General features: G+C 34.6%; 1 protein-coding gene across 1 annotated transcript; it reads left to right on the top strand.

Moving 5' to 3' along the window:
- The first annotated feature begins 20,765 nt into the window (after nucleotides 1-20,765).
- LOC128993013 (tyrosine--tRNA ligase, cytoplasmic-like) lies at nucleotides 20,766-60,013 on the top strand. The gene is made up of 4 exons (XM_054416764.1): nucleotides 20,766-20,872; nucleotides 58,215-58,374; nucleotides 59,390-59,605; nucleotides 59,804-60,013. Exons 1-4 carry the CDS (start codon nucleotides 20,766-20,768, stop codon nucleotides 59,972-59,974), a joined length of 654 nt encoding a protein of 217 aa, XP_054272739.1. The 3' UTR covers nucleotides 59,975-60,013.
- Nucleotides 60,014-61,518: the final 1,505 nt, after the last annotated feature.

Consider the following 61,518-nt stretch of genomic DNA (forward strand, 5'->3'; position numbering starts at 1 on the left):
AGTAGTCGAGGCGAGCATTCTGGAGTGTAGAAACCCTTTGTTACAGTTAGATTAGTGTAACTGCAATTCTAAAATGCTATGGGAAGGGAGGGAAACAGGTCCACGACGTAGGAAGTGGTAAGGGAAGTAGTCGAGGCGAGCATTCTGGAGTGTAGAAACCCTTTGTGACAGTTAGCTTAATGTAACTGCAATATTAAAATGGTGTAGGAAGGGAGGGAAACAGGTCCACGACGTAGGAAGTGGTAATGGAAGTAGTCGAGGCGAGCATTCTGGAGTGTAGAAACCCTTTGTGAGAGTTAGATTAATGTAACTACAATTCTAAAATGCTATGGGAAGGGAGGGAAACAGGTCCACGACGTAGGAAGTGGTAATGGAAGTAGTCGAGGCGAGCAGTCCGGGGTGTAGAAACCCTTTGTGACAGTTAGATTAATATACCTGCAATACTAAAATGCTATAGGAAGGGAGGGAAACAGGTCCACGACGTAGGAAGTGGTAATGGAAGTAGTCGAGGCGAGCAGTCCGGGGTGTAGAAACCCTTTGTGACAGTTAGATTAATATACCTGCAATACTAAAATGCTATAGGAAGGGAGGGAAACAGGTCCACGACGTAGGAAGTGGTAATGGAAGTAGTCGAAGCGAGCATTCTGGAGTGTAGAAACCCCTTGTGACAGTTAGATTAGTGTTACTGCAATTCTAAAATGCTATGGGAAGGGAGGGAAACAGGTCCACGACGCAGGAAGCGGTGATGGAAGTAGTCTAGGCGAGCAGTCCGGAGTGTAGAAACCCTTTGTGACAGTTAGATTAATATACATTCAATACTAAAATGCTGTAGGAAGGGAGGGAAACAGATCCACGACATAGGAAGCGGTGAAGGATGTAGTCAAGGTGAGCAGTCCGGAGTGTAGGAACCCTTTGTGAAAGTTAAATTAATCTATTTGAAATTCTAAAATGCTATAGGAAGGGAGGGAAACAGGTCCACGACGTAGGAAGCGGTGAAGGATGTAGTCAAGGTGAACAGTCCGGAGTGTGGGAACCCTTTGTGAAAGTTAAATTAATCTATTTGAAATTCTAAAATGCTATAGGAAGGGAGGGAAACAGGTCTACGACGTAGGAAGTGGTGAAGGAAGTAGTCGAGGCGAGCATTCCGGAGTGTAGAAACCCTTTGTGATAATTAGAATAATGTACAGTATCGAGCATGAGGCGAGCAGTGCGGAGTGTGGGAACCGTTGGTGGCAGTTAGATAATGCATCTGCAATTCTAAAAATGCTATGGGAAGGGAGGGAAAGAGGAAATACATTACGTATATTACCAATGACTTTGGTTAATTAATGGACGAGAAGTTAGGATTGTTGTTGACTGAGATTTGGTTTTTTTAAGAGGTTGACAGCCTCTTTTAACCTTGCATTAGCCCGTCCACATAGACTAAGTGCCCGTGCGTGGATCGTTTACAGCAAAGCAAGGGGTGAGCCGGTACGGTACAAAGGTGAACTGTACTGATAAAATTTAGTAGCAGTCACCAGGATCCGAACCCACGACATTGCTGCCTTGGGCCCGAAGTCCGCGTGACGCTACCGACTGAGCCACCGACTCACCATTATTTGCCCCGACTCATGGGTTGATTTGCCCATACAAATAACATTATTGTGTTCACCAGTGACACCGGTAAGTATGCTAGGTGTGGGTGGACTCTTTCATTATTGCGCTCATGTTCACTCATCCCGTTACGCGCAGAATAAGCGTACTACTAGTAATTTATACTGTGTGACAATAAACTGTTACACGTAATGGAATATAGAAAAACTAATGGAATTAATAAGGAAATATGTCAAACTAAATAAAGAATCATCAAAACACACACACCCCAATTCGGAACCCATTTTTGGGGGGTTCAGGGGGCCAAAACCTTATGTTTCCACCCTAAACCCAAACTCGAAAATTTCGATATACACAAGGAGAGAACGTAAAAACGTAAAAATTGCAATGGCGTATAAAAACACAACACAAATGAAAGAGTAAATTACATATTGTAAAATATACGCTAAAATAAAAGAAAATAGTATTTTGTCTACAAAATCGCACATAAGTATTTACGAACAATAAACACACCAAAACAGATGCACAGGCTATCTAAGTGGTATATGGGAATGGTGATGGCAATGAATTTATCAATGAAACCTATCCACTAGTGTGACGTCATGGATCCTGCAGCATGGCCTGTTTTTCTAGCGGGGCCTTGCACAGGCACTCTAAAGTAGGGTGTAGATTCCACGTGCACTTTTTGATGATTACAAATTCCCTTCAAATTTCACAAGATAATGAAAAGTGTTCGTTTAGTATCTAAAATCGATATTTTACAAAATAGTAGGAAGCAGGAATGGGACGGTGGTGTCGTCATGTAATCCAGCTACTAGGAGGTCACGAATTGTGGATATTTATAGGAATGCACTGCGGATGAGATACTCCCTGGTGTGGATTAACGTCCGCACTAGTGACGACTATCCGCAGTACTATCATGACAATTAGACCAATTCGACAAGGAAAAGGTTTGGTTCGGATTCCACTATAAACTGTAGGTCCTTCAGTTGCCATAGGTTGTATGGTCTATTAATTAACAGATGTGTCTAAGGAAAAATGTCGGCAGTCACTTAAGGCCCAATTCACACCGAACGGACGTCGGGCGGAGACGTGGCACGGACGTGGCGAGGACATATGTCCGTTCCTCGCCTCCCCATGTAAACAAATTGGTCAATGCACACACAAGTGACGTGGCGCGGGCGGCCGCCCTCCCGCCACCGCCACGTCGCTTCGGCGTCCCTCGTGGCGTATCGGAAGTGGCATGTCCGTAGCGCGCCCGTTGTTCGAACTGCAAATATTGTACTATACTTACCAAACTTCTTGTGTATAGTGTGCTTGTACTTACCAACCTTGTTGTGTAGAGTTGTTTTTGTGTGTAGATTGTGAGTTGTTTCTTCAATATGTGAGACGACATTGAATTTAATATCAAATTTTGTGAGGAAGTAGAACAATTCCCTTGTTTGTACTAATTAAGTTGACAGAAATTAACTAACACCATTGACATTAATAGAAATAAGCAAAAACCAAAGCGTCTAGTCTACATACAGGTTGTCTCGCCACTGTACCGTCCCTTCACCGTCCCTTCGGTGTGCATTGAACACGCCACGTCACTACCACGTCTGTGCCTCGTCCATGCCACGTCTCCGCCCGACGTCCGTTCGGTGTGAATTGGGCCATAGAATTAAGCAAAAACCAAAGAGTCTAGTCTATATACAGGTTGTCTCGCCACTGTACCGTCCCTTCACCGTCCTTTCGGTGTGCATTGAACACGCCACGTCACTGCCACGTCTGTGCCTCGTCCGTGCCACGTCTCCGCCCGACGTCCGTTCGGTGTGAATTGGGCCTAAGACTACAAGATCGCGCCACTCATCCTACACTAATCTCCATTCGAACTTGGCTTAAAATACCTATATCCTTATGGCCACCATTTCAGATTAAAAGTATTTAAGTATTAAAAAAGTATTGTATCTCAAAGTAAAATAGTACAATCAATATTTTCCTCGACGCGAGTTGGTCTAGTGGGAGAGAAAGGGGACCTCAGTCCCCGGGGTCCCAGGTTCAAATCACGCCAATCACCAATAGATTGTATTTAAGTGATGATATCGTAACCTAGCGTGTGAAAAACAACGATCCCGGGCTAGAGCCTGGTAAATCGAATGTGCAAAACTTTCCACGTACCGATAAATATACTATACACATGTATTTGTTAACATTACAAATTACAAACAAACAACTATCACCTCATCAGTAACTCTAAACGCCCCCCCCCCTCCCCCTGACGAAAGTAATGGTAATCCTGTAAGTCTCGTTGTTTACTCTGCATCCAGTCAATCAGTAAGGGTCTTTTGTTATTCTTTTTTTAGCGGCACGCGTTTTTACTCCCCCTCGTGACCCCGCTATTAGCTCTCGGCTTACTTAATTGTAGCTCTTTAGCTCGACAAATGTTCGCACACATGTTGCTGGAGATATGCGTTATATTGACTATAGATATTGCTGTAGATTCGTACATGTTGCAAAATCTTACGATACTTGTCAGAGTCAGCAGTTCCAATGGCGACATTAAGCGCTTCAGGGCCGAAAATCATCTAATTCGTTTGAGTACCTTCATTGGTAGCATAAAAACACAATACATACATTTAACATAGGACACAAACGGCAGAGAAAAAAGTACTTTATATTTGATACATTTGATTGTTTCTATTTCATCTACTGGCGTGTATAGTGGAAAACATAGTAAACTTAGTATTTCTGGGGTTGTTCCAATGAATCCAGAATCCATCCATATTTAAAGCCCAAAGTACCCATGAACTTTTGAGAAAACTACAAAACACATCCCCCATAAACCACCACCATACTTAAAATGTTCCTCATGACGAGAAACCTTGCGCAAAACTATCCATTATTACCTTGTTAAATTCAGGTGTGATTATTTGTTTGTATTGTATTACTCTATTCTGTTTTGTTTGTTTCAGCTTAACCCAATCAATAGTTTATTAATACTATGAAGTCAAACGGGGTGTAGCCAAGTAGCCCGTGGGTAACAGCTAGTTTATAAAAATGGCTAAACCTGTTTTGATGTGTTAAATGTTCTGTTACATTTTATTGAGATGGGATTGGCTTTGCTCTTCACAATTTATTTTGGGTAAATGTTCCGATGTACGCTTTATTTACTCTTAATCTATACAGGATAATTATGCAATATCACATGAGAAACAATTAAAAATTTGTTTTTTTATCATTATACAATTGGTGAAATAACAAGTAACAAATCACAAAATTACATATTACAAAATAATTACTATTATCGACCATAAAACAACTTGAAGATTTCTTTAAATTGTAAAATCTAGAAACATGTTCGGTTGTGTGTTTCGTGTTACAATATGTTAGGGTGTTGATATCGACTTAAACTGTTATTTTGGGTAAATCTTACAACGTGCGTTTACTCTTTAATTATGAAGAAAGCCAATGCTAATATCCAATAGTAGTTTCAAAGTCTTTAAACATCAAGAATTAGATATTAAAAATTAATTCGTACTCTACATTCATCGGATGTAAATATAACGTTAAAAAATTCGTAATAAATAATTCTAAGGAATTATTCACACTTCCAGTATAGATGGTCAAATAAACGATGTTTTAATATGAACACTGGATTCGTGTAAAAAAATAATTCAAATAGGCTAGATTTATTTAAATATGTGTCATTTTATTTTCTTCCAGGTGTGACCTCTTTCTACTTGTATTTTCCATAATTGAAATTGAAAATAAAATTAATTTGACGAATTTCACGATTATGTGTATTGATGGGGGAATATTGAAACCTGTTTAGCCAAATTCTATAAAAGTTGATTCAACAAAATACAGTAGGCCTACTGGTCTATGGAGTTGATACATTAGTGAGAATCCATTGTTAATCGTAAAAGCACTATTTTACGTTAAAAAATCAAAGCCATTGCATTTTTAAAGATATTACTATGATTTGATGAAGGAAAGGCACCGACAAATTTGGGAGAACGGTCAATCGGCTACTATTAGAACGAGCTTCCTACTCCATCAAATATTTTTCAAGTTGCCTAACAAATTTAAGGTTAGTTTAAGTTTAGTTTTTTGTATTCTCCTATTTTATAAACTTTGTTACGCTTTATACATATTTACCGTGCTCAATAAAGATAATTTGATTTGATTTGATTAAATATAAAGTACAGTATACTGTAAATTTTTCGTACTATTTTTTTTATTTTCTTATAATAGTAAAATGCCATATTTTTTAAAAACGTGGTTACTATATTAAATACTAAAACTGTACACAGAAATTACTTATTGTATCGTTAGCTTTACAGGATATCTATTTGTATACTGCATTCGATTGCTTGATACGATTCTGTCATTTGATAATTATTCTCTTTTGAACATAATATTTCCCACCGTAGCTAATAAAAAGTAGAGATGGAAATATTGATTGCCATACTTCCCAAATAAAACCTAATTTATACTACCCCACGTAATATACATCCCCTGGCATCGTTCTTCTCTGGCAAAACAGACCTAATAGTGGCACCTAGCGGACAGCACCCGAACTACCAGCGCTGTCAGCTGATTGCTTCCCGCGCAAATTTAAACTCGGCCCAAGGCGTATAAAGATAAAGTAGTGCAGTTTACTATCATTTACTACTAGCTGTACCCGCGGGCTTTGCCCCGCTTAACTTCATAAGTATTCGCATGGCTCAATCACGTCCTGGTTGAAGTTCGTTCGCTACGCTCACTCACCTTCAGGTTGGAAATCGTTCGCTGCGCTCACTTGTTTTCAGGTTAGCTCGTTGGCTACGCTTACTCGCCTCCAGGTTGATGTTCGTTCGCTACGCTCACTCACCTTTTGGTTGCAAATTAGCTGTTGTCATACATTTAAAAAGTCATCCCTTTTATTGTTTATAATACAGTACTTTTATAAAGGTTTTTATGTTTCAATATTTAACATTGGAGAATTTAAACGTTGTTAAGTGCACAGGTGTGCTGCGATTGGGGTTTAATACATTTGGACTTATTCAAAAGTAAAATAGTTTTCTGTGCTGCAATCTGTAGAAACACTGTGGCACTATTTCAAATCATGACTAATGCTAATACAGAATGTTGTAGTTATTCAAACGTACAAAACAGTTGGTGAAAGTAAACATCTGCTTTTAAATTATATTTATTTGTAAACATTCTAGATCAAAAAGTCTGACATTGGCCCACTTAAAACCCTCTGGGGCAGAGCCCTTTTGACGGATCTGCACCAAACTTCACTCGAACCATCCTTGAAAGATGCTTAATAATGCCTGAGAGTTTCATTACAATCTGTCGAGCAGGTTTTGGAGTCCATAACGTATATACACATATATATACATACATAGTTCCTCTTTTATAGATATAGACTACAGTTAAAACATAAGAGATTAAGCTAAAATAAGCTTACGGTTTGGTAAATCCAGTACAATTAAAGTGTGATATATTGTTTAGTAACTTATTCTTGTTATTTAACTAATTTTAAAATCTTTTAAGACCAACCGAACGCTCTATTTACAAACTTAATCTTATCTTCTGGCATTGCTAGCAAGGCACGTCACCTATGATGTCCTGTGAATAGTGTTAAAGTGGGTATTTTGGGTTTTTAAAGCTATAAATTGGGATTTTGGGAAATTTGAAGCTTCCGTTAATTTAAACGTTTATTTTTAAACTGGGCAATCAACTACTAACATTCCATATAAATTAGCAATTCATCATTATCATTCGTTATAGATTTTCCCTAAAAGGGTTTATCTAACAATATCAATAAATTACATGAATAAAATTTGAGTGGTAAATGTTAGGTATTTCATATATTTCGTAACTACTGTCCGTAACTTAGTACACGTAAATGCAATGCGTTTTGGGGAAGTTTCCTTCTTTTAAAAAATCGCTCTTACAGAATCGTGCACCTGTGCATACTGACTTAGTGTTTATTCTTAGTGTGTATTTAAGAACTGTTTATTCAAATCATTTCCATATTTCATTATAACTTTTAATTTTATTTTGCTTTTGTAAAGCTATTACAAAAATTAGAAACTGACTGCAATTTGCTTTGTATACAATACTTGTTTTTTCGTAGATCATTTAAACTTAGTAATTTTTTTTTTACAATTAAAAGGATTTTAGTAACTTTATTAATTTTTACCCCCTGTCACACAAAAACAATCAACTCATTTCCTTGTTATTAGATATTAGGTTTATGAAACTAAAATGGTTTATACATTTTTTATATTAACGGCTATGTGTGTATATATGTTTCTTTTGGATGTGCGAAACACATATTTAACTAACGAGCTAATTTTTTAATTACGAGTCACATTTCTTTCAATTTCCCATGTCAACAAAACTTAAGCCCACTGCTGTTATTTTTTGTATGCTAACTAATAATTCAACTACAACATGGATTTCCGCTGACGTTTTAATTTACCCCTTTCAAAGCATATCCATCTAGTTTCGTATTAAAACAAAATCATAACAGTTTTTTTTTTATTGTAAACATTATTGTAAATATCAAGAGGCAATAATAAATATAATAAATAAATTATAATAAATTATAAATCAATTGTAAATATCTTATCAGTTTTATCTTTAATCAGTACAATAAAATCAACTCAGTGTGCGAGCATCTTTTAAAACCAAACTCTCCCGTTTTAGCGAATTTCCCATATAGGGAATAAGCTATTACCGTAGTACTCACGGTAAGACCTGGACCCGGGACCGATTTTTTTTCGTTATGAGGTCCCTAGAGGCCAAAAACACCATCCGTTCAAATTCATATATATATATATATATTTATATATATATTTATATATATATTTATATATATGTGTGTCCGTTAGCGCGATAACTCGAGCAAAAATGATCCGATTTTGATGAAATTTGGTACAAACGTGTAAACCTACGTTTATTCGAACGAGTTCGCGAACCAGCATGATCGGACCATGGGAACGGGGGTTTATGGGGGCTTTTATGGGGTAAAAATGGGGTTTTCCCATTTTTGACCCAAAAACATAAAATTTTGCAATTTCTTTCTAAACTATTTTGTAGAGCTTAAAAAAACAATTTATTTAGTATATTGAAGCGTTATAATGTGCCTAATGGTTACGGAGAAAATTCCAAAAAATTGTAAATTTAAAATTCCCATGTTATTCTTATGGAGAATAAGTAAACTGTTGTAGTTTGCTTGTTTATAAACATATTTTGCCCAAATTTGGAAAATGTTTTTATTTCTTACTAACTATTAACATTTTACATAAAAAACACGTTTACCCTCCCTGTTGCAGCAAAGCTAAGTATGTGTAAAACTGATTCTATTTAAATAGGGAATAAATGTGATATTTTTAAGGAGACATTTTAGTATAAATCCATTCAGGGAAATGGAAATTCGCTTAGTCTGCAGGTTTGCTGCGGTGGGGGTATTATGTTTATGGGAATAAAGAGGCTAAAAGATAAAATAACCATTTTATTATTGAAGAATTATTGTATTCTATACTCTTATATGATTAATGTTTGCCTGTATGTATGTTGTTGGCTTGTATGCTTATGAACAATCTCGTAAATCGGCTTCAACGGTTCCTTTAAATGTTGTAAATAATTTATTTCTGGCCTAAAAACGTGTTTACTGCAGTCAAAACTGCCAACAAAAATCTAATTACGTAAAAAATTAAATTTAAGTTTAAAACATTGTTATATTTGCCTTATTGGTTGCCTTTTGATTATGTGAACCATGCTTATTGGACAAAGCAAACACAAGGAAAAAGTAAACAAAAGACTTGTAGCATGTGTTGTTAACAAGTCATCCGTAGCCTACTGTACAGTACTACCAAGTTACAAAATACAGTAGCCTACAAAGGGAAAATATTAGTTGTAACTCAGAGAAATAAAACAAAATTTTGTTTTATTACTCTGAGGTTGTAACTATTGAGTAAAGATTACACTGCAGATTACTCGATAAACGTGAAAATAGTTCCGATCAAATACTGATTATTAATTGGCTCTCTCCTAAAACTTAATCGCCGAAGTACTGAGGCAATTTTCAGCAATCTTTGGTATAAACGAGAATAAATTCAATAGCATTATATTTATTTTATGTAAATTAGAGTTTAAATTAAAGATTTTCAACCAGCTGATTTAATTTAATCAAACTGTCAAAACAATGTGTATGTAATGTAAGTCTAGCCTATTAAAGCTATAAGCGAGTAATTTTTACCATAGACCGTAAAGTAGATTATTTGAATTATATAAAATTACTAGCTGTACCCGCGGGCTTTGCCCCGTTTTACTTCATAAGTGAGCTCGTTCGCATGGCTCAATCACGTCCTGGTTGAAGTTCGTTCGCTACGCTCACTCACCTTTAGAATGGAGCTCGTTCGCTGCACTCACTTGCCTTCAGGTTAGCTCGTTCGCTACGCTAACTCGCCTCCAGGTTGAAGTTCGTTCGCTACGCTCACTCAGCTGTACCTGCGGGCTTTGCCCCGTTTTACTTCATAAGTGAGCTCGTTCGCTGCGCTCAATTGCCTTCAGGTTAGCTCGTTCGCTACGCTAACTCGCCTCCAGGATGAAGTTCGTTCGCTACGCTCACTCACCTTTTGGTTGCAAATTAGCTGTTGTCATAGATAAAAAAAAAAAATAACAGTGCTGCACCCTGTTGGTAATCCTTGTAAGTTTTTAATGCTTTTGCATATCATAGAATCAACTTTTTAGTTGAAACAGCTGACTAAATTATTTAATTCCCTTTTAATACGAATATTCATAAGGTTAACATGGGGAACTATAGAGCCACTGGGGTGGAGCCCGAAAGGATTTTTGAGATAAGAATATGCCTATATGTTAATCGGGAATGTGAGCTATCATCATGCCAAATTTCAGCAAAATCCGTCCAGTGGTTAATGCGTTCACTTGTCACAAACATACATACATACATCCATACATACATCCATACATCCATACATCCAAACTTTCTCATTTATAATATTAGTAGGATTCATGATATGTAAATTATAATTTAAACCGCAATTTTCAATCGGCTGTTTTAATTTAAATAAATGTCAAAACAATGTTATTCATGTATGTATGGGCTATTATAAACGAGTGTTTTTTACCATTTATTTATTTCATTCCAACGACAAATAATACCAATACTTAATAGGAATCATGATGCAACATTATACAAAGGATATGCGCCAATATACAGAGATACTAACAGAATATACAGTATACAAATGCAGAAATATACAGAAATACAAATACAGAAATGCAAATACAGATACAGAATATACAGAAACACAATCAGAATATACAGAATACAATTGCAGAAAAATACAGAAATACAAATACAGTACAGAAATACAGGCTATAAGTGCAAAATGTTTGAGACTTGAAAAGATTTGGGTTACAACACAAGCAAAAATAGACAAGCAATCATAGACTGCAAAAATTGTGTTGTGGATTGCCAGACGCCAAGTTAAAATTTCTATCATAATAAATTGAAATTCCACTTAAACTGATGCAATAAAAGCCAAAATTAGTAATAAATAAAACGTGGGGTTCCGTTATATCGATTTTACAATCGAAACAAACGATACCGAGTCATGGCTCGGCCCCCCGTTACTATTAAAAATGAAACTAGCAGTGAAACTCTGTGTTGCCTTAGTCAATATATAATGCAAAATTATGTAAATGAGATTCGTGTTTCTATTTTTTATGTGTCATTGTATAAGAAAAAAATCATTAATGTAAAGAAACCGTCAACAAACAACATATCAAGCGGGTTAGTTCTATGGTACCTCAAATATTATCACTTTATTTGCCCATAATGTAATAGGCCCATAGGCATTCACCCATAGATATTTACAAATTTTGAAGATTGAAACTAAAAACAAAGAAACCCAGTTTAAAATTCACTTAACATTGTCTAAAGAAGCAAACAAATACACGTCAGGGAACTCAAACATAAGCACATCTGAAACTCACATCAAAAGACATTTCAAATTCAAATTCAATTTCAATCAAAAGACATAAAGTAAAGGTACATGTATATAGCTTCCTAAGTCTACTTGCTGTATCTAAAGTCAATGATGGAATAAATTAAAAATCCATATATAAAGCCCAAAGTACCCATGAACTTTTGAGAAAACAAACTACAAGTCACACCCCCATAAATCATATACTTAAGATGATCGTCATGACGAGAAACCTTGCGCAAAACTATCCATTTATTTCATAAACTGCCCTTTAAGGTCGTAATTGCTTTATATACCTAATGTTAAAAATACCTCAGCTGTACTTATTTGTTTGCTATTCTTTCAATTTATTGCCTTAATAAAGTTTAATTATTTGTTTGTATTACTGTATTCTGTTTTAACCAATCAATAGTGTTATTAATACTTATGAAATCAAACAGGGGGGAAACCTGTGGGTAACAGCTAGTTATTATTAGAAAGCTTTAAAAACTAAAATTTTTTTTAACATTAGTTGTGTAAAATGAACATATTTCCATGTTTAGAAAAACAGTTATATCAACATTAATAGTAAAAACTTTATCAAAATAAATGTAATTTTTCCACTGTTTCCATGAAACCCTCTATAAAGATTCCATTTTGAATGTTGTTTATGCTTGATAAGGCCAGCTGTGATTTTATCTTTCATCTACGTACCTGCACTTCCTGCGGTTATTATTACTGATTTATTTTTGGTAAATTTAACCAATTACCGGAAATACCATAAACCAGGGACCGATTTGTATTTACGTTATGATGCTTAGTTAGAGGCCAAAAACACTATACCTACTGTACATTTACATACTTTAATACTTGACTTAATTTTGAAATGGCGACATTTTATACAGTATATGTCCTTGAACACGACAACTCGAGTAATTTTTGTCCGATTTTAGTTCAATTTGACATGAATGTGTAGAGCTAGATAAACTTGAATGAGTTCACGTACCAGCAAGATCATAGGAACGGGGTTAAAGGAGTTTTGACGTTTTTCAAATAAATTGGGGGTTTTCAACATTTTACCCTTAAAACAAGAAAAAACAACAATATTTTTATTACAGCCTTATAAAGCAAAGAGATTGTGTACCGTAGCATTGTTTTACGACTACAGGTTGCAGAGAAAATAACAAATAAAAACTTTAGGTTTAAAATTATCATGCTATTCTGGAGAAAATAAAAACAGTAAAAAACAGTAGTTGTTTGTTCGTGGATATAATGTTGGTCAAAATTTGGCAAATCTATATATTTAATACGCTAGGCATATTTTTGTCATAATTGTTTTGGAGTGGTGGTGCTGCCGATCACCATGTCCAAGGTGTCGTTAGAAAGGTCATAGCATGTAGTTTTGCCATCAAACAAAATCACTTTGGAATAATTCCATCAGGGCTCTGCCCCAGTGGCCTTCAAAGTTCCCATGTTATTCTTAAGGAGAAAATGTTTGTTTACATTTGAACAGATGAATACTTTGAAATTTACACTAATATTTGAAACAGCTGGTTATACTAAAATGTTGCACAAAATCAAAACATAACCAAAAAAACGTTCGACATAATGGAGCCGTTTTTTAGAAAATCCGATTTTTCCGTTTTTTTAAGGGTTTTTATGAAAAAATCACGGTACTTTCCTGTTAAAGGGAACATTCATTATTATCGATGATTTTTTTTTCGATATATCGATATTAACAAATTGAAACATATCAGCTGACAACTACGATAAATTTTGTCCAGTATCAACAAACAATAATACAATGAAACTGTTCTAAAAAAATAACCTAACATAACTAACCAAACTTGCTGTAACATTTAAAAATTCCGTTTTTACTTGCCTTTACTGTTATCAAACGGAATTTTTAAATGGTACAGCAAGTTTGGTTGGTTATGTTAGGTTAGCTTAACTTACAACAGTTTCATTACTTAATCCATATAATAGACTTTTAGCCTAAACAAGATCAGTTGTCAATTTGTAATGTAAATCGATAGGCCTACATCGAAAAAAAAACACATCGATAATAATGAATGTTCCCTTTAACATGAAAGTACCAAAATCACCATTAAAAATAAAAATTGTTTAAAAAGTGAAAAAAAAACACACCTGGAGATACCATGGATCAGTTTATTAATTTGTATAGGCCAGTTACTACTTTGCATTTTACATAATCTGCATCTGCAGACCTTGGATTTAGAATGTAATGTTTCGCGTTGTATTTTTTTTATTGTAGGTATTGCAAGTTGCATGACAAGACAAGATCTATTCATTTTACATTGAATGTCTATCAATTTTAATCTGAATTTTTAGGGTAGAATAAAGTTATTCCACTTTTCATAAAGTAAGACTATTTTTGAAGCAAGACCATGTATATAAAAGTGTTTCTTGCAGATAAATATTTTCTCACATATGAAATTTACCCTCTGAAAACGTTCACCATGAATATCCTCGAAAGACCAATGTTCACAAAAGTATAACCGTATCAGAAGGGTAGAGTAATCCTCTTGTAAAATACGAGAAAGAGGGAAGCGTAATAAAAACGTCATTAGGGCGAAGTAGGGGGCAGACACAATGGTACGAGGTATTACCATAATCAAATCATACAGCGAACACACTCTATTGGCGAGCGACCGTACTAACGATCGATCCGCAGACTACTTTACCGACAACGAGCTCTCCCCCCTCCACGCCACCACGCAAGCGTCCCCCCTCCACTCCACTGACCACGCCCACCGCGTCGTAATGGCTGCCTACCCGCTAACAAGGAGATGAATTGAAAGGTGACATGCCGCGAGGGAGAACCAATCACACGTCGACCGGACATTGTTGTACTGATCTCAAACTGTGATAAGGCTTATCTTATCTTCACACCCGCTTTGTCTTAGCACGCGTCACAACAAATGATGTCCTGGGGGCGATTTTACGGGCTGTTAACCGCAGGGGAATGGATCACCCTAGGGCCCGCATGTTGGTTGTTGACATTGAGTTTAAGAGATTTCTTGAAGTAGTTGTGTGTATAAAGCTCTTACCTTCATAGGACTATTGTTAAAGTCATTGGGCCTGAGTAAAGTCAGAACTCAGAAGCTTAAGTATATTAATGACATGGAAACGAACTAGTTTTAATAAATCCTGGTAATAATACATTTTTTTTATTTTTATACAATGTTTTTTATGTTCCTTATTTAAAGTTGCCCGAAACAATGATTTTTCGGATGGTTTAGGCCTAGAGAGCTAAAAACGGCCGTTTCCGGATGATGTTAAAGAACATTTCAATACAATTATTGCCTTTTTCATTCGAAATATTTATTTTTTTGAAATGTATTGAAATTAGAAAACATTGCTGTTTAGACTACTGTAGTTAAACGAGGCCGTGACTGTACCATACATTTCTCTGTGTGGGGTTCTGTTGTAGCGTTCCAGCTTTGACTGAGTTTGTCATGTTACATTTTGTTACATAAGTACTTTTCACCTCAAGATGTTGTCAGATTCGAGATCCGAAAAATCGTAGACACTTTTAGTGAATTTCCCTATAGGGAAGTAACTATTACCGTAGGTGGCACTTTAAGACCTAGGCCCGGGACCGATTTACTTTTTTTTTTTCATTTTGATGTCCCCAGAGGCCAAAAACACCATAGGTCCATGAGTCCAAATGTTTATATATGTTTATATCAACGTCTGTGAACGCAAAGATTTGCAAAAAAGATTTATCATTGTTGGTCTACATTTGCTCAGGTTTTAGTTTGTTGTTTTTGTTGTAAAGATTTTTCTGTTAAGTAGTAATCATAGGTCCCATTGCATGTTTGGCTTGACCCTTAGATATAGTAACATTGAATATGTATGGTAAACAAAATTGTAAATTGGTTTGTTTGGACCGTTGGAAGCAAAATAATAATAATAATAACGCGATAATTTAATTTTTGTCCAATTTTTATGAAATTTGGTTTAAAGGTGTAAGACGGGATAAACTTGAATGAGTTAGCGAACCAGCATGATCGACCATGGAAACGGGGTTTTACTGGGGGTTTTATGGGGTAAAATTTATAGAAAAATTTCATGTTATTCTTATGAAAAATCTTGTCAAATGTTGTAGTTTGCTTGTTTATGGATATATTTTGATCAAACTTGGCAAATGTATTTATTTTATACTAAGCTATTATTATTTTACAAAAACACACTTTACTAGTTTCCTTGTAGCAGCAAACCTAGCTTCTTGTTAAACCTAATGTTATTTAAATAGATTTAATTAAAATCAATTCAGACTACATAATAGAATTCGCTTAGTCAGCAGTTAGTCGGCAGGTTTGCTGCGGCGGGGGTATTTTTACTAACTAACCGTTATTGAAAGTCTCTCAAAATGCATTCCTCAAATAACTCAAAACTTTTAGTTAAGTCCATACATCCCCTCAAGGAAAACGTATTTTAAGGGGGATATGCCTCAAAATAAACAAATGCAATTTATTTAGTTTGTTAGAATCCTGAAGTCTATTGAGTACATAGATGATTGTGTTAAAACATGATTTTAGGGGCACATTTAAGCTGCAAGGAAACTGCCCAAACCCAAACCCTGGTCTTATTACTACCAAAGCTTCGACGGTATGAAGGGCTGTGTATTGAAGAGGCAGTCTAGACAGTCACACTCACACAAAGATGTTTTGACTGGTCAGACAATGAGTGGTTGTTGCCGCGTCAGCTGTTGATCTTCGGCGCCTCACACCAATCATATGCGGCCTAATCAACCGTCTGCAGCAACCACAACCATCCAACCGTCCGACCATCACAACCAGCCATCTCAAATCTTACATCTACAGTCAGTTGACAATGTAGGCCTTGGCGTCTAGACACCTTTTGGTATTTTTATTTGATTATTTACAAGTTAGGTTATGTTTAATAGCCAAACACACTCTCACCAATATAGTAAATAAGGAACTAGTATATTTAGTCCCCAAGACGTAAAGTGTCTCTTTTCGACCCGAGCTCAAGTTTAAGAAAAACGAAGCGATGGCTGAAAAGCCACTTTTGCCCCCATGAATGATATTTTTCGTCATATTGCAACATTTGAGCAAACTAAGCTACGAAACGGAAATACTTTACATGTAAAGATAAGCTCTCAAAACAACTTACATCTTGTTTTCGGTTTTGCAATTGTACAAGCAGTTGTTTAGTAAATCGAAAAATTTTGTTCATTACGATTGTGTTTGTGTCTACACTTTCAAATTATATGGCTATGAGAAGTAAAATAACACATACTTTTGCACAATGTACATAATGAACTCTGTAATTCTCTAATATGAGTTTACATATTTAGTAGAACAAAATGTTTTTTTTTGTTCTAGGTACCACAATTCAATTTTTTTTAATACAATAAGAAAAAAACTAATGTTGGTGTCAAGCCCTCTGTGTGTTTGCCACAAACCACCATGTCCACAGAATAAGCTTTTGTATTTTTTATAAAAATTTAATATTTTATTATTTGTTTGTTATTACGATAACTCCAGTAATAATCATCCGATTCTAATAAAATTTGGCACAAACGTGTAAACCTATGCTGATTCTATAGAGTCCGCGAACCAGCATCATCAGACATGTAAGAGGGTGTTATGTGATAAAATATTGATTTCCCCTAGACAATCAAAACATAACATTTTGCAATGTTAGGTAGAGCTAAAAACGAATAATTAAGTATAATTGAATAGTTAATAGCTTTGGTTGTTTGGGAAAAAAATCTAAATATTGTAAATCTGAAAATCCTATCTTATTATAATGGGTACACGTTTTTAGTTTTTTGTAGTGCTTATTTACGATATATTTTGAACAGATTTGGCAAATTTATTTATTTCATACATTTATTTAATGTCATTAATTATGCACTGAAAACATACTCCATTGCCTACCCTGTGCCCAACATACCTAAGTAATCACTCAGCCTGTTAATTAAGTAGGGAATAAACCTAACATTTTTAAGAACATTTAATTGAAAATTCAATCAGGCAAATAGAAATTAGATTATTTTGCAAGATTTGCTACGGCGGGGTTGTTTTTGTTTAGGGACTATGGTAAAACTAAACAGAGCGCGGATTTAAATTTATTTTCATATTCATAGTATTCAGCTAACGGCAGTAGACCAATACATAATCAAGGTTCAAGGTATCAAGGTATTATTGTCTTAGGGACGTAACAAATGGCATATGTCAATAAATTACCTAGTTAAATTAGTGTACTGTACTTTCAAACCTAAATAATACAAAGTGACCTATTGCAAAACAGTACGGAATAAAAATAATTTATATAAAAAAGCAAAGTAGATAAATTAATATAAAATTAATTATCCGTTCTTCTTTTATGGCTGGAGATTATGGCTCCGGAGCCGTGCAGAATTGCAACGCATGTATTTGAGGCACCTTTTGATTATTTGAATACTGCCTTTATAACCAATGTTTTAGTACCAAAATATTTTTAACGGCTTTTTATTGCAAATTGTAATTACATTTCACTTTTACAAAAGTGTTCGTAGGGCGTAGCATTATATGTTTGTATAGTTAGTTTATAAATACGTTTATTTTTCCATCTGTATTGTTGATATATTTAAAAGACATGGTGTTACATTAGATCATCAGAAAGAAATTTAATGACAATTTAATTGGACAAAAATCGACGCAACGAATATAATTCAAGCTTTAAAACTAAATTAGGTTTGTAAAAATTACTAAGTAAGGCGTTCGAACACGGATACCCAAAAACATTCGATAAAATCATTGACTATATATATATATATATTTGCAGGTATAGTATAGTAGGTATATATAGTCAATGATAAAATGTAACTGATTAGGCCTAATTCCATTGTTATCGGACAATGTAATTAATTCAACTTGAGATGTTTATAAAATTGAACTCCACTACCAAGCAATGATAAAATGTAAATGGTAAACCAAGAATTTCATGAATTTAGTTTCAAATTTATGTATATGTTGTTAAAGGTAAAAATCAACCTTATAATTTATGTATGGTAATTAATCTTGCTGTGGTAACGGATTAAATTAAAAACCATTGTCCACTCAAACCCTCCTTTGTGTATGATGACCTTAGGCTTACTTGGCTACAAATGTTTTGATCTTTACAGTGCGCATTTTACTCTTTGGTCACTAGAGGACAAACCACAGTTTACTGCTTTAATTTAGTTACATACATTAAAAAGTTGGACTAATATCAAGAAATAAATAGTAAACTGTAAAGTAGTATATAAATATGAGCTCTATATTTATATAGAGCTTACAAAACAATACTTTAGGTAGATTGGCGTATATTTTATTTATAAGAGCTTTTAGGGGGAGGAGAAAACGGTTTTTACGCACACATGTGGCAAGCCTTTCGCTCTTAAATTATGGCAACATTGTAAACAATAGTTATTTGTGTAACTAGTGTGAGAAGTGGCACTTTGCTGCACATAAAAGAAATGTTTAATATTTTGCACGAGCCGAAGACGAGGATGGAAAGTTTCTCAAATGCAGCAAATGTACTTTTCACTCGCGTTACACATTATATTTTCCCTAAATAATTAGTCTTTCAAACACTATACAACACGATTTTAAGTTAGGTTAAATAAGCGTTGAACGAAATTGGAAATTCTGCACCAAGCTAGTCGTGTTGCCAACTTATTTTCAAGCATACACGTATTACATTCCTAATAAGAGCACACTGTTTTGTGTTGTTTGGTTGGAATACTGGAGTGCGGCAAAAAAACGAGTGCGGCAAAAGTCAAATGAGTGCGGAAAAGTAAGTAAATGCAGCAGTTAGCTACTTGGCATACTATAATCAGTGCAAGGAAGCCCACTTTGTCAGGTAATTGTATGAAAATAATGTTTACGGCTAGTCTCTTCTGTTTCCAGGAGGATCAACATCAGACGATTTCCATTGGGCTTCAACTCCAGCTCATTTCCCCAGATACACCCCCACCCCCGGGATCGATACACCGGATGTAGCTGACACTAGGCGGAGGCGGAAGGCCGTCGGATCAGCTGATTTTGAGAGTTCCGTCTGCAGCTGATAGTTTTGACACCGTAAACAAATTTTGTCTCTGACACCTCCCTACCCCGCCTACCACCGTCCATTCACGAGATACGTTTTGTATCGAATCCCATTTACTGGAAGATATCGAGCGGAGATGACAACAAAAGGACGTCCTAGTGGGTAAAATTGGTTTCAGTGTGAGAATATTTTTAAATGTAAGGTTGCAAATAGATTGAATGAGTTGTAAGAGAAGCAAAACCTCTATATACATATTTTTTATGTAAACAACACTGTGCGACTCGAATACTATTGTATTTTACATCATGAATATTGTTTTACAATGAACAATTTATTTGATTTCAATTTTACTGTGAATACTTGAGTTTCCCAAGTTATAATTCAAATTAAATTATCTAAAACCTCGACATGGGACCAAAAAATAAACACCTTATGAGTCCTAATAATAATTTTCAAATGAGTTTTACAGTATTCAATACTTTATTGTAGGAGTAAATGTCGTGTAGGCCTGTAAAATATACAATGAATATATATATATTTGATCAATTTTTATGTATACGTTCAATCAATTAGTTATTAGAAGAACCTCTCTTATGGGTTTGGGTATAAGGTAAAATCAATATTCCACTATTTACAAGCATTGAGAAGAAGCAAATATACTTCGGTGAAAACAACACTTGGTTATACAAACCGTAGCATATATTTTCTAGTTGGATTTTCCTGAAACATCTTTGGAAAGATGACCACCTATGAGGCTATCCCTTAAAGCAACAATAGAAACAGCTGATTTAACAATACCAGACAAAAAGCAACAATAGAAACAGCTGATTTAAACAATACCAGACAATACTGGGACCCTACCACCCCAGCTAACATCCAATTTGAAATAAATTATTTCTGAACTATTTGCTTAAAAGTTAAACAAACCACTTCAACAAATCAAAATCAACAATCACAAGTTATTCGTATACTGTCTTTTCTATCCTCAACCCTAATAGACTCGAGTTGATTTCTTCGTGTTTACACGGGAAGATAACTTTCACAGAAGTAAAACTCCAAACCGGAGCAAAAAGTAGGAAACTGATAGATCTCGGATCTCTAATGTAGGGAGGAGTCTAGTGGTTGTTAGTGAGGATGACTCAGCAAGTAGATGGCGCCAGACCAGGATCAGGACCAGGACCAAGGGTGTCTTCAGTGACCCCGCCAGCGCCAGGAAGTGTCTGGACTCTGAAGGATTCTGGGTAGTAGCACGAATACATCGTGGATTAAAACATCATTGATTGACGATCAACGTTTTTCGTCTTTTTGTGAAATTTGCTCATGTAGATTGTCTTTCGTGTTGGTTGCAGATTAGAATTTCATGACGCCGACAACAAATCATCCCTATATCCAGGAGTTGGGTGTTGTAGTATCATGAGTGCGCTATGGCAACTGAATTTCCTTTTTTGGGCCAATTTTACCATGTCCATATCATATTTGTTTTGGTCCTCCAATAGCAAGGGAGAAGCATTAGTTTGTATACAGGGAAATCTATGAGGTAGTAATATTTTGTAAGGTAGTATCTATTGTGTCTACCAACGCCAGTGACATTTATTCTCGATTTTGTTAGGAAACTGTCCAAATCCTGGTCTTGTTAACCATCTAACGTCGACATATTATTAATAGCCCAATGCTATCTAGGTCTAGAAACTGTCTCACTTGGAATCGAACCAGCGACCTTCAGATTTGAAGACGAGCACTAAACCAGACATGACAATTTAAACATAGTACATTTAAACCGTGAATTAAAAAGTTTAGTCAACAAACACAACATTAAACAATGTCTTCTCTTTTTGAGCAGATTTTTCTACTTATGATTAAATATTAGGTTGTAATATCCAAAGAATAGTTTCAAATATATAGTTTCTCGGTTGGCACAAAATACTTTAAACAGTAAGATATATTCTTTCCAGTGTACGTGGGGTGCATTTTGATGTGTTGTATACATTTCTTATTGTTTTCCCAAATGTTAAACATTTTACTCATTTGAGACCAGAAACCTAATAATTCAATTTTAAACTGATACTAACTTGTCTACTCGAATTATTAGCCAAGAGTTTACGCTACAGATTATTTGCTAAAGATAGAAACATGTCGTCCAATGTCAATGTCAGTGGTTAGACATGAAACCCTGATCTTCACATTGAACTAAAAAATGAGACACTTACGTAAATATGTGTAAATATAAAAAAAATCTGTTCAGATTAACTATGAACGTGTAATTCAACTATAAACGGCTACATAACTTACTCAAGATTTACTGAAATTTTAATTGCAATGAACCAAAAAACGTGTCAGTCAGAAGTAATACGTTTTCTCAGATAAATATCTATAAATATGGTAAATATCTGATGGATGGTCATTTATTATAACGCACTTGCACTTACAAGAATGCACAGAAGTAATAAAGGTACATGCAATATGACCTTGTTCCTTATCGAGGCAAAAAACAAAATTACTTCCAATAAATCGATACAGCTATCACAGATAGTAGTTATAGATTTAGTTCTAGTCCGTTTGTAGTTTAACAAATATGTATTAGTATTTTCATACACCATATAAGTAGCCAAGTGAAAGAGTGTGTTATTCTGAGGGCAACAAGTCGAATTAATCTTTGACTACGGATCTGCAGATCTAATGGTCAATCTGCTTCAAGGGCATTCATAAGCTATTTACAACTTGAGTGTTTTTCTGCAAACGGCCAAAGGAAAATTATGCAATTATATTTAACTATAAAACCAATTATTGTATATCATAATTATAATTGCCTTCATATTGAGGCGATGCATGACCATCTGATCAAGGGGAAAAATGATTTCTGCAATGTCACTTGTAAGTTACCTGGAAGCACAAAATATATTGGGCGAATATTAAGGGAATATAGGCGAATAGGTGTTTCGCATATTGGGTCTGGTGATAATTGGAATGTCCAATCGAAATCGATCACCACCCACAATCTTGTATATGTATTACCGTCTTGTGAGTGAACGGTATAAGTGTAAATATATTATTACAAGTGTTATTACGTATTTTTTGTGCTTTCGGGTAATTTAATAACATGCACGATGCTAGTTAAGAAGTTATTTACTTGTAAGTTAAAATTAAAATAAAATATACACATTTAACACTCTTTGTGCATGTAACGAAGCTCATAGAAATATTCGTAAATTTTTTTAACACCTAAACATACCTATAACACTATGTACATAAACTATTCAATTAGTAACCAAGAACGTAAGGTGATTTTTACAACATCTGCCTAAAAATTCAACTCATTTTCTGGGAATATTGTAAACATGTACACTCTATTGATGCATTTATGTAAATAAATATATGATTAGAATAATAATTATTATAGATAAGTAAAATTGCAAATAGAAAAACAATATAATAAGGACACAAACATAAATCCAAATTAATTGCTTTATTCCCAGAATTACACGAACAAGATTGTTTATGTAGTCTACATGACATGGGTATGTTTTATTTTTAGATTCTATTAATTCTATTAAAATCTGTATTGTTAAAAAAAAAAAAAAAAAAACTAGTCTACTAAACATATTTTTGAAACACCCAAACGAAAATATGATTATGATAGTTTTAATACTACAGTACTCAATAAATATCACTCATTCGGCGTCAATTAAAAAATGACCTTCTATTTCAGTCCTTAGTCTTATAGGTCTAGTACAACTCTATTTTTAAAACAGATAGAGCTGAAACACCTTAAACCACATCTATACAATAAGTCATAAACGTAGCAATCCTACAATTTATTTTTCAATTAATCATTCACCCCGAATCATCTAACCGTGTAGAGGTGAAACTTGAAAAGTTCAACAAAACGAAAAACGACGATTCCACTTTCAGCAGTGGAAACTTGGTGGTAACTTTTGTCTTTTCCGTTTTCATAAAGATAATCCCCGTTGATATGACAGTTCTGTGGGGTAGAGTGGCGCGAAGGGTCGGTAAATTCATTAGAAGAGATGGCGATAGCGCGCGTCCCTGTGGCGCAATTTTGTCTGATAATGCGACGGTCGTGACTATCCGGGGGTTGCTACCCTCAACTGTTCAAGCAGCCCTTGTATGGTCTTTACAGAGATGGTTGATATGGAACAAAACACGTTTGTATTTTCACGTGATGAACGTTCGTTATATGGCTGAGTTATTTCGATTCTGGAATTTCATCGGGTCTTTTTAAAAGAGGTCCGCCACCTCTTATTGGAAAAACAATAAGATTAGGGGATTTTTTTTGTTTTTATAATTATTTCTGACAAGACTTTTATGAAACAGGCCCCTGGTCACATGTAGCAGGAATATAAAAAAATAAACACGCTAGTAAAGCTAATGACGTAATTGTCAATGTTTATTATCCATACCGTTATCAGTTCTATCCTTGATAATTACCCACCCTCATTGAAAAAATGTACATTGTAATTTCCCATATTAGTTAATTTAAACTACAATACATTCATAGTTGAAATAAAAGTGATATTTTCACGTTTGGGGGCGCTGATATAGGCACCCCCAAACGTAACCACAACTGAACACGATTTCATAAAAGGATGGTTTGTCTAATTGCAGTATCCTAGGTCAATGTTGACGTTGTGTTCAATCTATGTCATCCATCTGTTTATCTTTGTATAAATCCCGGCTGAGGTTGTGGTGGTAATTTATAATCGTGATTCCTGATTATTCTTGATCTTCTTTTTATGACATCAATATTTCCAGGCCTAATCCAAACAAAGTTAAAGCAGACAAACATAAATTGTAAACAAAAAGCTACCATAGCGAATTAAAACATGTAAACATTGTTATTTTTCTATTCTTTCCTTGAAAAGTGGAGTAGTAAAATAATTTGCATTTATCCTTTTTTATTAAGACTCGTGTACAGAGCCTCGATTTGTACTGTGGTTTAATTAATTTTGGTCTATACTATTTTAAACTGTGGTCTAATTATCTCTACTAATCTTACTTATTTCCTATAATCAATGACAAAATAAGAGTAAATAAAATAACCTCATAGTTCCATAGTTTATATTTGACCAACTGTTAGTTAAAACAAATTATATTGCTCTAAAACAAATCGAAGATTACAAAGATTGCTTTAAAAAAATAATTTGAACATCCTAGTTGCCCATCCTAGTATTTTACTATGTATAATTTAATTAATCTGTCATCCTCTTACAGAAGAATTGAACGTATCAATGATTAGCATTACACATAGTATAAATACGTCAACCCTAAGTATGTCTTTACATTTTTATCCAAATGCTGAATTTGTGACACAAAAGCTGAATGTTTACAGCTGTTATGTTAAGCAAATTATTTTATGCCAAAAGCTAGTTTAGAATCTTAGCGTCGGCTGCTAGACTTTTTAAAAATTAAAACTTAATTTCTAAAAAACTGGGACCCTAAACTAAATTTATGGCTTCGACATTCCCTAGTTCTCAAAATTATCTTTCTTTCAACACAAAAATCATGAAAATCCGTCGAGTGGTTGATTCAGAATCGTGAAATAAAAAAACACTGTTTCGTTTTAATATTATATAGATTAGTAAATTAAACAAAAAATGTTTGAGTAAAGCTGTAACCTAACCTACATAACCTTACCTTAACTGAACTATGGTTATTCCATTTCCCTACACATTAAGACCCTTGAAAAACGTTCCCAGTTTGTGGCGGCACTGAAAAAGCTCTATTTTGAGAAGATGGTCTCGGCTGGCGTGTCCTAGGGCTACTGTTACCTTGCGCGTTTGCTGATGCGTGTATGCGAGAGTGTGTGAATGTGTTTTTCTATTTGTTAAATTTTTATGTTTTTTTAGATATGTAGGTACTTGAATTGTTAAATATTTTATGTTTAATTGGATTAAGTTATCCCTATGTTACATTATTTATGTTATATTTTTAATGTCAGGTTAAGTGTAAGAAAGGGCCATGTGGCCCTAACTTTGCCTGAAAAAATAAAGGATTTTTCATTTCATTCATTTCATTTCATTCCACAGTTTAAATAGCGACAGCCCTCTTCTTAAAAATACTCATTTCATCGATTCGATAAAATTGACTTAGTATCGCAGTTTTTACACCATTGGAATGTTATGAAGTTTTTTTGTTTTTTTTCGACTGGCTGGTTAGCCAAGTGCTTATAATGCTTGCCTAATAATCAAAAGGTATTTTTGATGGTTCGAAACTGGACCCAGCTGTCCCTGATCATTGTGCTTCAAATAACTGATCATGGCTAATGAAACAGCTGCTTTTAGTCAGTAGCAATGTTACACAGATCATCTCACACCATTCTACACTCATCCTTCACTCATATTTGGGTTTAAATACGCACCTATGTGGCATCCCCATCTCGATGATTGATAATTGATAATAATAAGAGAACCAATCCAAGAGATCTAAGAGTTCAATCCCTTCTGATAGTTTTACTACCTAACACATCTGTTGTTGTATATTATCCTGGTATTTTTACCATCTAAAACCCTGGTTTTAGATGGTTGTTAATATTCTTATGACAAACACCAACAGTGTGATGTGTATTAGTTTTTACTAACAGATAGTGTGCTGCATTTCCAAGCGTTTTTGATTTAATCATAACATATAACATGTATTTAAACAAGACATTAAAAATACCGTACGAAATCAAATTTTTAATCTAAAATTTATCATAATTTTATCCCGTGATATTTAAATTCAATCATTCATTCTATGTTCATAGTTTTTCCATCAATTAATGTATAATCACATAAAGTTTAAGCTTTATAACTTATTGATTCTTTACTATGAAACACAACACAGCTGACCAGAAGATGATTCTAATAATATTGACTTTTGTATCCTGAAGTAGACTTTCTAGCTATATAAATTGTAGCATCAAATACATAGAAAACTATTATTATAAATGACAAATTTTTAAATAAAAACCGCATATTGTTACATGAGTTTACAGACTAAAATTATATTTATTCTCCTGATTTTGTCACAATTTATAAAACTGACTTTCTTTATTTCATAATAAATAGTCCATATCAGTTTGGCTTGGTTTTAAAATGGGGTATCCGACAAAAATCAATAACAAACAATAGTGCACTTTGACGGTTACTCAGTTCAATTATGATTTGCTTTATTCTTAAATGCAATGAAATGTCTGTTCCTAATCATAGTCAAATGTTTTTGTAAACAGGTTGTATTTGACGTATTTAAATCTGGGATTTCCTTCACATACAAATTACACAAGCCATTTTCAGCTCATGCACTTGAAACCAAGTGATTTTGAAAATCCATCAATATAAACACACGATTTTAAATGTGTACAATTATAACGAGAGAACCATTTCTGTATGGTGTGCATCTACGATTAGGATCTAACTCCTGAACAGATTTAAAAATACTCCGTTTTCCATGCCCTGGGGGCTAGGTAACCCCCGGCTAGGTAAGTATTGCTGCAGTTTTGATTGACAAGTCCTCGAAATGTCAACTGTCCCGTATTGGCCTTGTCTCGCTAACAAGGCAACTTCGTCGGTGTTGAACAAACATAATGATTGACACAGGCCCTTATACTAATGGTGTCAACGACTCAAGCCTCCGGATGCAAATTGTGCGACAATTGGCTCACTAACAAGTCGACTCGCCAACTTTTCCCGCCTGTTCTAACAGTCATTGTAGTTTGGCAATCTTGTTCTGTGTTTCGTTATACAATTTTTTTTTTCTTTTTGGCGAATTTCCCTATAGGGAAGTAGCTATTACCGTAGGTTGCACGGTAAGATCTAGGCCCGGGACCGATTTACTTTTTCATTTTGATTTCCCCCGAAGGCAAAAACACCATCGTTCAAATTTGTATATATGTATCCGGGTTTATATACAGTATACGTCCGTGAACGTGATAACTTGAGTATTTTTTCAGATTTTGATTAAATTTGGTTTAAATGTGTAAGGTGGGTTAAACTTGAATGAGTTCGCGAACCAGCATGATCGGACCATGGAAACGGGGTTTTAAGGGGAAAAAAATGGTTTTTCTAATTTTTGACCCTCAAAACGCAAAATTTTCCAATTTCTCTCTTTTAAACTTTTTGAAGAGCTTAAAAAAAAATAGTATATAAAAGTGTTGTTGTACAGTTATTGGTAACGGAGAACATTAAAAAAAAATTGTAAATTTAAAATTCTCATGTTATTCATATGGTGAATATTGTAAAATGTTGTAGTTTGCTTGTTTATGGATATATTATGACCAAACTTGGCAAATTTATTTATTTTATACTAAGCTATTAATATTTTACCAAAAAACAAACTTTATTAGTTTCCTTTGTAGCAGCAATCCTAGGAACTCGCTAAACATAATGTGATTTAAATAGATTTGATTAAAAATCAATTCACACAAATGGAAATCCGCTTAGTCGGCAGGTTTGCTGCGGCGGGGGTATTTCTTAGTTTATTGGGAAAAATTTGCAGTAGTACGATTATCAGGGGGAGGGATTCGATCACTGGCATATACAATTTGAAAAGTTAAGATGGGTTTCCCTAAAGCGTTTATAATTCGTTCATTAAAAGCCTGATGGACAAATTGTACAATAAACACCAAAAGAGGTCATGTAATCTGGCTTAAATAATAAACTCATATACAATAACATTCTTATTGGCCAACAACAAAGTTAAAGATACAGATACAGACTTCATAGAGTCTATGATGAATCCGAAAAATTGTATTTGAAATATACCACCAAAAGTGTTTCCTTACGTTTTAGGTTAACAATTTTTCTATTATTAAGGTAGAATAAAAATAAAAGTACTGCACTGTTATTTTGCATCCGGAATTATAAAACCTGATTTCCAAAATATAAAAATCAGGTACTGTAATTTGGAGTCCACGTGGAAAAGAATTTTCAAATACGAGAGGGCAAATAGAAGGATCTTTACGATAATCGTAGATGGACACCTTACTGAATAAATCTACTAATTTAAAACAAAATTTATTTGTTAGTTTCAGATCGTCACCATAAACATTCAGGTTACAATCACAAATTATCGGTATCAGCAAACTGACACATACTTTCTCCCATAAGCTTGTAAACAACCTTTATCATGCGTGGGTAAGCGGTGGGATTGTAGTAAGTTGTAGTAACTTTTGAACCGTAATTGTTACAGCAATGGGGGGTTACAATATTTTTGTATACAATTATAAGTATACTTTTTTTATAAAATCCGATAATATTTTGTTATTTTATGGGGGTTTTATGAGAAATAACATAAGTTACAATAACTTTTGAACCATACTTTTTATGGAAATGGGATCTGTACCATTTTGTTCAAAGTTTTAAGAACTATAACTTACTAAATGTTTATCAAAACCGCTCGGGCCGTTTTTGAGAAAATACAATTTTTCCGTTATTTTATGGGTTTTATGAGAAAATTACCATTAAAAATTAAAATTTTGACGAAACAATACTTTCTCCATATGTTTAGGGGGAGAAAGTAAAAATGAACCTATTTCAAAAACATTTTCATGTTTAGCCCTAGTTTTTGCACACAAATTTTATTGTAGTTAAACATTTAACTGGTGGATCATCTGTTAAATTTAATTTCACATTTGATGTGTTATAAAGAAATTTGGTCACCATCACTGGATCTTTGAAAACGAAATCTAAAAAAATCAGCCGCTGAAGAGCGAAGGTCCAAATGGTAACATTTGTAGTTACCATTCGTCCCTCCTAGCTCATAAGCTTTAAAACAACACCTCAAGCATAAAAATCTGTTGATAAGGACGGCTAAAAAAGGGGTATTACTGATAAGAGAACCCCATAATTGTATCAAGTATACAGATATGTTTTAATATATTCAAATATTTTCTATACTTTGGTCTCGTAGATCAATCTGATAGACTGCCAGAACAGTTCCTAACATGTTAATCCATAAACAACTTTCCGCTCAATATTCAACGCTTCCAAGCAGTTTGAAAGGAATAAATTAACCGGTTCCAAAACCTGAACTAAAACTCTGCAACTCTACGTGATCGAAAACTCCGTTTAGAAATAATTCGCCCTATTATCCGTCGCGCAACATAATACAGCCGGGGAACACGTATTGCCCGCGGCGGAATACTAGTTGGCAACTCGGTGCGTTTGTATTCAGCCGGGCTTGCTCAATTATAGCCCTCAGTCGATCAACTCGTCAACTGGAATGAATTAAATTTCATCCGGCGGACTGGGAGGCCGAGTGAATGCAAATTTCGGCGGGAAGGCGCCATTGCAATCTGGGGGAGCACAATGGCGGAGGCTGTTATATCGTCATCACAATCATGATACAATCAATGAGTGCGATTGTGATTGCGCTGTGGCCCCCGAGCAATGCAATTATAGGCCCATTTCCTTCGCGCTAGTTATACGGAAATAGTCGGGTCGCGATGGTTTCGTGACTCATGGTGATTTTGAAAATGTGATACCTGTAAACTGGGTTAGCGAGACGTTGGGAGTGTTTATGGTCAAAAATTAAAACAGGAGATGGGCAGAACAAGATTTATCGAATGCATTAATTTAATCACGATCAAAAGTTCTGACTAGTTATTGTCTCTGTTACGTCAAGTAACACATAGCCTATACAGTTTTTTTAACTTACATAAAAGCTTATTCAACGACGTAGTCTTCAAAGTCAACGTAGACTTTTGGATCATGCCATAGCACAGAAAACATAACATACTACTATAACCTACCATAGCAGTATATTTTCTGTGGCCATAGTAATTAAAAATTAGTTAGGTGGTTTTAATACATCACAATGGTAATGTGTGTTTTTTAAGATTATTACAATACTATCTGATGGGAATATGCTTACTTACTTACCATAATTATTGGAATGAACCATATAAAATGCAAATTTTGCTTCCTCCGAAACTCTTAGACCGGGGTATATTTTTCCGACACAGGCTCTCTTAAATTGTTTTGGGGTACTCCTTCTGGTTATCTTCTTTCTACAACAAGTTATAGTGTTGTAAAAACCTAAACTTTTATTTGTAAATATCTTGATATGTATTATAAAATGCAGAACGCCCATCCCAACAAGAGGTTCAAACAATTTTAGTTTAAACACACAAAACGATAAATTGTGTGAAGAAGAAATTCATTTCTTCTTGATCCGTTTAGTATTTTTATCTGTGTCAAAATCAGTTAATTAATGTTTCCTATACTAAGAAATATTAAAAGTTTAATTTTAAATCTTAAAAATAATAAACTTATCTTGTAAAAATATAAATGCAATTTTTCGTCTTGTACATATTTTGTATTGAATAAAATGTAAAATAATTCACTTTAGTACTGAACCTTTTATTTTTTAATTTAGTGCTGGGCTTGAACAATATTCTTATACATTTAATGGATTCTAAAGATTGCCATGTTCATAGGCGAGTCCTTGGAGGCTAGTGGCTATCTTGGATAATTTCAAACAGCCGCTGAAGGGCTATTTATTATCCAAAAATATGTTTTCAAACACCAAAGTGATTACAATTTAAATATCCAATATACTGTGAAATTAGAAATGTTATTTGTAGTTTTGAATTGTCCTCCAAAAGAGTATATGGAAGCTAGTGGCCATCTTGGATTTGCCCGCCGTAAGAGCAATGTTAATTTAGTTCATTTAAAACAGCTACTAAAGAGTTATTTACCATCTCAAAATATTTTTTCAAGTGATGGTAATTTGAATGTCTAGTATACTATGGGATTGGAAATTTTCTTGGTAGTTTTTTAATTGTTACACGAGTTAGAACGTCTAGGCTCCAAGGACTCTTACGCAAATGTAAGTAGGCCTAAACACATTCAAATAATGTAAGTCTCCTGTACGAACAGGTTTTGCATACGGTGACTATAGTAGTAACGGGAAGCTGTGTTAAGCTCGATCAACAAATCATAAAATTTCACTGTCATCTAGCCAACAATGCATAGTTATAAAAATTAATCCGAAAAATTGAATTTTTAGCAACAAATTCAGAGTTAATTTACGGTGAAATGTAAAATACAAACTTTAAAAAATCCTGGTGTATAAAAAGCGTTCTTATTTCAAACAACATTTGATTACACGTTTACTTCACTTTATGAAGCCAAAAGTAAAAAAACTTGAGTAAAAGAAGTCACAGTTCTATTTTTTTTAAAGCACATCCAGTCTAAAATGAAATTTGAGATAATTCTTTTTATTAGGCTATTTACTAATTGCTCATTTATATATAAATCCCAAAGTACCCATGAACTTTTGAGAAAACTAAAACTCATTCCCCCATAAATCATACTGTACTTAAAATGTTCGTTATGACGAGAAACCTTGCGCATTATTTCATAAATTGCCCTTTAAAGGTCGTAATTCCTTTCTAAAGGGAACTTTCCATATACCTAATGTTGAAAATACCTCAGTTGTAATTATTTGTTTGTTATTCTTTCAATGTATTACCATTGACCATAGTTGTATTAATAGTCAAAGTTATTACCTTATTTAAATCAGGTATGATTATTTGTTTGTATTACTGTATTTTATTTTTGTTTATTTCAGCTTAACTTAACCAATCAATAGTTTTATTAATACTTATGAAGTTAAACGGGATAAAGCCCGTGGGTTAACAGCTAGTTTTACTAAGGCCTGATATGATGACAAACTCACAAAAATAAATATTGTTTTGGTTGTAACAATTGTATTTCCAATCCATCTTCATTACTCATAGTGGGCAATTAACATTTATAACGTACAAATTAAGGCTGTAATATATGTTATTACCTGTTATTGCATTACATCGAATCCGTTTGTATGAAAGTATAAGTAATTTACACACCAAGCATTAAATAATCGACACCATAATGCACATAGCACAAACTATTAACTATTCGTTACTGTCGGGTCAAAAAGTATAGATACTCGAGTTTGAGCTTTTATTGCAACGTAACCAGTAGGCTTAGAAAAATACAAGTTACATCATAATTTCACAAATGTATTTCTACGTTTATGTGTGTAGGTTAAAAATTTTTAATGCAGTTTCAACTGATCCTTTCAGCGGGTTGAATGAAAAAGTACACGTTTTTCGGCACTTTTCTAACAACGGGCGACTTTAACATTTTGTAACAAAAAAACTACTGATCTAATCGTCATGAAACTTTGACAGCCTTTAGAACATATACTTATAATGGATATTTGTAAGTTTCAGAATTTTTCATCCATTAAAAAAAAATCTGTTGTGGTTTTTGTAAAGGCATTTTATTTCAGGTACGGAACAAGTAAGAAACTACGATTAAAGCTTGAATTAAAGCTCATAAAAAGATATAAATGAAAAGTTAAGTCACAGATTTGCTAATTGGCATTGAATAATAGTAGGTAATACTAATAGTAGGTACCTGCATATTATCACTACTGATTGAATTTAATATAATTTAAAAATTAAAATTTAATTTTCTTTGGAAACATAAATTCATAAAGCTATCAGTTTTGTGATGAATGTAAGTTTTCGGGCAGGAAAATCCTTCAGAATGAACGGTTGGGTATTTCGACACTTATAAATTAAAACAATGCATTGACTAATATATTTTTAGGTTCCTACGTTTTCATGCGTGCTTTCTGCAATGTAAAGTTAAGTTTTGAAGTGTTATGTTAGACTTACAGTAACCTATTTAATTACATAGAAATGTAGCTGAGCGGCTAGGACGATTATCAATTATGTTTTAACAACTATTAACAACTAACAACTATAGTTATATAAGGACTTGCTGGATGGACTATGAGCAAGGGATATTAGTGTAAACCAATCCTGAACTGCTCATGTTTGACAGACTGAAACAATAGAGACAGCATTATTGATCAATTTATAGATCATCAATTAATTATAATTATCAGTTAAGCTGATCAATTATTATGGATTGTTAATTTGGGTCTAGCTCCTTGCTAGCCTACAAGCTCAGAAATTTCAAAAATATGGTTGGAAATACTTCCAATAAATATGAAAATCTTTCAATACAGTTATGAATTGTCATTGGACAAGCAATACAAAATGGAATTTCGAAATACATTGCGGACAATTTAATACGTATCAATGACTTAGGCCGATACGATTTTACATATCAATACAAACTATTGACTTCAACGTGTGTAAAATGTACATTAAACTGATATACTGTTTTGATTCATTTTAAAGTGACCAGGGCACTATCAAAAGAGTAAAACCCCCTATTTCCCTTGTATATTTTTCACTGTTTGTATAACATTATCAATCTAGTCTCTATTTATTACTATGTCTCAATCTTGACCTCTTTTGGACTCTTGTTTTATTCTAGTCTAGTCCCACATACGCAATACTCTTATTCAAATTTAATTTATTTTGTTGATTGTTCAATTTTGTGTAGTCATTGTATCCTATTGTATTCACTGTATATTTCTTGTATTGCTCCCTATCTATTTATTTCACTATCTTTCAATATATTCAACTGAAAACTCTGTTTTATTGAACGAAAATCAATTATATGGCTATTTCCGGAATGAAAATCATGATGTACCTACGGGAGAAAGGTTGGTAAAAATGTACCTACATATTGTACATTTGAAACGTTTAAAATGTCAAATTAGGTTTAGAGTAGGCCTACATTTCTTTCGTAAAACTCGCTCTTTTACTCAAATTTCAAACTTACTATGCATAAATTATTGAAAAAGTATAGGTGTCTTGTAAAATCATTGCCATCACAGTCCATCATGCATCGTCCATCGTGAAATTTCCTGTTGTACTTAAATATTGTGCATATTGTCTTTGGGCGTTGGAAATAGAAAATACTGTTCAAAAGTACCTTCTGATACCTTTCTAATCCAAACCTTTTACAAATTAACAGTACAAGACACGCATACAAAACTCAATTCAATTCCGTACAATGCGAAAACGCTGCCTCGTTTCCGCATAATTCGCCCGATTTACATTTTAATGGCGCATTTCCTAAATCCATTTTGTTTCCGTTGACCAAACCCGGCCGCTGTCTGCGCGTAATGCAATTGTCGCGGGGAGGGGTACAAAATGGCGGCAGTTTTTAATCAGCGCAAAGTAGACAGGCAGAAGGGAGCATTAGCATAACAATGGGTGAGTCTCATCATGGTAATGACTGTTTGGGGGTTGGGGGGGGGGGGGGGGGGCAGACAAAACTTCCCTTACAACTCGTGGACAACGACAAACAGGCCGTTGTATCCTCAGGACTCAATTTAAAAAACCGAAGCTGCGATAATGAAATGGAATGCTTAATGACAATGCGAAGATAGCTGCGGAAATCATTCCGCGAGGCAATATTTTCCCCGTCGAGAACGCGATTGTCAAGAAAAAAACTGATGGATTGATAATGAAGGGACAATATGAGCGGGGTTGTAATCGGGGAAATAACCCTCCGGTTCTATAGGGTGGGATTGGTACAGAACTTTTTTCATCCGTTCAAATGGTGAGGAAGATTTATCTAAATTATTTTTGAACTTGAATGTCAATAATTGTTGAAGGTTTGAAGTAAAAGATTGTTTTCAGCATAAATGAGTACCTGTGAGGTGATATCTAGATTCAAAGATATAAAACGCAGTCGTTTTTATAACTAGACCAAAATACAACACTAAAACACCCCGCCGCAGCAAACCTGTAGACTAAGCGAATTTCTATTTGCCTGATCGCATTTCCTCTCAAATATTTCCTTAAACATGTCAGATTTATTTAATATTGAAGTAGAATTAGGTTTAATGAGTACTTAGGTTTTCCGCTTCAGAGAATGTCAAAAAATGTTTTTTTTTAGCAAAATATTTATATTTTTCAATAACTTGGTATAAATTTAATATATTAACCAAATTTGGTAAAACATATCCATAACAAGCAAACTGACAGTTCACTTATTCTCAATAAAAATCACTTATAATTAATTAATAGTTTTAAATTAACAGTTTTTATATTTTCACTGTAGCCAGTTGGCGTGCAAAAACAACTACATTATTCTTTTGCAAGGTCTATAAAATGTCTTTATAATAATTTACAAAATTTTTATTTTGAGGATCAAAAATAGTAAAAACTAATTTTTACCCTATGGGCCTAAACGTCCCCCAAAAACCCCGTTTCTATATTCCGACCATGTTTGCAATTAATTAGGTTTACATAATCAATTATATTAAATTAAATGACTGATTCACCTTTGAACACTGAAGTTGACATTCTCATAAACATTGCCAAATTTGAAGCATGTATATGTGCCTCGTGTTACGTTCGAGTTGCTCTTATCTTCTATACCTACACGTTGTATAGTGCAGTATACTATATCACTATCTGTGATCTCATGTGGAGTCAGTCTTGGACCTAGAGGCAATTCGGCATCAAACTATCAATTAATGATGCAATTTAACAGCATCAAGACCAGGGTTTGGACCGATAAACAAATAGAAAACGTCAATGGCGTTAAAATACACATCTAGAAAATCAAAAACAGTAGAAGCACTGAATGTTCCAAAATGTAATGGAATACTCGTACTTTCACTAACATATTATTGCGGAAACATGCACTTCTAGCAAAGAATATAATACTGTCGTAAACAATTTGCATTAGAAAATGAGACGGAAAGAGAACCTAAACACGAAATTCAAATGTGACCAGAAACATCGATTAACAATATTTTCAAGTTTCTTCAGAACTGGAAAAGACGTAAACTCTGAGTAAGTGAAAGATAGCTTTTAGCGGTCGAGAAGTAATCTTAAAAAAGTAATCATGTAAACTTTGAAGATCCAAGATGACAAAAATCAAACTAGATAAAACAAAAATCTAAAACGTATATTGCAACAAACAGAACCAAAATGTTAACACAAAATTCCAACATCGCAACAGCACAAAACCCGGTAACTGGAAAAACGTCGAAACCCGAGTGTACAAAGGCTTTTGTAGCTGAGGTCGAGAGGGCGGTGTTTAATCACATTAAAGTGTAGGGACCGCGCATTGTGGCCTGCTACATCTGTGACAATTGTAGACATAATGGAGCAACCCGAGACTTCCTCCAGGACTGACTATTGTCGCGGTTACCACGAGGTTCACACGTGGACAATGGCAACAGGAATCTGATTATTTGGATCTGAGGGTCCGAGATGTGCTGGGAGATGGTCGGGGAAGATAGTCCTGTGATCTAGGGCGAGGGGCACAAACAACAGAAGTAGAGTTGGAGGTCATAGTTGGTGACCTGATATTTTAGATAAAATTTTCTTGATAATATTAGATCTGAGTACAGTACCGTGCATCAGTGTGTAAAATGCTGTAAAGGACCCGGGTGGATTGTTTCATGAATTCAACAGTCAGGAAACTTTTAAGAATTGGAGGTTATGTGAGGTTAAGTGCTACTCAAGCTCTTCTCAGCTTACATTTTAGGATAACTGTCAAATTCTATTACATACAACTAAAAGAATATTATTGAATAATAGTGAAAAGTTATTCAAGAAAATCTTTGGATTTGATTTCACGTTTCGAACACATGCAAATATATCTCAAGATGATGCTTTGCAGCACCGGACCATTCTACCGACGTTCATGTCATGTCATGAATGTGGACGTTCATTCTACCGAAGGGGAGAGTTTGTCAAAGAAGTATTAAAGCTTTGCAAAAACGATAGAGTTGGCCGTTGACTATGACATCATCTCAATATTCTATATTTTGGAAGATAATGTAAAGCGACTTTGAAAGATGACAATGTTTACGACGGTTTGTGTAGAAAGCAATTTGAATCGTGCTAGTAGTACCATTGCGATTTGCTAGTGCCAACATGGTCATATTTTTTCTGTACATGTGGTTGAGAGAAGCTAGGCGTTCAGAGGATTCAGATTTTAATATTGTTTTTTATGGCTGGAAGTAGCAATTTAGGAGACCCAGTTACCAAACATCAACTTAGGGTCCCGAGCGAAAAATATGTTATAAATGCAACACTTTTGATATACAACCACAACAAGCAACCTTCAATAAGCACTAGGGCTCCACCACGGGTGCACTTGCAAATTTATTGTCATTGGCTAGAAGCGATAGTTTTATAGCTATTTACATTACAAGTGTAGTAAGAGCGTTTTTACATCACGCAGGTGAATGTTGTGCAACGAGCGGAAGCGAGTTGCATAATAACCTATAAGTGATGTATACACGCTCTTGCGTAACGTGTAACGTACAAGATTTTACCTGACCCGACAATATACAGGAGGTTACTAACAATATTTTTCATTATCCATTTCACTTATCTTTTAACAGTAACGCTCATTTACAAACAAAAGCTAGGTTAGAAAAAATCTTCAAAACATAACAATAAAATTCAAGCGCACAGCTGATTTCTAGCGTTGAACGTCGTTGGCTCCATAGAGATATATTTTTTAAGTTAAGCACTCAATGCTATTTAAATGGGTTTCATTAAATCACCGAGTAAGTTTTTTTCAACTTTACATCACTCGAGAAGTAAAGAAGTTGTACACACCACGCTTGGGATAGGGAAGTTTAATATGGCGGGTTAGGTCAAATAAATTGCGTTACAACCCTTTCAGATTAGATTGAGTGTTTAACATGCCGACTCATCAGTGGTGAATGAATAAGATGGAAACTGAGTGAGATATCAACCTTTGACTAAAACCTTTGACTAGTCAATGCTAAAACACACTAGTACAGCTTCAGTAACCAATAGTCAATAGATCAACCATGTCTTTAGTCAGGATTTATTACAGCCCGATGATTTTGGCCAGCTGAGTCAAGTGAATTGTTAAAATAGCTATTTGTGCATTTAGTACAGGTAAAATTATACTAAAAAACCAGTAGAAAACATAAAAATTAGTCCATTCATGAAACTTTCAGGAAACGTAGTAATTACCATTAGTTGTTGGAATCTGAAGAGTCCCTAGTGAGTGTGGGGGTGGAAGTACCATTTTATGGGGTTTTAAGTTTATGGGGGTAGTGATTTTGAGAAAATTTTTATTTATGGGATCCAAGCAAGTGGGGTGTCGTTTTAATGTTTCTTAGGATGCAGAATCGAAAAAGAACATAATAAAAGCAATAAAACCGACAGTTTGTCAGAAAAAGACTAATTTATTAATGAAAAACTAAATATGGTAAAATAATCCAGTTAATTAATATCAATCACCTATTACAAAATTAATCATGAGTCTGTGTCACATGTTAAAGTTGTGAGGAAAATTAACCAAGAAATTGGTAGTTACGACTCTTTAACCACCACGTGTCATATTGTTCATCAGCTACTGATGCGTCATCCGACGAAATGGACGATTTTACATACTTGGTCTTATATATTATATCTTCACCCTAAGCTGCAGGATCATCGCCAGAACTGAAATATGTTTCTGCTACCCATCCCCACTACCAAGCTGTCAGTGTCAAGTCAAAACGATGATGGAGAAGAACGATGGAGAGACCCTGACGATTCCATAGAAGGTGATGACGCATCAGTAGCTGATGAACAATATGACACGTGGTGGTTAAAGAGTCGTACCTACCAGTTTCTTGGTAATTTTCCTCACAAATTTAACATGTGACACAGACTCATGATTAATTTTGTAATAGGTGATTGATATTAATTAACTGGATTATTTTACCTTAATTAATTTGTTATATTTAGGTTTTCATTAATAAATTAGTCTTTTTCTGATAAACTGTCGGTTTTATTGCTTTTATTATGTTCTTTTTCGATTCAGCATCCTAAGAAACATAGAAAACGACACCCCACTTGCTTGGATCCCATAAATAAAAATTTTCTCAAAATCACTACCCCCATAAACTTAAAACCCCATAAAATGGTACTTCCACCCCCACAATCACTAGGGACTCTTCAGATTCCAATACCTAATGGTAATTACTTTTCTTCGGTGAGTTTTACCTGTACTAATTAGAGCGCAATGACTGTTTGTGCATAACACACCATGGTGGAAGGACACAGATTAACTTTAGGGTGTCCATAAAAAAACGTTTCAGGACATTGGGCAATTAATCGTCATACCAAAAGGAAGTTTATGTGAAGGTATGTCCGAAAATGCATATTTACCCAGTTATCCGCCATTTTGTTTTTTACACAAAAATATTTTTATCTGTGAAGTTTTCCATTCGATGATTATGAAATTTGGTAACCATGTTAACATACACAAGACCTATTATAGAAAAAATAATAAAGTTGTTCCGATTGTAAATTTCAAAATGGCGGCCGTCTGAATTTCTATAATTTAAATAACTCTAAAACGGCTAACTCTATGAATAAATTTTTTTGTGTAAAAATAAGACAAAGTTAGTGGGGGAACCCTTAATTTTGGCTGGTCTACAGCTAAAAAACGTTCTACAGTGTTTCAGTTATTTGTCGTTCAATATTTTTGATCATGATACCGTTTGATAGGGAATCAAAAATGCTAAAAAAAGTATCCTTGACATTTTTTTATAGATTTAGCCGTTTTAGCGAATTTCCCATATAGGGAATAAGCTATTACCGTAGTACTCATGGTAAGACCTGGACGCGGGACCGATTTTTTTTTCGTTTTGAGGTCCCTAGAGGCCAAAAACACCATCCGTTCAAATTCATATATATATATATATATATATATATATATATATATATTTATATATATTTATATGTGTCCGTCAGCACGATAACTCGAGCAAAAATGATCCGATTTTGACGAAATTTGGTACAAACGTGTAAACGTACGTTTATTCGAACGAGTTCGCGATCCAGCATGATCGGACCATGGGAACGGGGGTTTACGGGGGGTTTTATGGGGTAAAAAAAGGTTTTTCCCATTTTTGACCCAAAAAACATCAAATTTAGCAATTTCTTTCCAAACCATTTTGTAGAGCTTAAAAAAACAAATAATTTAGTATATTGAAGCGTTATTATGCACCTAATGGTTACAGAGAAAATTCCAAAAAATTGTAAATTTAAAATTCCCATGTTATTCTTATGGAGAATAAGTAAACTGTTGTAGTTTTTGCTTGTTTGTGAACATATTTTGATCAAATTTGGAAAATGTTTTTATTTCTTACTAACTATTCACATTTGACAAAAAACCGTTTTACCCTCCCTGATGCAGCAAACCTAAGTACTTGTTAAACTAGTTCTATTTAAATCTGGAATAAATGTTATATTTTTAAGTAGACATTTCAGTGTAAATCCAATCAGTCAAATGGAAATTCGCTTAGTCTGCAGGTTTGCTGCGGCGGGGGTATTTGAGTTATTTAAATTATAAAAATTCAAACGGCCGCCATTTTGAAATTTACAATCAAACCAACTTTATTATCTTTTCTACAATATGTCTTGTGTATGTTAACATGCTTACCAAATTTCATAATCATCCGAATGAAAAACTACACAGATAAAAATAATTTTGTATAAAAAAAATCTGGGGATATTTGGGTAAATATTCATTTTCGGACATACCTTCACGTTAACCTTTTTTCTTCTTTATAGTATGAGGATTCATTTCCCAATGTTCTGAAACGTTTTTTATGGGCACCCTGTATATAAAATCGTAAATAAAATAAAAATTTAATTTAGGATATGTTTGTTGGTGTAGAAACACCATCAGTGAAATCAGCTGATTTAGCGAGCGGAATGATCCATTACCGCTCTAGAGCGTAAATGAGCTAATTTGCGCACTGTTTACAGTTATGGCCATGTGATCATTTCCATGCAGGGTATGCATTTTCCAAGGACCAGTTAATTTAAAACCTAAAGAATGTGCGGCGGTATCAAACCGTATTATTATAGCATACAATAAGTTAGGTAACCGAATATTTAAAACTGAATTTTTGTCTTTGTGATTATTGTAGTTTTGTATAGTCTATTATTTGAAACCTTTTGTTTGTTTTCTATTAGCCTATCTGTAAGATTTACATACTTCCAAATTTTTATGTCGGGCTTTTTTAAAATCCTGGCGATTTTAAAATTGTCTCTTTCATACTCATGCAAATACAGCACTTTATAATACTATGTTTACCATGCATTTGACTTCCATGCACAATTCCAATCTATTTAAATTATTCTAAATTATTATTTCAGTATGATTTGATTTGGGTCTCAAATCACCACAGAAACTAAAAACACAGAACTTGTTATTTGATTTTATTGGGAGGTGTAACACACGCCCTTGGTCCTTTCAAATTGTAGATATAAAGTAAATATCCAATATCTGTATGAATCAACTCCAGCCAATACAAAAAAATTAATCCATCACTTATAGAATGTGCCACTGTCTCAATTCCTTATTTTTACCCTCAGATTTTGTTTCTGAAATAGTCTATGTGACATAAAATATTCTAGAGTTTATTGCATAAAAAATTGACGTATTACACAAAAATCTGTAACTAATATTTTTGCTATGTTTTATTTGACGGGATCATTACAATTGATTAATAATATCTTCTGCTCTAACCCTCATATATCAATATTACAATCATCCAAACACGAGTGCTAAAAATACGTGCGGGAATACAGTAGGTTTGACATTTGTCAATAACCCCCTGTTGGCCTTGCTACGTGTCATTCAAGCTAACGAAGCCACCCGGGTCCCTCTAACTAAACCAACCCCCCCCCCCCCCTCTAGGGCGACAGACGTTGACGGGCTGATTAGGTTATTACAGAAGAGGAAGGTGGCGAGCCAGGCCCTAGAGGCCCCAAGGGCCCTTGTAGAGTCAAGGGCCGGGCCCTCCCGTGAGCCGGGCGCCAATCGCACGTCTCTACACGGACCGTACCCTGAGGGGGGGGGGGCTGTTGAAAATTGATCGAGCGTTTTGATTTCGATCAGCCCTTAATCCATTGTTAGCTTTTGGTGGGGCTGAACCGTCTGTTGGGTCTGGCCCCTGGTTGGGGTGTGTTCGTTGAAAAGGTAGTGCGTAATTTCATTTCTGGTTACTTTTGGGATGGAAGTAGGTATTTCATTCCAAGAGGGGTTTAAAACAAAAATGAACATGAACATGGTTGAATTTAGCGCTTCAAACAACTACTGATTGTTGTAGAATAGTCAACTTTGATCATAATAACGTTAAATCAAATAACGTTAAATCAAAATACACACACTTCTGAAAATTACAATTAAACTGAAATTCTGAAAGTTACAAAAGGTTTATAAAAAAATTGAATGATATATTAACATGTTTATTTAATTAGGGGAGACACTTAATGTTTCTAAACTGCAATGTTTATAAAACTACTAGTTATTATACTGTTCCAGAACTGGGCAGTACCATGCATTTTAACAAATCTTCTTCTATATAAATAAAATTAGAGTTTTGTCTGTACATTGCTCAGAATCATACATTTTTAGGTTATTTTTACGTTTTATACATTAAAGAAGCCGAAACAAGTCTCATCTAAATTTCTGTCTGTCTGTCTGTCTGTCTGACACACTCAAGATGGCATTTTACGCAATCTTCTCTAGGAAAACGAGAGTACCTATCAAGACCCAAGTCATTTTAATGTATTCACTGGATTGGCGAGAGTGTCTTTAGCCATTAAAATATGGTCTCACTACTTTGTAATTAAAATTACGGCCGTTCAAAAATGCAGTTTTGTGCGATTTTTGTCAAGTTTTCTTCCAATTTGTATCACATAATCATCTATGAAACAACGAACAGCTGTTCGGATGAAGATTATTTTTTCTAGCTGTCACTGAAATGTTTACAAATGTTGTTTACAAACACCACAACCATTTCCGATCACGTTTTGAAGGCAAATCCCATCCAAGTGAGATTAAAAACGTTTTTATTACATAAAGGATTTAATTAATCGCAAGTGGAATTATATAGTGTAACCGTAAATTAAATAACTAGGCATCATCCAGGTCAGGAACCAGAAATATGTGTATAAAATTGTTTTGGAGTTTTGATAACCAGAAAGAAGACATTGAATCAAGATTGAATCAGTGTTGTATACGGCTGGGAAACTTAAATTTACTAATGACCGTCGCCAACAGCTTAGAAACAATGTTCCACTCATTGACGGCTCTTCAATGGCGGTTGTGTAAAGTGTAAAGCAAAAAATTACAACTGCAGTGGGTGATTGTAACAGAGGTTTACGGATGATGCTGAACTCGATTTTCCAATGTGTCACTTTCTGTTCCTACCATTGACTATATAAAGTCAATAGTTCCTACTCACCGTGTGATGCAATCGCTGGACCATACAGCCAATAGGCCCATAGCCCTTCTCTTGGGTACGTGTGGTACGTATGCTCACCCAATTATTTATAACAACCCTTTCGACAACGATCCTTGATACCGGTACTTTTCCATAGAATACACGGCCTACCTAGGTACTTAAGAAATAAAATTATAAACGTCCAAAAACCCAACGTTGTGTGATTTTTGTCACATTTCCTTATAATGTTAATATATATACCAGCAACCATTGTTTAGAGAATACGTAATCTATTAAATAACAGATAGTTATGTTGTATAAGGTTTTATTTTTCAAACTGACACCGATAAGTTTACATTAAGAGTTGTGTACAAATAAAGCAATTAATGGGAAATAACTTTGATTGCCGATAACTTTTTACGAGAAAATCCAAAACCAAGAGATCAATAACCTTGATTAACGCATATAATTGGTCGGCTGTACTACAGTTCTTAACTGTAAACGTTGGTTTTTGGTACGGTACTGGTTGTTTTCCTTTTAACCTTTAGTAGCAGCAAGAATCATTTTTACGTACCAACACATCACAGTAATTTACAAATTAGTTATCGTTGGTGTTGCACCTTATTTATTACAGGCGTAGGCCTATTCAATTTAATTGATGTCTTAAATGTATAATTTTTGCCTTTTCTGTCTGGATTCCAAAATGTTATGCTAAGAAAACTATAACGCATTTTAGTAAAACATTTATTCAGCAAACCATCATGAATTGTTCAAACACTTTGAACGTTGTTTATGTATCAATAGTTCGTGGCCTATTTTGGTAATTTTTATTACAAATTACCAATCTAAATCGTCCATAGTAGGCCTACTGTACTTCATTTCATATAGCAAACCGATTCAGATAGCATTTCGACAGAATTTCGAGTCATCTCCGGTCCAAGCAAATATAAATTGTTATGATTAAATTTTATGGCATTAACAACGATTTCAAGTACTAATTTTATATGTACCTTTTTATGCTTAAAGCGTAGCAGATTCCCTAATTAAGTTCGGTATTTTTGTGTGTATGTATGATGGTAACGCATTAATGTCCTTGTTTCTCAATGTTTCACGGAAAGGACAAGAGCGCCTTGATAATGAAAATGTCAACCCGAATAAAGTGTTAAATTAAGAGGTTGAGGTAGTACCTTAAATACTTTTAACCATTATGTTATATTCCTTTAAATTCTGAACAAAATTGTACAAATCTATTTCCGTATATTTACTCTCACCGCTTACACATGATAAAGGTTGTTGACAAACTTATGGGAGAAAGTATGTGTCAGAATGCTGATACCGTTTATTTAGTTTAATCATTGGATATAACATATGGACCAACAAGATCCGGGTGACATTTAATTGCGAAGCATTAGTTTTGGCTTAAAACTGTCAGATACTGTATTTGCGAAGGAATAGTTTTGTCAGCATTTCTGAAAGTATGCAAACCAACTGCTGTGCTTTATATAAGAAGGTTTTAACTGACTATGATAAGATCCCCGTGCGTAGAACGGGCACACAGCTAGTTATAAATAAATACTTACTTTGTAGGCCTTTACGTTTAACCATCGCATCGAATTTGTATACAATAATCTAATTGGGTGATCACTATACAATACAATTTGTATGTTTAGTGTTTGAATATTAAGCGCTCTCAACGGATAATAAATAGGGCCATCCCTAGAAACTTGAATATTAAATTAACCTACACTCATCTCCATTCATACTTGGCTTAAAAATACCTACTTAGTATGATCGCCATTTCAATGAAAAGTATTTAAAGTATTTAACTGTTTCTCACTACCTCATAATATTTAAGACTCAAAATGGAAACTACAATTTGAAAATAAATATATCATTATATTATTTTACAAAACTATAGTTTCTGCTATACACTGTGTAGCGTGTAGACACTTTTTAATCTATTTAAAGTATTTAACTGTTTCTCACTACCTCATAATATTTAAGACTCAAAATGGAAACTACAATTTGAAAATAAATATATCATTATATTATTTTACAAAACTATAGTTTCTGCTATACACTGTGTAGCGTGTAGACACTTTTTCATCTATGGTCGTACATAAAAATATTTTGTAAACCCAACCCAAACCCGATTATTTTGATTTTTTCATTATAGACACCCTTGAGTCGGATTAGTCTAGACTAGATGTTAGAACGCAGACTTCTATTTCGAACTCTCTTTTTCGAATCGTATAGATCGCCAATCCTTCTAGTTCACCAATCCTTTTATAGCTATTTCATAAAACCGCTACTCGATGCTTTCGCGCCTTCTAAAAAAAACAGGTGGTGAGTAAATGGGATGGGTGAAAAAGATTTGGTTTTTATATTATACTAGCTGTAACCCGCGGGCTTTGCCCCGTTTAACTTCTTAATTTTCAAGATGATCTCGTTCGCATGGCTCAATCACGTCCTGGTTGAAGTTCGTTCGCTACGCTCACTCACCTTTAGGTTGGAGCTCGTTCGCTACGCTCACTCACCTTTAGGTTGGAGCTCGTTCGCTGCGCTCACTTGCCTTCAGGTTGGCTCGTTCGCTACGCTCACTTGCCTTCAGGTTAGCTCGTTCGCTACGCTAACTCACCTCCAGGTTTAAGTTCGTTCGCTACGCTCATTTACCTTTTGGTTGCAAATTAGCTGTTGTCATAAATGTAAAAGAAATATTAGTGCTGCACCCTGTTGGTAATCCTTGTAACTTTAATGCTATTGAACATCATAGAACAGAACCAACTTGTTTAATTGAAACAGCTGTTAAGATTCATTTATTCCATTTCTCATAAGGTTAACATGAGAAACTCCAGAGCCACTGGGACGGAGCCCGAGAGTCCGATCTGAATAAAAACAACTTAGTTTTCCTATTTAATGCCTAAAGAATCAGTGTACCAAATTTCAGCCTCCTAGGTAAATCGGAAGTGGGAGAATTAGTGATGAGTGAGTCAGTCAGTCAGTGAGGGCTTTGCCTTTTATATATATAGATAGGTTAAGACTATTGGACGACCATTCTCGCGTATTTACTTGATTTCCTTTTTTGTTCATAACTAACAGACCTCCGCACAGCCCCAAGTACCAGACAAAGCAACTGCAGCTTTATTAATCTGTATAATTGAATAGTAAATGTCTAGTCTAGTGTTTTTTCAATTACATAGAGTGGTTATAAAGATGTGAAAAAATATCACCTAAACTAAATCTCATTCCATCCTATTCCATTTCATCTCGTTTTATCATCCTAACCCATTCCATTTCATCTCATCTCGTCCGGACCCATCTCATCACATTGCAATTTGTAAATAAAACGGGTCTTTTTCCGAAGAGGGCCGCCACTATTTAAACTGTGGATAACCCACAGTTTAGGTTAGGTGATTTTTGAGTTTTTGTGATTATTTCGGTTCAATAAATTTAAAAAAATGTGAGTAAAGCTATAAACTAACCTAACGTAGCCTAAGTTGTGGTTATTCCAAAATTTAAAAAGTGCAAATCCTCTTCTGAAAAAGAACCAATAAGGGGTATGTAATATTATACTGACATCTGGTATAATATTACAATACAGAAACCGTATTCTAAAGCACTGTAATGCACAGCTGCCAGTCAAGCCATTATACTGGATCACAGTTGGTATATTACAACGATGACTGGATTGGTATACTACATCTGGTATAATATTACAATACAGTAACCGTATTCTAAAGCACTGTAATACACAGCTGCCAGTCAAGCCATTATACTGGATCACAGTTGGTATATTACAACGATGACTGGATTGGTATACTACATCTGGTATAATATTACAATACAGTAACCGTATTCTAAAGCACTGTAATGCACAGCTGCCAGTCAAGCCATTATACTGGATCACAGTTGGTATATTACATTAATGATAACTGGATTGGTATACTACATCCGGTATAATATTACAATACAGTAACCGTATTCTAAAGCACTGTAATACACAGCTGCCAGTCACGCCATTATACTGGATCACAGTTGGTATATTACATCAACGATGGCTGCCTAACCTACGATAGGGCTCCATCAAACTCGTATTTGTGTTGATGTAATAGTTTCTGGTTCATTAGCCCCAGTGAGAAGGGTGGCTTTCATGTATTGTGCTCACCCTCGTTCACCCTAGCGGGGAGGAGACAGTTTTTTGTTCCCTCCCCCCCCCCCGGCAGCGCATGCGACCCTCCATAGTTCCATGCAAATGGGCTTTGTTTGCCCCGGTCACTCCATTTCCCCGTCATCGAGTACTTTCAAAATAAAATCCATTCTGAAGCAGTTTTAAATGGGGCGTGACTACTGAATATGGTGATTTGGACCTGATGAAAATCGGATCGAGTTGCACGTGCTATTTTTGCTATGGATTGTTTTATTTTTCTACTAACAGCGTTTACAATGTTTTTCAGACATTTGCGGCTCTATTACAAAACTAACCCTGAACACCAATCATAAGCTCAAACTTGAACTTTAAACAAATGCAATATTCGTTAGTTAACCAAAGTTTACTTAAATGTGTGGATGTTAGGCCTAATAAGTGTTTTCCGAATATGTCAATGATTCCCCGAAACAAATCAGTTAGAAAAAAATATATATTTGTTAGCTAAGTCCACGTTTTAAACCCGGAATGCAATGTGACAAGCCTTTTTGGTTAACTGAAACTGATTCCAATCAAATAAATATAATCTCCTAAAAAAACTTGTGTAGTAGACACTTGTCCAGTCTATGTTCGTGGTAATTTGGAGGCGTTACAGCAACTGTAGTAAATAATGACTTAGATTGAAGTACTGTAATTTACTAGTTATTTTCGAACGAGACTCCGTTTTGCCTGAATTTTAACTACACTTACAATATCTTAAAAACGTGATTTATCATAATTTACAAGCAAAATTTTAGAATGATACACACTGAAACACTAATCGACTTTTTATGAAGAGGTGGCTTGTGTTAGATTTCTTAAAATTTAGTGCCTACTGAAAAATATTAAAAAATTGATGTCTTAATGTTTCAAAATTTAAGGTTAGCAGTAAAACTAAGATAAAACTGTGTTCGTCAATCCTCCATTTGATATGAATATATAATTATGTGTAACTGAAAATACGTATATGTAATATAACTAAAATATGAAAATGTGTAACTATCTGATAACCAAACTCGAATAAAACTTACGTTTAAAAATGCACGCTTAAATTTCTAATTTTAAACTTGGGTTATTAGATATATATTAATATTGGCGTGTGGTGTATTAACTATACATACCTTATGAATGTATAAACAAACAGCTTTACACATCGTTTGTAAACTAACCAAATAACTTAAATAAAAAGCTCCTAAAATTTAGTTAAAAGCAGATGGTAAACATTAAAATTACAAAGAATACATTTCAGATGCGATTTGAGTTTCGAAACGCAAATATCGGACAGCAATCAACTCCACCAAGATTATCCGCTCTGGGTGAAATTAACAGGGTAGAAACAGGAAACTAATCTACCATAGAAGGATCAGGATCGATCCAGGAACCAAGGATAAACCGGTGTTTCCATGGCAACGCTACGTATACTGCTCATCCCAGGATATTGCGATATTACCAGCCCGGCCAACCTACACGTGCAATACAGTAGTAACATCAGCTGATAACGTGACAAGTTTTATTCGTATGTATTTGAGGTCACAAATATTATTGGTGTTAATAAAATATTTTCAATTAATAAATTTTAGAGAACAAAATAAAATATTTTCAAGTGGTCCATTAACTACATGATAAATTTCAAGTTGGTTTTACATGTTAGAATATAAGTTATTACTTTTGTAATTGAAACAAATCTGTCAGCAGTTATGTAAAATGAAACAATTATACAACTTATCTTTAAATCCTTAATACATTCCACAAAAATGGCAAGAGATTAATGTTTTAAAACAGTTTTATGTTTACAGCCAGAATCGTAAATGATTTTTAATTCAGATTTAGGAGAGAAAAATGGTGTATTAAGCTCAATATTTATCATTTGACTGATTTTGGATTAGATGAATTTGTATCTGCAAATACTCAATTTAAAGTAATTGTTAGTTAACTTATTTGCATCACCTGTTGGTTATTCCGCATTTTACAGCTATATGTCATAGGTGATTAACTTATTTTACTGGGGAAAGTTTACCATTACTCCCATTCGTCATCCATGTTTGGTTTACAATAATAGTGTACCAAGTTAAGCTGCGTCCATATATAATTTGTATCAATATGTATTAGTAAAGGGTTGTCAGTTGACAAATGTTGGATTCATTATTAAGATGCACAGCTGTCACTGATCTTGTCGTTAAGTTGGTTGGTAGGAATATGAAATGTATTGGCAATAAATGTAAACAAGTGGCTGACAAAGAATAAAACATTCATCTCAAGTAATTATGAAAATGTCAACCTAATCAAGACAAAATAATTTGAATTATCATCAGATAATTAGACGTTGGTTTTCGATAAAGTACAAAATCCACTCATAATTGGCACTGAACTTGACTGAGGCGACCCTTTTGTAAGAGGCTTACGCTTTCCGTCGCAGAATTATTTTGTCTTATTATTTCTGCGAATTAATATCATCATTAATATCATTCATGCTCTCCATCATAAGGTAAAATTTGGTTAAAGGCATTTTTGTGTTAAGCATACAACAAAATTGTTGAGGGGTTTTGATCGCTTTCCAATCAATTACTTAATCAATTACTAAAACTATTAAGCTCTAATTTCCTAAAAATATTTTATGGACACATTTCAAATTAGTAGCAAACACATGGGATACTACTTCGGTATAGAGTTTGGAGTGTGAAAGTAGTTGAAATATGAACTAAAAACTTATAGTTTCGCATAATATAGTTTCAAGCATAAATTTATTAAATAGTTTTAAACACTGGAAACACACAAATTTAAAAAGGGTTCACCGAGAAATACATGCTCAAAATTTTTCTTCAATATTTAAATAGTTATACAGTTTTGAAACTTGACCATGTGTAAAACATTGAACATAATAATTATGTTCAATGTTTTACACATGGTTTTGTGTAAGGAATTATTCCTTACACAAAACTAACTAGACAAACCTCAAAGAAGTCGCGGCAGTTTATCCTCTAGGATGGAAAATCCATGATTATGGATGTTTCTAAACATTCTTGCCACCAAGACTGATTGTACGAAATAATATATAGGTTACATATCCCTGTCCGTCTTCACTCTTGAAAATAGTCTGGGGGTGACGTTATGTTCATATTTACACACAAATGCATTTTAAAACTTGTAAGATATACATTACTTACGACAATTAAGCTCAAAATTCTCAATGGTGATATCAGGACAGCGTACTAGTGAAGTATATTCACAAAATTGGCTTCGTCATGGTTCTTGAGTACACAAAACACGAACACGACACGTTGACATAAGAAATAGATATTTGTGTAACTAGTGTGGGCGAAGTTTTCACTCGTGTTACACATTATATTTTTCCTAAAGTTAATCATATAAATAAATAGCCTTTCAAACACTATAACACGTATTTAGGTTAGGTTTAATAGTCAAAGGTTAAATCAAATCCAAACATTGAACGAAATGGGAAACGCTGCACCAGCTGATCGTAGTTGTAATATGTGTTGCCAGCTTATTTTCAAGCGTACACGGATTACTTGCATAATAAAAGCACACTGTTGTGTTGTTTGGTTGGAATACTGGTGTGCGCCAAAGTAAAAACGGTGGCTGTCTGTACTATAATCTGTGCAAGGAAGCCCACTTTGTCGGGTGGCTGTAGAAAAATGATACTGTTGATGCGAAAAACACATACGGCTTTATCTATAGCTCAGGGGCTCAAAAATGAATTTTAATAAAAAAAAAACTGTAAAAGCCATGCCACATTTATTCGCGAACAACCTGACACAGGTTGTACAGCGGACAAGACGGAACTATCCATTCAACCGTCTTGTTCTTTAATATTGGGATTTGACAATGGGTCTTTGACCCGAAAATAGACATCCTTAGACTAAATACTGAAGACGGACAGAGGTATGTAACCTATATATTATTTCGGAAGTTTAATTTTCGTTATATCGATTGTACTTATGGATCAACTCATAAGCCAATTAAAAAGTTGATTCCGCATACCGGTAAAATAAAGGAGGTTAGTTGTTTTTGTTTAAGTTTATTTCCTCTGGTATTACATAACCAACCAGAAGAGCACCTATTGTACATGTACAATACACCTTGGAACAAATTATACACGTTTAATTCATCAGCACCCTCTCAATAATATAAAACACAGTTCCAATTATTGCAACAGGACACTTCTACTTGGGCTATTCAAACACAACGGCGTTACTAAATTAAACATCCGATAGGTGCTGCATCACCGAAACAAGTCCTGAAAGGATCGTTATCTAAACAGGTGACTCGAACAGGATCAGGCCGGGGATTAGTGGCGATAAAAACAGTGACCAACAAAATCGACCGTGGCTTTAATGCTTAATAGACACGGGTCGTAGTCAATTATCTCAGATCGCGGCGCCTCCTGACGTCATGGCACTCGGCTAGTTTGCATTGGAAATGGTTAAGGCCTGAATGGGTGTTGCTTACAGCCGTTATCGAGTACCTGTCAAGTGAGTCCATTTGGCTCAAGTAAATCCTATTAGAGTTCCGAGACTGTCAGACGCTGAATGGATCCATCATTGATACCTGTCTGTGTCAGTCGCATTCCGACGGATAAACTAGACGTTGACGAGAAGTATAAGTAGGCCTAGATGATCACTCTGGCTTCAGCTCACTGTTACGTACTCTGTAGCTCGTGCAACAATGTAAGCATAGCCCTAATATTGACGTAGACGAAAAGTGTATCGTATAGTTCAGGATCACTGGCGATCATTGTACAGTACTTTAGCTGTACTGGCATTGTAACTTTAAGCGATTACAATTCACTCACTAGAGCCAAAAAGCCAAGGACCGTAGCATATCTGTTCCTACCCAAGAAGAACAGCCACTTCTTGCTTCCTTTCCCTTTCACTCAACACTGCCACTATCTGGTTTACTGTATATAGTACAGTTCTACTGTCACTGTCATCCTTAAGAGAACGCGACAAGATACTCCGGCGTCAAACTGATTTGAATAATGATATCACAGACCAGCCACGCTGAGCACTAGAATGTGAAAAACAATCCCGGGCTCGTGCCTAGTGTCCTAGGACAAAAAGGTTCTATGGTATAAACCTTGATAGGGCGCACGCAGAGTAAACAACCGCAACTTAATCGCACTCGCAAACTCGCATCTCAGATTGAACACAAGGGAAGGGTGGGTCTAAACATCGTTTTGAGGAAATCCAGGAATTTGGCGTTTCAATTAGAGAGCCTGACGATACTACTATTTAGTAGTTTTTTTTACAAAATCTTAACATACGAAGATAAACTCCACAAGCACCCACTCGAGGTATATGACAGGGAGGTCTCGAGCAAGGATCACGTCTCGAGGTAGTAGACGTGGAATAAATAGGCATTGCAATGTTTTGTCTCTTATCTGAAAACCCACAAACAAAGCATAATGATAAAACAAATTTCCAAACAATTACTTACATGTCATTGTCAGATTGGGAGAATGTTCCATTTGGAGTATCTCAAGGATCAATTCTGAGACCGTATGAATTCATTTTGTTTGTAAACGACCTTGGGAGTGTATCAAAATGGTTCATATTTCTGTATGCAGGATTCACAGGAATTATTTGCAAAGAGAAAAAACATGTTTATATTCATCGCACCATCGCCAGAGAGCTCCATGGGGGGGGGGGGTGACTATCGTGACGAGTATTGAACGATACTTTTTATCACGATGAAAAAACTAATTCATCGAACTAAAAAAAATTATCTGATATTTCGTAATCAATTCATTTTTTAAATCTAAACACAATACGGCTGTACAATTAATTTTAGTGAAAAATTCTGCTGATTGTAACTTTGTAGATGTCAGGCAAAGTGTTGTTTGTGTGGCGAAAGTAATGTTTATGTCAGAAAAGTCAGCTGATCACTATTTACTTTTGGTGTATGGAAATTGAAGATTTTCAAAGATCTTAGCTGTATGGAAATGGGCTATTTTCGAATACAGAGTGATGAAAATATATTTTTACAATCGGCTAACATTCAATATTCAAAACCCTACTAAAACAAATTTTTAATCAACGACATTTCAATTCTTATTAGATTTCTTTCTAGAATCGCATCGACACGAAAGGCAACCTCGGAAATCCTCCACAGCCTACTATTTGATCCATAGAAGCATTACTAGCAAAACATCATAATAGTGTAAATAAACCACATAGCCTAGACTAAATAATAAAGCAAAACGCTGTTTTAGTGGAGCAACGGCACATAAAAACAAACAAAAGCTCAGTTTCTGAAGAGATGCAAACGGGGAAACTGTTGCTGTTTGCGTGTTGATTTCACTAGTTGTCTACATGTTGTCTAACTAGCTAATGGCTAATGTAACCTGCCCATTACACCCATTGTCCATTACACATCGCAGGGCCACACCTACAGGCGGATATTAAATGCATTAAACCAGTTTGTTATCCTCATCATCTTGCCCGTCCCCCGTAGTGCTTTGCTTCTACTCTACTATTTTTAATTCTTCTGGCACCAAGGAAAGGGCGATGGGTGGATCCGTGGATCACTCAACGGCTTGTTACGTGTTGTCCATACGAAAATAGGGCTGTTTGTTAGTATAATTAGTTAGGATTTATGAACTATGTCTAATATTTATCCGCTTTAGTTGAATATGATGTTATGATAATTATTATATTAACCACGAATTTTAGAAAAGAAACGGCATATGGATCGTAACACAAACAAATGATGTAAATAGTAAACATGATCCATATATAAATTCCAAAGTTATCATGAACTTTTGAGGAAACTATAAGTCACACCCCCATAAACCATATACTTAAAACGTTCGTCATGACGAGAAACCTTGCTCAAAACAATCCATTATTTCATAAATTGCTGTTTAAGGTCGTAAATCCTTTCTAAAGGGAACTTTCCCTATACCTAATGTTAAGAATACCCCAGCTGTACTTATTTGTTTGTTATTCTTTCAATTTATTACCTCTAAAATCAGGTGTGATTATTTGTTTGTATTACTATATTCTGTTTTGTTTATTTCAGCTTAAAAGTTTTTTTAATACTTATGAAGTCAAACCATGGTTGAAGCCTTCCACGATGAAGTCAAACACGAAGCCCATAGGTAGTAACAGTTAGTTTAAGTTAATAATGTTTACTTTCGGGCCAGGGACATCTTTGTTTATGTTTATGATCCATACCGTTTCTGTTAGAATATTCGTGGTAACAGGGTGTAATTTTAACCCTAATTATGAGTGTAAAAGGTGACCGTGGTACAATAGAGTGAGTTCTAAGCTATCTTACGTAGCTCTATTACATTTTGAGATCAGCTGTTCAGTCAGGACTAATTTACTATTTATTAAAACCCAACAATCAAGTAAGTTGGGTCTAGTGTTGAAACCATGAAACAGTTTCTGACTTTTCTTTGGATAAACCCGAGAACCTTTTGATTTCTAGCTATAGGCCTAGGCCTCATCTTTTATGCCAAAGCTAATTGAATAAATCTAACTAATTAAGACCAATAAGACCAGGCGAACGTTAAAAATGTACTAGATCAAAGTAAAATAGAGTCTTTATTATACAGGTATATCATTTTCCAATTGAACAATCCTCTTACTAAGGGTTACTTTTGTAAAATTTCAACTCTATGTTCTAATTTTACAGAACTGATGATCCGACGGAATCTACAAATCTATGGTTATGGTTATGGTTTTTATCGTTGCCTACGGTTAAAAGTTACTGTTGTTATATTGAACTAATTTAAACCTGGGAGTAAAATTAGAGAACCTGGGAGTAAGAATTAAGAGTATCAGGATCATACCATGTTATCAAGTGATGTAAAAAAAGAGCAATGGGAATATTGGGAATGCACTATCGTAAATTATTAGTTTTTAAAAACCAGGCGATATTCTCAACGACAGTGCATTCTAGTGGTGACTTGCCAAACTACAAATCACTAGCGTCGGTAACATAGATTATTATATTGAATTTGGAAGAACAGCAGGAAGAACAGTATGATTATAACCATTTATAACATAATTTTAAAGTGTAGCATTGAATATAAAAATAGTCTATGGTAGTAGCTACAAATATACAAAACAATAATACAAAGAAAGACTTTTTTTAAATTGTGAGGATTTTATACAAATGTGAACCATTTACCTAAAGTGTGTCAAGATGACTGAACTTGTACAGTATTAAAAAAAACAAGCCCATGGGGCGTAGCCCAAGGGAAATATGAAAATTAAATGATATAATATTCCATTGTCTTCCATTTGTGAGCTATGTTTCAAGTTTCAAGTCTCTAGCTCATTGGGAAGTTTGTATAAAATCAATTGCAAAATTTGTACCGGACAAGAAAGCGAACTAATAAAAACGTTTTAAAATTATCAATTTCACACTACACACAACAAATGTTGTTTATAGTGCTTTATCCTTTATAATCACAGATGTGGGATAGCACTATATTTGGACAAGTGTTAAATTAGTTCCTAGATATAAAATAATGTATATGAACTTTGTTGGTGTTGGTGTTGGTGATTTATTCAAAAGTGTTAGTGACCTTTTTATTCCACTAACATTTCTTATCCATGAAAAAACATAGGTAGTCAAAATGCAAAAATTACAGTTTTCAGCAAATTTTCCTATAGATAAGTACCGTACATATTAATTAAAGTAGGTGACATGGTAAGACCTGGACCTGGTACCGATTTTGATGAAATTTAGCTTGAACGTGTATGGCGTCGGCGTGATAAGATTTAATGAGTTTGCGAACTAGCATGATCGGACCATGGGAACAGACTTTACAAACGTTTTTATGGGGCTTAAAAAACAAATAATTTAGTATATTGAATTGTTTTCAGTAGAAAATTCCAAAACACTACATTAAAAATTCCCATGTAATGCTATTCTTACGGAGAATAACAAATGCAAAAACTTTTGTAGTTTTTTGATTGTTTATGAATATATTTTGATTAAACTCGGCAAATTTATTTATTTTATTCCAAGTGATTTATATTTTACAATAAACACACTTTTTACCCTCCCTGTAGCAGCAAACCTAGGTACCGTACTTGTTAAACCTAATCTTACTTAAATAGATTTAAGGGAAAACCAAATCAGGCAAATGTAAATTTGCTTAGTCTGGAGGTTTACTGCGGTGTCGATATATTATGTTTTTGATATTTTTTCTACCTGTATACTTTACTGGGATAACAAAATCATGATGATACTTAACAGAGTCAAATATTTACTAACAAAAGTTACTAAATAGATCTACTATTATGATAAGTTATGCAATATTTTATCTTTACTACCAAACCATTTCCCCCTCTTTAGAGTGAAGCAAAGTTTGTAGCTATGGAATCATCAGAACTAATGTTAGTTTTAGTTGGGTACCTATATTAGTGTCTTTGTTAGTCTTAAGAAAGAGTTGTTTTTGACATGTGAGGTACAAACAACCTATATTTGAATTTAGATTTACTGAAATACCAGTAGTTTATAGACATCAATGTAAATATGGAGTAGCATGTTTAGTTGAATGGAACTCCCAATGACTCTGCATGTGGTTCAAGTTATATTTTTTCTTTTAGTTTGGGTGCTGTGATTCAAAAAAGAAAGAAAACTGCATATTTACAGCAGCACAGTGTCAAGAAAACACTAGTTTTGTCAGTGTACTTTAGTTTTAGTTTAGGCCTAAGTCTTGACATTATTCGTTTTGAAGAACAGATTGTAAAAGAACCCTTTCAAATACAGTAAAGATATTTTTTTATTGTTGATTAAAACATAGGGCCGCCTACTTGTAAATATAAAAAAAAATAGGACAATCACCGGCAGTCTTGATAATTACGTTAATAAGCTAGAGCTATTCTAAATTTGAAATAAAATTTTAGTATAGTCAAATAAACAGAATATACCACTTTTGCAACCAAGTATATTAAACATGGTCATTCATTCAAGGTTTTATTCAAGAACTAATACAAGGAAGGGTTATTTCATCAAAAAGATGTGATCACAAAATCAATTTTGAATCATTTACTTATATGCTATGTTTGACAATTAGTTGGCTTTTTCAATTTGACTTGATCGAAAGGTTGACATGTCTACAATAATCTGAGATTGGCAGCAGCACATTCTGTCAATGTCACCTCAATTTAACTACCCTCATTTTTATCTAAACTTTCTCTGATTCTGTATGGCTGATTTAACATGGGAACAGAATGTCTACTTGTAAAAAAAGTTAACTAAAGCTCTTTTTTTAGAAAGAATGACGCAGCTTCTCCTCTCACAAAAAGAAAGAGAGAAAACATCAGCAGGTTGGACCTGAGGGTCGGTCTTGTCATACACGTAGAAGAACATCCCATCTTCAGGGACTTCTACCTCATACATGTGGATGTTGGAGGTCACATTCCGAGGAGATCGGTGAGCTTACTTTTGATTAAAAATGCTGGCAAGTTGGGCCAGAGAAAAGGTGTTTTCATTCTATCCAGGCCTGCGGTTTTTATGTGTCTCGCTATGGACTCGATAGATAATCGTGCCCCCAACTTTTTTCTTGTGGTGACATTTTTCTCTTCCTTGTCCAACAAACCTAAAACCTCTTGCACCCCTGGGCCCATTTATAAAAGCGGCCCTGATTCTATCCTCAGGGAGTTCTTCCATATACAAAGGAATGAATGCTTATTCGCTTCTCTGTGGTTTAACCTCATCATGTTCATGTAGTACTCTAGGTTAAATTCCTAGGAGATTGCTGAGTTTGCTTTTAATGGAAAACTCTAAGGTATCACAAATTGTGGATATTTATAGGCATGCACTGTGGATGCGATACTCCCTGGTGTGGATTAACGTCCGCACGAGTGAGTACCACGACTATCCGCAGTACTATCCTTATAATTAGACCAATTCGTATATAGCAAGGCAAAAATGTGGTTCGGATTCCACTATGAACTGTAGGTCCCTTAGTTGTTATTAGCTGTATGGGCTATTAATTAACAAACTGTGTCTAAGGAATGTCGGCCTTAGTCACTAACAAGACTACAAGATCGCGCCACTCATCCTACACTCATCTCCATTCATACTTTGCTTAAAATACCTAATTCGTATGGTCGCCATTTCATTGAACAGTATTAACAGTATACTATATAAGAGACAATGATTGGTCTTTTCACTCATATCTAGGATCAACATACCTTCAGATGACAACTTGTTACCTCAAGACTATCATTTAACTGATTTGATACATGTTTTCATTTGTAAATTAAGTTACCTCAATGCAACTTAGTAAACTGTAATGTTTGTTAGTTACCTTGCAATGCACTTAAGGTGTGTTGGGAATGAACTTCGCTTCTTGAACTTAAATACTGCATTCTCCTTCTTTTACTGCTTACTTCTATATAGGCCTAGTTGTATATAGTTTGTGTAAATAATTCATTGTCTGTAGATCAGTCCCCTGGTATGTCATCAGGAGCGAATAGAGCTCCTCAACCACAAGGTCGTCGTCGTCTGCAACATGAAGGAGAAAGTCAAGGGTCTGCTGTCAGACTGTTTTGTAATGTACGCCAAGTTCCAAAAGGGGGGAGAGTACATTCGACCACCAGCCAAGTCCCATCCTGGGGACCGAGTTTTTGCGCCTGGATATCCATTTGATCCTCTTCAGGTCGGTGTAATTGTCTAATCTAAGACCTCAACTTAATATAACTTAGCAAGATGCTGTTTTCAAATAGACCTACGTGTAGATTTGCACATTCACGCAAAAAGATTCCTAGTAGTTTAAAGTGAATAAGGTTGAACAAGAGTCAAGTACTTTGTGTGGACAAAACATTCAAGATTTTAAACTACCATCTTTGTTCCAAAGGACTGGCCATTCCTACCAAACGGCACGGAGCTGTTTAAGGCAGCTACTAGAAAACTCAGAGTTTCCACGAGCAGAACAGTGAAGTATAACAAGACTCTACTGCAAACAGAGCATTATGGGAACATTACGACACATCAGCTCGGTGGGTGTAAGATCAGAATAGGACTGTGAATCTGGTAAAGACCCCTCAAACAATCTTTGTAACTTCTTTTATACGTTGAAACTAAATAAACAGATTGACTGGTTCAGCTTTTTACCTGCTATTATCTGCCTATTTTAAATATTAGAAATATTTAACAGCTTTTTTAATCTATAAAGCCGTGTTTACACTAAACCAGGTGGCGGGAACGCTACCTGCCTCTGGTAACTAAAAATACACTAGAGGAAGGTTTCCAACCTGTCCTATAAACTGCCTGCTCTTATGGCCCTGTGTTAACACGGCTTAAGATAACAAATAGGATCCTATTCCTATCTCAAATAATTGTTGTTTTACTATGTTGTGTAACATTAAAAAATTGTTTGCATTCTGACATTTTTTCTTTTTACATTTTCAATACCAATCAGTAGAGATGACATTTTTTTTACAGAATTAACTGATAAAAAAAAATAAAAATAAACACATCTAACTTAAAAAAATAAGGTTGCCAATGACACAGAAAAATATACACATAAAATAATTGTCAAACTTGTCTAAATTCTTTAAATGTACAGTGCCTAAGGTCTTGCTCTATAAAAAATTGAACACTAAAGTTTTTTTAAGGATTTTTGTAAACCTTATCAAACAATTTTCAGCCTGATAATTGCTAATTATTTAATAAGTGATACGGGACCATAGCAGCAATTGCTGCTTTTTGGTTATGTGGCCTAAACCAATTGAAATTAAATACACACCTTTTTAAACATTTAGTCCCCTAACACGATGCATTTCAACACTGCATTACCATTCTAACCTAAAAACAGTACACTAAAATCAATAAACATAAAAATATGCAATATTTACATCAGCTGGTATTTTTAAAAGAGCTTATAGAAACACTAGAAAATGACTGGATTTTTTTACGGCCTGTGGGGCAGAGCAGGGGTGATTTTTATCACTACTGATATTTTTCCCACAGTCTTCGGACCTTAAGCTTTAAAATGAATCCTCAACAGCCATGCATTCCTAGCTCGAGATATTTCGAGGGGACCGATTTGTTTACGGAATTAAATATATAGACTAGGGGCTCACAGCAGCACTTGCTGCCCTTCACCTCCATTGTAATTTGGCCTCACAGAGCACAGAATAAATATAGAGGCCTGGAGTGAAGCAGGCTTCTCGCACCAAGATGGCGGCTGGCCCAGTCTGCATTTACATTTAAACCAATATATTGTACCATGGAGACCACCAATCAATATTTACTTTTAAAACTCTCACCTCAGAACTTTTAAAGCCCGCAGGGCAGAGTCCTAGGTCAATATCGAAGGGGGGATAGTTTTATATGCATCCTCGGAGCGGTAGCTTCATATAATTTGATAAAGTAGCATAGAATAACACAGTGGTAATGACGCCATGTCTTCCAATTTCTGAGCCCGGCTCCCTCTCCAAGATGGCGGAAATCGGCTTCACTACTGGTATAGCTGTAGGTATAGGAGTGACAACTATATTCTATGCTCTGTGTTTAGCCTTAACCTCACTATATGCTGTGCACCATTACTAATACTCTCCTTCGTAGGCA

Source organism: Macrosteles quadrilineatus, unplaced genomic scaffold (genome assembly GCF_028750875.1).
Source record: "Macrosteles quadrilineatus isolate MER2022 unplaced genomic scaffold, UCM_ALF_1.0 Scaffold_4__1_contigs__length_99947679, whole genome shotgun sequence".
Lineage (NCBI taxonomy): Eukaryota > Metazoa > Arthropoda > Insecta > Hemiptera > Cicadellidae > Macrosteles > Macrosteles quadrilineatus.

Bases quoted from the DNA above. Each gene is read 5' to 3' on its own strand.
- LOC128993013 (XM_054416764.1), top strand. From the start codon at position 20,766: ATGACTCAGCAAGTAGATGGCGCCAGACCAGGATCAGGACCAGGACCA. The intron at 58,375-59,389 runs GTGAGCTTACTT...CATTGTCTGTAG, and splicing joins GTCACATTCCGAGGAGATCG to ATCAGTCCCCTGGTATGTCA. The intron at 59,606-59,803 runs GTCGGTGTAATT...TTTGTTCCAAAG, and splicing joins ATCCATTTGATCCTCTTCAG to GACTGGCCATTCCTACCAAA.